The sequence below is a fragment of the Triticum aestivum genome, chromosome 7D (genome assembly GCF_018294505.1).
Source record: "Triticum aestivum cultivar Chinese Spring chromosome 7D, IWGSC CS RefSeq v2.1, whole genome shotgun sequence".
Lineage (NCBI taxonomy): Eukaryota > Viridiplantae > Streptophyta > Magnoliopsida > Poales > Poaceae > Triticum > Triticum aestivum.
Window position 1 is genome coordinate 629872641 of NC_057814.1, and position 72089 is coordinate 629944729.

A 72089-nucleotide genomic window follows, 5' to 3' on the forward strand; every position below is an offset into this window, starting at 1 on the left:
TAAAGTGCAAGACCACGGATCAAAGTACTCGGGCATTCATCCCGAAGGAGTTTAACGGTTACAAAATCACTCGGCATTCCGAGGCAAATTTAAGGCAGAGCATAAAAGTTTGTTCACTCCGCAGGAGGAGGGCTGGCAGGCTCGACGAATTCGTCCAGGTCGATCCCGTCAGCAATCCGAGTGGCGGCAGCAATGAAAGTCTCCATGAAGGATTGGAAGTCGTGCCTCTTGGTGTTAGCAACTTTAATCGCCGCCAGATTCTCTTCCCGAGCTTCTTGACAATGGACGCGAACCAGAGATAGAGCCACATCAGCGCCGCACCGGGTAGAAGACTTCTTCCATTCTTGAATTCGACTGGGAGCTTCATTGAGCCGAGCCATCATAGACTCGAGGTCATTCTGAAGTGTTGCCATGGGCCAGAGAGCTGTGTCAATCCGCGACATCGCGACTTTGAGTCGGGCGAGATAATCGACAACACCAGTGATGCGGGATTCCAGTCGGAGCACGTTCATGGCAGCTTCATCCTTCACTGGAGAGTTGATGGGGTCCAAGCTTGGTTCAATTTTCCCGGTCTCTTCCTCGAAGTCCCGACAAAACTCTGCATACACAATTCAAGGGTAAGCCAATGATCATATGTCGAGTTGACAAGAACAAACCAGTCGGATCAAAGGAAACACCTTCAAGCATGACGAACAACTTCTTAGCAAGGCTTCCCAGATAATTCTCCAGATCGTTCCTCCTGCGGGCAATACCTTCCATCTTCTCGTTCAGATTTTCCTTGTCCTTCTTCAGGCGAGTCGCTTCCTTATTGGCTTCGTCAAGGGCAGTTTTCAGCCTGGAGTTTTCTTCCTCCAATTTGCCGACTGAAGCCAACTTCTGTTCAGCGAGCGCAGTTTTCTCATCAGCATTTTTTCGCGCGGCCGCCAGATCTGGATCCTTTTTCGCCAGAGCTTGGTTCAGTTTCTCTGAAAGAAATAATGTTGGATTCAGAAAAGGCAGAATGAAATCCGGTTCAGGGAAAACTCAGTCGACAGGTCTTCCTTACCAGCGGCGTCATCCTTGGCCTTCTGCAGTTCTGTCTTGGCCAGCTCCGGATCGAGGTTGAGCTGAATCTGCTGCTTCTCCAGGTCCGCAAAACAAGCTCCAAGATCACAAGATTTTTGCAACCAAAGAACAGGTCAGTCGACTGGTGAAAAGATTGGCTGTTTCGGAGAGGTAAAAGGATAAAGCCAACAAATTCTAAGACTACTGCCGAATCAAACATCCAACAGTAGTCTCGGGGACTACACCCAGTGGGTGCACTTAGCGTGCCCCCACTGGTTCAGTTTACATTCGACAAGGCCTTTCCAGCATGAGTGCAAAAAAACACTAATTCAAAGTTCCACTCGACATGGCCCGACCAGACCGAGTGAAGAAATTCAAATTCTGATGCTCAGACCATAGCCGACTGCCCGCAGTCAATTATGGTCTCGGGGACTACACCCAGTGGGTGCACTCAGCGTGCCCCCACTGGTCAACACCCAGTGGGTGCACTCAGCGTGCCCCCACTGGTTCAAAGTTGCACTCGACATGGCCCGACCAGACCGAGTGAAGAAATTCAAATTCTGATGCTCAGACCATAGTCGACTGCCCGCAGTCAATTATGGTCTCGGGGACTACACCCAGTGGGTGCACTCAGCATGCCCCCACTGGTCAAAAGATTCAATCGGCAACAACATTATCAGCTCAAAGTGCGAATCCGTTCAGTGACAAATCAAAACACCCAGTGGGTGTACAGATACAAGGCGCAGACAGATGCAAAGATTCTTGGAAAGAAAGTTTTCAGGTACCATATCCTAACAGAACACGCTAGAAGAGTCAGTCGACGATCTACTAACCTGGACGTTGCTCTGGAGAGCGGAGCTGGCATCATAAGCAGCTTGGCTGGCTTCCCGCACCATCTTCATCTTCTCCATCATAATGCCCGCCTGGCGTATAGACTCTTTTGCAGCACCCACTTGGTCCTCTGGGACGTGATGTGTAGCAAAAAGTGAAGGTGGATCGGCGGGAGTCTGTGCAGCTGACGAGGAAGGCCGAGCACTCGACAGCGGTATGGCGAAGGAGACGGAAGTCCGATTGGCATCGCCGGCGTCCTGAATTACCGGTTCCGCCACCGGTGTCGATTGAAGCGTCTTGCCAGCAGACGTTTTCCTGTTTCTTCTCCCCAAGGGCCTCTGTGGCTCGTCCTCGTTGTCTTCGGGGAGGTCAATGACGTTGAGGGCTGTAAAAAGATCAGTCGCCAAAGTTTCATCACCCGATTCGATATATCGCAGTTCAATCGACAAATCGAAGACAAAATCACGAGGATTGTACCCGGATTGGAGGTCACCGCATCTCCCATTTCCTCATCCTCGTTCTTATAAGCAGAGGTCCCAGAGGTAGCGGCACTGCCAGTTTGAAGATTCATTCGGTCAAACCAAGGGAAAAATAAACAACACAGAACGTCGAGTAAAAGCGAAAGAAGAACACTCACGCAGAAGCAACAGGAACGTCAATTTTGGTTCTCGGCAGCGCCTTCCGAGTCTTCTGCACCACAACCTTGGACTGCTTTGGAGCTTTTTCAGTTGGTGCCGGAGAGGATGTCTGAGGACGCTTTGACGACTGCCCGGTCTGAACGGTCGCCTTGTCACGGGCGCTCGCCGGGTCGTGAGTAAGTTTGGATCGCCTTTCCCTGCGGGGAGGAGAGTCGACCTCTTCTTCGTCACTCGGGTCGTCGCTCTCCTCGTCCCCCTCTCCGTCGGAGTGCGACTCGCCGCTTTCACCTCCGCTTGCCTCCCCCTCCGGGTCCTGCTCCTGCTCTCCGTTGGGCATCGAATACATTTCAGTAAAGGCCTAGAAGAAAACAAGCAAGACAAAGTCAGTCGGTGAAGCATAAACAGTTGCATGATTAAATCAAGATGACACTCGGTAATTCAGAATCGGACCTTGTCTGGTTCGTAGGATTGGTCAAGTGGAGGGATTCTCCTGGCTCCTCTGGGGTTATCCTTGTTGCCAGTGATACTCTTCAACCACTTCTCCACCGTATCCTCGTCGACTTCTTCTGGGTGCACCCGAGTGGAATCTTCAATGCCCGAATACATCCACATCGGATGGTCGCGGGCTTGAAGTGGCTGAATGCGTCGTCTGAGGAAGACTTCCAGCAGATCCATTCCAGTTACACCCTCACGGATGAGATAGACCACTCGCTCAACCAGCACTTTCACCTCTGCTTTCTCCCCTGGAGTCACTTTCAAGGCGGAGGGCTTCTCTACGCGAGCCATAGAAAAAGGAGGAAGTCCAGTCGACTAACCTGGAGTCGGCTGGTCTTTGCAGTAAAACCAGGTCGACTGCCATCCTCGTACTGACTCAGGAAGAGTCATGGTTGGGAAAGAGCTCTTACCCCTCATCTGAATCCCAAGACCCCCACACATCTGGATCACCTGAGTCCTCTCGTCACTCGGGTTAGCCTTTTTGACCGACTGGGAGCGACACATGAAAATGTGCTTGAAGAGACCCCAGTGTGGTCGACAACCCAAGAAGTTTTCGCACAGAGACACGAAAGCAGCAAGATATATGATGGTGTTGGGGGAAAAGTGATGAAGTTGTGCTCCAAAGAAATTCAAGCAAGCCCGGAAAAAAGGATGCGGAGGCAGAGAAAATCCACGGTCGATGTGAGTGGCAAGGAGGACGCACTCACCCTCCCGCGATCGAGGTTCGGTCTCATCCTCCGGGAGCCGCGCCGATCCATGAGGAATCAGCCCCTCCTCCGCCAGATCGTCGAGGTCATCCTGACTGATCGTCGACCGGATCCAGTCGCCCTGGATCCAGCCGCGCGGCAAACCGGACCGCGACGAGGATCCGCCCCGGCTGGACTTTTTCCCCTTCGCCTTCGCCGTCGCCTTCTTCACGCGCTCGAGAGCCACCATCTTTTCTTTCCCCATCACCGCGAACGGAGCTCGAGCGGAGCAGCGGCACTGGAGGAGGAGCAGGCGCAGTGGAGAAAACTGAGAAGAGAGAAGAAGAATGAGGACGCACTGTTCAAAACCCCGGTCCGGCGCCTTATATGGGGTTGCTTCCGAGTGACTGACCTGTAGGCCCGGGCAATCTTATCAAATCCCGCAACAGTCGCGCGCGTGATACGTGGAAAAAAAGGCGGTGCGGGAATCGAGGCGGCCTTGCCTTATCCAGCCCGATTACTGCCGCCTCCTCCGCCCCGCGCGCTTCCCGAAATTCAAATCCCGCGAGATCTGCAGGCAGCAGAGCAACTTGTCAGACGGAAGATCCCCACCACATTAGCACTCGGACCTCTTCCAGGAAAAGTTCACTCGACAAAACCAGGAATGGATCAAGGCGACTGAAAAAGAAGTTAGTGTCACCACCTCGGTTCGTTGATCCAAAACAAGACTCACCCAAAGCGCGAAAAATGAGTCGGAAGTATTTTCAACTCCCTCTCCACTCAACCCCTGATCCATTCGGGGGCTAATGATGAGGACATGTACCTAGGGTAGGGTCGCATGCCTGACCTAAATACCCTCCCCAAGGACATCACTCTAAAGCCAGAAGCATTCGAGGGGTACCATCACCCACTCGACCAGAAACATTTCCACTCAGAGGAATCAAGATCACTCGACCGTAACAAGAAACACTCGACGGACAGAAGACCTAAAGTCACTCTACACAGCAACGGTCGAGCATTAACTCCTAGACTTAATAGCCATTTATAACACTTTATTACGGACGTTACCAGTAACGCCCCCCTCTTGATGTACCTTAAATCCCTTGTAACGTGGGCTGGCCGGGGTCCTGGCGCACTCTATATAAGCCACCCCCCTCCACATGCACAAGGGTTTGCACCCCCTGTAACACACACGCATATAATCCAGTCGACCGCCTCCAGGCTCCGAGACGTAGGGCTGTTACTTCCTCCGAGAAGGGCCTGAACTCGTAAAACTCGTGCGTACAGCTTCTCCATAGCTAGGATCTTGCCTCTACATCCCTATCCCCCATTCTACTGTCAGACTTAGAACCACGACAGCGGCTGCTGCAGCAGCGCAGCCGGGCGCCTGGCTTCCTTGGGCTACCCCCGCTGGATCGGGAGCTGCCAAATCTGGCGGCCGGCGGCGGCTAACCCTCCGGTGGCGCTGGCCGGTGTTGTGGGCATGGCCACCGGGACTATTTCCCCGTTGTGTGGCTGTCCCGTGTGCGTCGTGCTCGGATGTTGGCTTCCCCTTCCCCTTTGAGGTGGTCGTTGGTGGCAGATGGGTGGTGGCTTGTGGTTCGTGTGGTGGCGTGGAGGTCCAGTGCGGTGGCCGTAGGGTTGTGGTGCCCGCTGGCGAGGCAGCCAATGCGGCTTGGGTGGCGGTGGTTGGCATTCAGCGGGTGCAGGTGGTGGTGCGCCTCTCTTCTCTTAGGTCCGGGTCAGCGGCAATGGCCAGGGCTTGGGGCTCGTGCTTGGGCGGACCAGCTTGGGGCCCGGGGTGGGTCGGAGCTTCGGCTCCGGGTAGGCGATGGTGAACGCGGTCTCGGTGGTGCCCGTGAGCAGTGGGATCTCCTTGCAGGTGCGGTGGTCGAGCGTGGTGGTCGGGACTATGTTGCTCTGCCCGGCAGATCGGAGCCAGAGGCCACGGGCATGGCGTCGTGGGAGTCAGCTCAATGACGGCCGTCGGTAGCCACAGGGTCGTGTCCCCCCGGTCCACTGGGGCTACGTGGGGACACAGGCGTGGGCGCCTCCGACGCTGGAGGCGCCGACCCAGACTCCGTGGCTAATGTCGGGCTAGGAGTGAAAGGAGTCACCTTTCACTCTTCCAGCCATGGTCGGTGCTCCGTGATGTGGATGGGGGAGGGGGGGTGGGTTGCGACATGGATGCTGGGGTGGCTGCCCCGGATGGCGGTCCGCATGGTTGGCTCTCCGGCGGGCATCATAGTGGTGGTGATGGCTATCCTCTTGGTTGTGTGGCCGGCAAGAGGTGTAGCGGCGGGTAGCTCGGGTGTGCTCTCTGTCATTGGCAGTGGGGACACCCCGATCCAGACCTGGGGATCAAACCTCATCGCGCGTGCCTTGAAGACCTCATGGTGTCACGGTGGAGCTGCCGAGCGAAAACTCCATGCTTTGTCGCCGGCGACGGCGACGCCCGCGGACGCCGCTCTCTTCCTGAAGACGTCGTCGTGATGCTCCTCTTTGTGTCAGGGTTCCGGGTGAAAACCCTTGTCCGTGATGGACTCGGCAATGGCGTCGCTTCGTGTCGCTTTCCCTCCCGAGGACGCTGTCGTGGAGTTTAGGTGTTTAGGGTGTTGCCTGGCGTTGTTCTCCGATCTTCCTGTACTTTCTTTCGGTAGCGTAGTCGTGTACGTCTTGCGTGGACCGGTGATCCTGGGATCGGCGTGTGAGGGCTACCCCATCACCTTGTATCGTTCGGCTGTGTACGGTGTCCGGTTGGTGCTTTATATATAAAGCGGGGCGAAAGCCTGTTTCGAAATAAATATATGTGCCAATCACGAGAAAACATATGTCTTACGCAATGAAGTTGGGGCTATGGTTTTTGCGGCCTACCGAGTCATTTTTAATTGTAATGATGCACTGGAGGTAGAGATACACGCTCTTATGCAAGATATGGCCCTGGCCTGTCAGAATACGGAGCTCCCAGTTTATGTGCAGTCTGATTCCTCGGAGGCCCTGTCCATCTTATCTAATGATTCGCTTACACGGTTGGCATATGGGCACTTGGTAATGCAAATCAAGTTTTTGATGGATGGTCAGGAGTTTATTCCCTAAAAGCTTACGAGTTCTCAGAATAGGATAGCATTGTCTGGCTAATGATAGCCATACTAAGTCGTGTACTGTTGTTTGGCTTCAAAGAGGTCCTCCATGTATTGAGGAGCTCCTGCCAGCTGATTATAATCCTATTACCAAGGAATAGAACTCCCTTTATCCATGCAAAAAAAACATATGTCTATATGGCCATCGATCAATATATAGCTGCTAGTTATTGAACAATCTTTCTTACTTCTACATAAGGTTTTGTCTAACACTTCTTTCTTTGGTCCTTCCTCCCCATCCCATTTTTTTTGGTTCTACCAAAATTTCCCATCGATTTTTCTTTAAAGCCGTTTCAATTGCCCCATGCATGTCTTTTTGATTAGCCAATAAGTATTATTCAAGGATCAAATCTCTTGGGGCAGAATTTAGCCATCATCGTTATCAAACTGCTTCAAATGATGATTTGGTCGTTATCAAACTGCTTGAAAGATGAAATGATGATTTGGCATAATCAATCAAGGGGATCCGTTCTCCAACATCCTTCTAATTAAGTTTATTTATGCCAGTTTTTAGCAGCGAGATTAGATATAAACCACATCATTATCATGGCAGGCACGTCGTACTTAGATTTGCATATCATATCTATTAGCTTCCTCCGTCCTAAAATAAGTGTCTCAACATTAGTACAACTTTGTACTACAAGTTGAGACATTTATTTTAGAACCGAGGGAATAGGACACTAGAAACAGGCTAGCTAGTGCATATTAGTGGCCATCACACCCGACTTGAGATCACTGTCATGGTATACTCATTCATGCATGGGATATAGAGTGGGTGGGTGAGCTACGCGATCGAGCTAATCATCACAAGAAACTGCAACTATGTGCGTAGCTGCTAATCAATCATTGTGTTTGCATAACTGCTTATCACTGTGTTTGCATAATTGCGTATCATTGATCCAATCCGACAGCATGACACTTGCACTTTAGTAGCACCAGGATGCTTGTTATATTATTATTTTTGTTTCGTTACAATTAATAGTAGAACACGGTCTTTTCCTGCAATCATATGGGAAAAAAGTACTATGAATATTCATAGCTTGGAGCATTGCATTAACTATTTCATTTCTGCCTAATTGTTGCTTTAAATATTAATGGATAAAATATGATGCTGGGATCAATCCGCTAGGAGCATTATCTATACAGCCAGGGTTGTATTATTGTACAACAGATGTCATACTAGAATAAATTACGCTGCGATTGCAAAAAGTTTCAGCGACGACAACTTAGTCAAAATCAGGGAGATTTTTTTCTCCACCTGCATGCCTGAAAATTATCATTGCACTAGTGCTAGTTTCTAATTGGCACATGGATTCTTGTTGATCCGTCCACTTCCAACTTTGATTGATTAGTTCGTTGTGTTTCAATTTGCAAGATCTTTCTCATGGCAGCTGTTGTAACTAAAGTTCAAAGTGATACGACGTCTTATTACAACCTTTAGCATGTGTGATGTGTCTCCTCTGCATGCAGGAATGTATAGTACACGTAAATACCACAATTCACTGACTACCAATGACATGAAGGAACATATACTGATCTCAAAATAGGGACTAAGTCGTCCCAAATTTTATTTTGGGTAAGTCAAGTTTATGGACAGTTGGATTAAGATCCAACATGACGTTTTTCTTTTTTCTTGCTTCACCTTTCATCCTCCGTGAATCTTCCCACTCCTCGTCTCTAGGTCCCCACTCCGGCTCGTTCCTAGCTCAGCGTCATTTGTGTCCCCGCGCCTCGTTGCCACTCGCCATGAAGCCCCCCGGATCGGCCTCGGAGTTCAACATTGTCTCCTTTTTTTCTTCCACAAAATCAACTTATCCAAATTGCATATTCAAACAACTTGCATATAGCCGTCGTTCTCAAAATAATGGTACTGAAGGAACAAGTATGTACATGCTCTACTGTGCACTTTGTATTGAGACTGTTCCTTATTAATGGAGAGAAACCCTGTGCATGCATGCATGCACACGTACGTGTTGATGAGGTTATGTACTCCCACTCCATTATTCCGTAGTAATGCATCCACTAGTAGGAAAATGTCATGGTCATGGCCATCCTTACTTTCCTGGCTGTGTAACGTGAGTTCGCCGGCAGTTTTTCTGCTTGGGCCGTATGGACTTCTAAACTTGAAAACAAACAAAGTAACCTAACTTGTTTCCCTTGGCTTTGTCTTTATCATAAGAAGAAGCTGGTTGCGTCGACCGCATCAATGAAAATCGAAAGGGGGCAATTAGAGCATCTGCAGCTGGACTTGGCAAATCCAATCCCTCAAATGCTCGCGGACTTATCCGGGCGGCCCCTCATACTTCGTGTCTGACATCCACATATCTTAAATCCGGTCTCTCAAATTCATGCAAATCCATGCACGTCCATCATACACGCTAATTTGCACGTCAATAATAAATGTTCGTACCAAAAATAAATAGTTTTTACATAAAAGTTATTTTAAGTGCACAACTCAAACATTAGCTCTTCGATTTCCATTGTGGCTCCACATATGCTCCGCGAGATCATTGAGTAGCTGCACGTGAAATTGATGATCTTGAAGATTCTGATGCATATGTAAAAAGTTCATAAGCTGAGCCGCATCATCATCTTCCGGGATTTGAGCTTGTTCTTCAGGCGCTTCAAAATCATTGGTTTGGGCAACATTATCACCCTCATTCTCGACAATCACATTGTGCAAAATAACACAACATGTCACTAGCTGCCACAAAGTTTCTGATTCCCACATCATTGCAGCTGCACGAACAATTCCCCAATGAGCTTGAAGCACTCTGAATGCCCTCTCCACATCCTTCCTAGTTGCTTCCTGCATTGTTGCAAAGTGGCTTTGTTAGTTGACCTATGGTTCAGATATGGTCTTCACAAATGCCGCCAACTGAGGATAGATGCCATCGGCCGTTGAAGGTGTAGTTGCACGACGGCGATTCCCCATTACAAAGCCTCCTAAACACCGGAGGTCATGGAAGCACATTGATGTCGTTGTGAGAGCCTGGCATTCCAAAGAAAGCATGCCAATGTGATGCCACAGCTTCTAGTATGATGGTGACCTCTTTGGTGTGACCTTGATTCGTTCCCCGCAAACCTTTGGGGTAGTTCTTCCATTGCCAATACATGCAATCAATAGATCCAAGCATTCCTAGAAACCCTCTGGCCACTCCAATAGCCAACAAATTTCCCGTGTCCGGCACATTTGGTTCCCTCAGATACTCTCGTCTAAACACCTGCACCATGGCACGGGCAAACTTGACAGTGGTCTTAAGACGTGTGCTCTTCCTCATCATGACCATCTCACCAACGGCATCTGCGGCAGTACCAAGTGCAAGCATCCTCAGAGCAGCCGTGCATTTTTGCTTAGTACAGAAAGATAGTTGGCCGCAGCAATCCCTTGCGAGCTTGAAGTAGTCATCGTGTGCCTCCACTCCCTCCACAATGCGCAGAAACAATGGTTTTCGCATGCGAAAACAATTGTAAAACCATGGATCATCCGGGAAAGTTGGGTTCGGACCAAAGTAGTCCTTCTGCAGTAGCCGTGCTCCGGACACCCTATCTCGATTGTTCACTCTTCTCCCTTTGATTGAGCCCTTGAAGTTAAGAATAAGATCCACCTGCTGGTCCATTTTCTCTTACATGTTCATCATGATCATGTCCACTTCTCCGTCTGAATCCGACGAATCGGACAACTCGTCTTGAATGATTTGATCAAGCTCCGTTGGTTCATACTCCTCATCTGATGAAGCATCCGAATTTATCGTTTTCTCTAAAAAAGCGGGTCTGACAATGTGTCAAACACATAGAGCGCAAGGGGTAGGCCGAGAGTTGCCGGACATCGGTGGCGTCCGGGCTGGCGACGACGTCCCTGGCGGCGAGGACGAAAGAGAGGAGGGTTGTGCCGGTGATGGCGGTGCAGTATGCTCGGAACGGCTGCAGACCGTGCGTGGCGGCAGAGCTGCGAGATGAACGGCGCGGAGGAGGAAGAAGAGAGGAGAGAGCAAATGGATCTGGTAGGATCGGAGGGTGAATTTGGTGCAAATTGTAATGGGGTAGGGCTGTGGGGTCCGATGTGGCGAACGCTCCCAGGCGCCCTTATATCCGCCCCATATTTAGACTGGATATGAGGGGTGCTGGTCAGCCCAGGCGTTTAAGGCCCGTTTAAGGAGCCCATCCGGATCGCTTTTTTGTTACCGGGACGTTCGTCCGGGTGTCTGAGACGGGTTTGAGACGCCGGGCTATAGATGCTCTTAGGGTGTGCTTGTTTGGGCTCTTAGGAGCAGCTTCTACCGCTTGTGCCCAAAGAAGCCGGAGCCCAAACAGACATGTTCTTTTAGCGCTCGCTTCAATCACCCCTCTCGTGGAGGGCTCCAAAAATGTGCTCCTCGTAGCTGCCTCCAAACTGGCCAATGACTGATTTGCCCTCCCGCAAAATCAAATAATACTCTCGAATTGCCCTTACCGGATCGGGTATCCACCCTCTGTCCCAGCCCCGTGCGACATAATCCCCATCTCCCCCGAGCGGGGTTTCCTCCCTTGGCCGCTGCCCACGGCCGAGCTCCAGCTGCCCCTGTCCCCCACCCCCGAGCTTCTCTTTCTCCTCCACGCCCAACGCTCGAGGTCACTTACGCCGCCGCCCCGAGCACACTGTGTGTGCTCTGTGCCCCTCCCGATGACGTGCTCGCGCTGGTGTACACTTGCACTTTAGTAGGTTGGAGCATTTCTTTAATTAGTTCATTTCAGCCTAATTGCCGCTTTAAGTATTAATGGATAGAATATGAAGCTGGGATCAAACCCCCGCAAGAGAAGTATCAATACAGTTGGGGTTGTATTATTTTCAAATAGGTGCCATACTGGAATTGATTATGGCTGTTATCGCAAACAGGTTTAGCAACGGCGTGATCAAAATCACGGAGATTTTGTTCCCCAGTTGCATGCCTGGAAAAAATTATTGTGTTGCATAGGATTCCTCTTGATCCGGCCAGTTCCAATTTTGATTGATTAGTTCTTCTGTTTCAACTTGCAAGATCTTTCTCATGGCAGTTGTTGTAACTAAAGTTGAAGCGATTGGTGTCTTACTCCAACCTTTATCAAGTGTCTCCTCTGCATGCATGTATGCATAGTAACACATAAATATGATAATTGACTGGCCATTGATGCCATGAAGGAACAAATACCGATCTCAAATGTGGCCTAGGGCCTGTTTGGCACTACTCGGCTCCAAAATCATGTTCACTCCATCAAATCCACTTTGGAGCAGTTTTATACAGGAGTTGCAGCTCCATCAAAGAGCACTTTATCGTATTTGGCTTCTAGCTAGCCGCGGCTTCAAAAATGAGAAATTTGGTGGAAAAGATCTATTTGATTGGGTAACGTGAGGAAAACAAAGGGGTATCCACGTACTGGTGGCGGTGATGGATAATTTCCCCTCAACTCTAGATTCTAGAGTTTTTGAAGCATCCCATAAAGAACTTCACAGAAAACAGGGAGTTGTACCCCAAATTCTAGTTTTTTTATGGATCGACATGTGTGGAGCTTCCACATTTGGTTTGAGTTTTATAGAGGAGAGTTGAATTTTAGGGAGTGGAGCACTCCCAAACAAGCCCTAAATCTCACATACCTAAAAGTTTATTTCGGATAAGTCAATTTTCTGGACCATTGGATTAAGATCCAACGGGCCGCTGTTCTTTTTTTGACGAAAGAACGGCGTTGTTTTCATTTCATTAAGAAGAAGTGAATACAAGAACAAGGAGATACATCAGACCACCTGAAATGAAAGAGAAAACTGGCAAGCGCCAAAAAGAAAGAAGTGGATGGTCATCCTCTGACTGTCCTCGCCGGCGGGAGGCTACACGGGAACACTAGCATTGTACACGAAAAGCTCCAATCTGCCGAGATACTACCCTAATGCCTCAAGGCTATTGGCGCAGCCTAAGGGTAGCGATTGACCGAATCCACACCCGAACAAAGAGTCGCACGCGACCGAGGCTACATCACAACAATGGCACGGCCGGCGAAATTGAAGGGCATCAGGGAGCCGAGTCCACATCCAGATCGCTTTACCATGCACACCCACCACCGTGATCTCAAATGCAAGATTCTGGCACTTCCATTCAACACCAAGAAAGAAAGGAAGAACAGAGACACCCCCTCCAAACCGGTAGTCTCCACAGCCGGAATATGCTCATAGATGAGGGCCTCAAGAGGCGTATGGCACATAGTGCCGCCAACGTCCGATCCGGAAGCAACCAGTTCGAGGGTTTCCGGTGGAGTAATCAAGACGGAACATGGCACTTCCCTCTATAATGCCTTTAGGAAGGTTACGGCGCTCACGAGCGGCATCATCACCATGTCGACAAGGTCGAGCCAAGCTTTCGCTGGAAGCCTCACAGTTCCAAGCTCGAGACCGGCTGGCCACCACTCCTTACCACCACCTAACCGCATGCCAGAGATATTCGTCGGAGCCCCACCTCGGCCTAACCACCACATCCTGACACATCTCCACCTCGCCTACCAGACCCACATGTATCCCACGTGAGACGAAGTAGGGCGCCGCTAGCGTGCGTCCTAGCCAGCACCTACGGCGCTAGGCCTGTCCGGAACCATGCCCGTGGCCGAGGGCATCGGCAAGCGCAGATCCGGCCCTCACACACGCCGCCAAGCGGCCACCACCGAGCGCCGTTCAGGGCCAGCCCCGCCGCCGTGAGGGACGCCGCCCCGTGGGCAACAGGCGCCATCCACCATTGGACCACCGCCGCGCACCATCGGCCGTCGTGAGATCTGCGTGGGGCAATGGCGAAATGAGGTGGACGCCCCGCCGCCACCTTCCCTAGGGTACACGCTGGCTTCGCCAGTGTCCCCTCCGGCGGCGGCGAAGCGGGGGAGGAGGGGGAGTGGAGGCCGGCGGCACGGTTAAGTTTTCACCCCGTGCGCCAGTGGAGGGCAACAGGGGGGTGTGATAGTCCGTGTCCCAAACAAGCTTTTTGGCCTTCTCTGCTTCCACTCTCCTTTTTTTTCAGCTTTCATCCTCCAAAAATAGTTCTTCTTCACTCCTCATATCGCTCCGCCTCGTTCCTGGCTCGACCTTGGAGTTCAAGCTCATCTCCTTCCTTTTTCTCCCACGAAATGAATTTAGCCAAATTGCAAATTCAGACAGCTTACATATAGCCGTGGTTCTCAAAATAATGACAATGAAGGAACAAATATGTACATGCTCCACTGTGCACTTTGTATTGAGGTTGTTCCTTATTAATGGAGAGAAACCCTGTACATGCATCATGCATACATGCACACGTACGTGTTGGTGAGGTTATGTAGTACTCCGGCTCCATTATTCCGGAATAATAAGTCCAGTAGTGTCATGGTCCTGGCTGTGTAACGTGAGGAGTTCACCGGCAATTTTCCTGCTGGGTGGTATGGACTTGTGGAACTTGAAAACAAACAAAGTAACCTAACTTGTCGGGAAATACACTTTGGTTCATGGTTATATATACAGCCTATATGACGATTTTTTTATAATTAAACAAAAAGTCAAAATAGTCCAAAAGTATTTTTAGAATAAACTTGATTTACTTTTGCACTAGTATATAAATTTTCACGAACAAAAAACCAACGTTGACTTGAGAGCGAAAAAGAAAAAAATTATTTGGTATTATAGGTCAGTATTCACACTATTTTGGCCAAAAATTGGGCTTTTTGAAAAGGAGTCAAAGGGGAATTTTCCTTTCGTGAAAGTTTTCTCACAAGTACAATGGAAGATCAAGTTTATTTTAAAATATTTTCAGAGTTTTATGACTTTTTGTTGAATTACTAAAAAAAATCCATATAGGATGTAGATGTCCTCATAGACCAAACGTCCGCGTCCCTAACTTGTCCTCTTGTTTCTTGTTTAGTGTTCAATGGAAATGGAAATGGGCCTATAATTAAAATGGGTGAACGAGTCTGGTGGCCGTCGTCGTCGCCCTGACAGGCTTGTCGAAATCCGAAGATCCCTTCATACTTGAGCACTAGACTAGAGCACTCTTCTTCTTCCACGACGGTGCCCGGCCCCCAGCGGCAACTCAATTGGCAGCTACTACTAGAAAATTGTTCATACTTAGCCCGTGTGCCCGTAGGTGCCCACGGTTGCTCACATGGCGCCACAAGATGTCACGCCAGGCCCCTCTCGTATGTGCATGATTGGAAATGCCTGTGAATTTAGCTTGTAATCACGGGAGTTTTGGAATGTGCAGACGGCGACACCGTACCAGGCTGGGGTCGTCAAACTCGACGTGCAACGTACGCATGCGCCTGGTGCAGCCTAGCTTTCGCACAAGGACAGCCATGAACACATCGGTCCGTCCATCGCGCACGTCCGAATCAGGCAGACACGACCTGCGGCCAGCCCATGAGCACATGAAATCCTCTCGTGATCCCCTCCAATTTTTTTAGAAAAGGAGGAAAACCCCGGCCTCTGCATCTGGACAATGTATGCAGCTACACGTGATCCCCTCCAACTGGTAGCCAGTTAATTACTATATAGTTTAAGACTTCATTCACACTATTCTTGGCGCGCATGTGGAGTTGAAAAGATCATTTGCCTCGATATGATCTTCTTCATGCCCCCCACGTAGTCCGTCTCCAACTCTAGATGCTAGCTTGGCGCTTAAAGAGAGCCTTCAACCACACACGCCGTCATCTCAATCTCATTCTCAGCCACGTTATCCATCCATACATCCATCTATACATAGATCCATCTGCACGGTACTAGCAGGATACTCATCGACTAAGAGCATCTTCAACAGCTGCGCAATATAAGAGCCGCGCTGGAAAATTTGGGTTTTTGCGCACGCGCAACCACTCCGGGAGCTCCAGCGGAGGCGCTAAAACCGCGCGCGCGGCATAAGTAGTTCAGCGCACCGGGTGAAACGGCATCGCGCGCCGTTTGCATCCTGCGGCCGCTCCCGCGCGCTGTACACTCGAGCGCCCGCTCACGACTTCCACCTACCCCAATCCAAGCGTTGGCGCCGTCGCCTGCACCACCCCATTTGTTCCGGCGCTTCCCCGGTCTATCCCCACGCCGCTGCTGCTTCCTCCGTCCCCCTCTAGTCACCGCCGCCCCTCGCGCGCGCCATTCCTCCGATGAACAGCGCCCGGCCACCCACTGCCGCTCGGCACCCACAAGGTGTTCGACAAAATGCTTGCAATGTATGTATTGCTTCAACTTCACATTTTTTAGATGAATTTGATGCATGCTGTTTGTAGTTTTTATAGACTAGTTTAAATTCAACATTGTAGATGAGTTCGTCATATGATTCTTCCGAAGAAGAATTTGGTATTGAAGAGGAGGAGGACCTTGCAATGATCCTAGCTATACACATCAATAAAAAACCGAAGAACGGTGGTTCGGTTATTGGTCGGCAGAAAATTTGGAGGGATAAGATCAATGCCGACAACAAATTGACGAGGCACTATTTTGCGGATAATCCCGTGTACCACGAGTCGTACTTCCGGCGCCGGTTTAGGATGAGCACCGAGTTGTTCAGGCGCATTGCAGAGAACTAGCGAGTCATGATCAGTTTTTTCAGCAAAGGAGGAATGCCGCTGCAGAGCTCGGGCATAGCACCTTTCAGAAGGTGACAGCCGCTTTGCGTATGTTGGCCTACGGTATTTCGGCTGATCTAGTTGATGACCAGTTGTCAAGCCGTCAGGTGTGTCAAGCGCTTCGCAGTCGGAATTGTGCAAGTGTTTGGCCCGGAGTATTTGAGATCTCCCAATGCTGAAGACTGTGCAATGCTTTTGGAGATGAACAAAGCTCGCGGTTTCCCAGGTATGCTTTCCTCCATAGATTGCATGCATTCGAGTTGAAAGAACTGTCCTAAGGCATGGCATGGGCAATTCCATGGCAAAAAAAGGGTTCCACTATAATCCTTGAAGTGGTGGCCGATCAAGAGACTTGGATTTGACATGATTTTTTTGAAATGCCTAGATCTTTGAATGACATCAACGTTGTTAATCGGTCACCACTCATGAATAAGATTGCAAACGGTGAACTGCCACCGGTGCAGTTTGTAGCAAATGGCCATACATACAACTATGGCTACTATCTTGCGGATGGCATCCACCCAAAGTGGCAAACATTTGTAAAGCCGTTGAAAAAACCGGAAGGTAAGAAAAATCTTGATTTCCAAAATGCTCAGGCAGCGGCTAGAAAAGATGTGGAGAGAGCTTTTGGGATTTTGCAAGCCCAATTTGCCATTGTGAGAGGACCGGCTATATTTTGAGATCAAAAAATGCTTTGGTACATCATGCACACTTGTGTGATCATGCACAACATGATCATCGAGAATAAACGTGATCAAGATTTAGACTACTCTCGGTATGAGCTCTTGGGACATCCCGTGCGAGTGCGGCGGAGGGCTGCGAGGGTGGCATGTTTTGTTGCCTCCTATCATGCCATTCAACGTGCAGAAACGCATGATAATCTTCAGAAGGATCTCATCGAGGAGTGGTGGGCAGGGAACGGCCGACAAAGAGCATCATGATTTGTATGTTTGATGTTGTATTGTTGAACTATTTGTTCTATTGCAAGATAAACTATTCGTTTGAATTGTAATAATAAAATTTAACTATTTATTGTTTTGTTTTGTTTGTGTTTGATCTTCTTGGTTGTGTTTGAAGTGCACATGTTGTTTGTGCTGAGCGCGTGCAGTTTTTTGCTACGGTTGTTGAAGCGGCTCACGCGCGCTATACTTTGTAGCAGCCGCTGGAGCAAGCGCTCCTCGCCGCGCAAAAACTCGCGATTACGACGCTGCAAATGCTTTCTTAGCGCGCCGCGTGTTGCGCGGCTATTGGAGATGCTCTACTAATCTTGCTCTCTAGACTCTAGCCTCATCGATCCACCTACCATGGCGTGCCTTCTCCTCGTCCCCGTCCTCGCGGTGTCGCATGCTGGCGCGGTCTACGACTCCGGCCTGCGCGTCACCGAGTTCGCTGCAAACACCTGCGGCAGCGCCTGCTGCGGTGCCGGGAACGACAACCACGACGACGAGTAGGGGCTCAGATGACGCCCACGCTCCCATCCATCGTGGACCCTAGTACGGTCCGTCGGGCCCATCCGCCGGGAAGGTCGATGATGCATTGATGTTGGTGCTGCTGCATGCATGTATACTGCAGGGATGTGTACATGTTCCGCTGCGTGTACATCCTGACTAGACGGCACAACACAACGCCGGCACACGCAGAAAAGTGAAGAGAAACGGAGGGAGGAAAGGGGCATAACAGCGAAAAAGACCCCAAAAGATAGGAAACTTTACAAAGACGCCCTTGGGATATTCTGATCTAGACCGCCTCATCGTCGTCGCCGGAGCTCGGCCAAAAGAAATGGTGCGTGCTTCATGATTGTGGTTCCACAATGGCTGGCGGCCATTGACCACACTAGCAACTAGCTAGTGCATATTAGTGGGCTGGGCTATACATAGACACGCTTGAGAATTGAGATCATTGTCATTGTACTCATGCATGCACTACATGAGTGGGTGGGTGAGCTATCGGCACTAGGCATTCGGCATCTAGTGTCATGTCTCACGATATGTATTTCCCGGCTTGCCGCGAGTCCAAGTCCAAAGATACCTTGCGGCCAATGTTGATTCTTCCTCCACCATCTTCTCTGTGGAATTTGGTGACACTTATCTCTACTCCCTCGGTCCCATCATAATATAAGAACGTTTTTCAAGCTAACATAGCTTAAAAACATTCTTACATTATGGGATGGAGTAGTAGTTTATTGTGCATGCATGACATCGCCATTTAATTACCGCTCATGAATCAGTGATAATCCCACAAGATAAATAGCACTAACATGTTTGCCAATTTTCAGTCAATTGATAATAGTTAAATCTTTGTTTGACACCGAGTAATGTCGATACAACGCTAAGATCCGTGCAGGATTTTTTTTCAACTACAAATTTCTTTACACTGGATGAAGAGTTTTTTTATAATTTGGTGAACATTTTTTAGAAAAAAAATCTGGCATTTTTAAAACCCCGTGCTCCCTCTCTCGCCCGTGTTGTGAGGCTCCCGGCTCTTTCCCCTTTCTTCACCAGTGGCGCTAGAACTCGATGTGGATATGGGAGAGGAGTGTTGGTTCCTTGTGTAGGTAGTAGAAGTAAGGTTGTGTCAGCCTTAGAGGCATGTGGTGTTGATGTTAGGGAGTGTGCTGCCGTCACATGCTAGTGGTGACTAGTGGCTAGCACCGCTTGTTTGACTAGTGGTGGTGGTGGCGTGCCTCCTTCAGTGAGCCGCGACAACACTGACATCTCCTGCAGTAAACTTGTCGGTCACCCCGATCTGGAGGAGAGCCCTCTGCTCGGCCTCAACTCTGGAAGCCATCGTGGAGGTGGATAAGGAGCATATGAGTTGTGGAGAGCTGGATGGCATAGATAGGAAAGAGCACATCATTGATGGCGTCCTCGAAGAAGCTAGGCACCTGCCCTAGTTGTCGATTGCCGGCACTTGCCGCCATGCCGTTGAACTATCTTGTTGAAAGACAACCATCTATCTTCCTTGCAACCCATGAGCTAAAAAGGAAGGCAATGAAGCTTCTACTCGGGGTCCATGTCCTGTTGGCGGTGTTGTGGGGGTTTGTGGCATCCCAAATGGTTTTCATCCTCGGCGACATTGCAACTGGAATCAATCAGGAGTGGATTTGGACATGGTTGCAATCTTGTTCTTTTTTGTTAGGATCCTCCTTGTAAAAGTTAGGGTCTGGTTAGTAATTTCATGCTTCTATTGTGTCCTGACTCCTCAAAATGTAAGATGTATCGTCCTACCGCTTTCAATGTGGTACCAGGTCCTTTTGGACCATTCCCTTGTTAAAAAGAAACGATTCCTTTAAATATGTATGTATGAAAAAAATGTAAAATTGACAGAGAATTATCAGTCTACTTTAGCTTGTTCAGGAATATGTGGCCATTCATATCCATATTAGCTAATTAAACATTCAGGAATGTAAAAAAAATTTAACCAGGCATAACACCTTTCCATTAACTGAACAGTCTTGCTAAGTCCCACCTTTTTTTAACACAAGGAAGGCACTGTCAAGCGCCACTATTTCATTCAAATCATAGACAATGTACAACATGAATTACAAGCGCTGAACCTGAAAGTTGAGAAGGGACTGCAGAAAAGGGCAAGGTACATTGGCATGAGAAGAACATGAACAACTAAAGACAGGTTCTACTCTCGAGTTGAGAACCTGATGAGCACAATTGTGAGCAATTCCATTGGTATTTCTGGAGATGTGATAAACATCATTAAGAGAATGAGATATTTGAAAGAACTGGCTAATTGGTTGTCTACATCTCCAGCTGATGTTGGACTTATTGATATCTCTTGAAGCAACCATCTTTGCTAGTGAAAGATTGTCAGTGAGAAAAGAACCTTGTTGAAGTTGAAGCCTGCAAGATATTTTAGCAGCAAATAGAAGTGCATAAACTTCAACAATAAGAGGTGAACAAACATCATGAGTAGAGGCTTGAATCATTATTCTTGAATCAGAATCGTCTTTGGGGAAGGGGATGTGAACACCAATACCAGTAGCCGGATTGCCACCATACCCAGGCACATTCTTCTTATGCCAAGAAGCATCTGAATATATTTTGGTACCTGAAATAGGCAAGTCAGATTTGAGTGTGGAGCCTTGCTGTACTTGTTCTTGTCCTTGAGAGAGTATTGTTGTAGATTGCTTCTCCTTCGAATAAGGCAGCTCACTATTTGGGTTTTCTTGGGGATCTTGCATATCTTGGACAGAGGCAATGGCTAGAGCATCTTGGTGAACCTGACGGGGATGTGATTCTTTCCTGCAAAAAAGAACATCGTTTCTTGCTTTCCACAAACACCACAAGAAGGTAAAAATATTAGGAATAGATGCTTGCGGATGGTTCATGTTAATTAGAGCCCGAATAATATCAAGAATAGAATTATGATTGAGAGCAAGAATATCATATCTAATATACCAGGGGTGCCCGAACCAAGAGGCTCTAGCAAAACTGCAGAGAAAGAAAAGATGCATTTCATCTTCATCTGAATCACATCTAGAGCATGTAGAACAAATATGAGAGGAAAACCTGCCAGCTCTAAGACCAGTTGAGAGAGCATGCCTAAGTAAGCGCCACGCAAAAGTTTTGACCCTTGGAGCCATGAATGTGTGCTTCCAGACCTGCTGCAGAATATCTTTGGTTGATTGATTCACCTGTCTTGGTTGATTTGCCTGCACAATATGAATTTGTTGTAAACACAGCTTATAAGTACTCTTAGAATTGCACTTACCAGAAGGAGTGAGCTTCCAACAAAGGATATCCCTACTATCATCAAGAAGTATAGGAGTTGCAATAATAGCCGAAGCAGTCAGTTCCTGAAAAAGGTTAGTGATGAGCTCAGAATTCCAAACTTTTTGGCCTGACAGCCAAAGGTCAGAGACCTTAGCTGGGTAAATAAAAGCACCATGCTGGACAATGAGGTGATCATATATGTTCTCCCAAGTGGTACACCAAGGTGAACTCCAAATAGAAATGTTGCCTTGGGTGATCTGATAACAAGAATGGTCCTTGAGCATCAGCAAGACCTTGAGAATGTAAGTCCAAAAAGCAGATTTCGGAGTATTCAGTGTAGCTCTCCAAATGGAAGAATCAGGAAAATACTTAGCACGGAGAACTTGATAGATTTGGCTTTCTGGATTTTCAGCAAGTCTCCAGGCAGCCGCAAGAAGGAGACCTTGATTCATAGCCAACATGTTTTTGATTCCCAATCCACCTTCTTTTTTAGGAGTACAAATATCTTTCCAAGCCCTGAGACATAAAGCTCTTGCACCAGCTTCCTCTCTAACACCAACCCACCAAAAATTACGAATGATTGCCGTGAGCTTCGCAAGGAATTTTTTTTGAAAAGAGAATATTGGACATATAGTAAACAGGGATGGAAGCAAACACCAAATTGATAAGCTCAAGTCTAGCAGCATGGGACAATTTATCAGCTTTGCAAGTGGGGAGCTTATTCTTAAATTAGTCGTAAACAAAGTTGTAAGCCGAAGCACGGTCCTTTGCAGGAAGGATGAGAGGGTGGCCAAGGTGAGTTGATGTACTATCAATAAGGGGAATTGGGAAAATATTATTAATATGTTGGGCAAGAGACTGGGAGACAGTAGCACTAAAAAGAATAGGAGATTTGTGCCAATTCGGAGTCTGACCTTTCCATAACCCCTTTCCATAGAGGCTATATCTGTGAGATCTTCCATTAAGATTCGTGCAAAATTTTATTTTATGTTTTTATTTTTCTATTTTGCATGTTATGTCACTTGACTGAGACTTGGTTAAATCTCAGTCGACTGAGACCTAGCTACACACTTAACTGAATAACGAAAATACACCAACCAATCCAGAGATAAAGGAGAAGTAAAAAAATCTAAATCAGATTTAGGCATGGCAAACAGAACTTTTTTATGACCAATTATATTGTCGCAAGGATGATAATTTCTTTTAGCAAGCATGGCAAATCATGGCAAAAAACTAAACATGACAAGGATTTGCCATGCTTCCCAAAAAAGAGTGGCATCCTCGCCGCAACATAATTTAACATCTCAGAAGTTTGATTTGGATGCTAAAAAATATGACGTTCAATTTGTAGCGAAATCCTCAGAGTGCGTACACTTGCAGTTTATTACAACGGCCACCTTGCTAATTTAAGTAAGTATATTGGCCGATCTCTCGGGATTGATACTATAATCCTCATACAAAGATGAATAAATATACTGGCATGCATCCTGAGAAGTCGAATATGTATATTGGCATACATGATGTCCAAGACAGCCTTGAGGATAAGCAGGTGAAATCATGGAGATCGGTCTGTCTCTTGTTGATCTCCAGCAGTCCAGCTGCCTTGTGCGAAGTATTGTTGTGCTATCCCTTGTGCGAATTATATATCCAGCAGTCCAGCAGGCGAAATCATGGAGATCGGTCTGTCTCTGTTGTTGATCGGTTTTCTGTTAGCACATGCGTTTCATGCTCGAGTGCAAATACGTACATATATGTAATCTCGTTCATGGCACGCACGCACGTCCATCGATCGATGCTGTTGATCTATTTTCAGCTATGATTACTTAATTAGTTCCATAAAAAAAAGCTTAATTGGTTGTTGTTTTTGTGCGTGGTGGAGTTAGTTAATTACTCAAGATCGCTGATTCTCATAGCAGCTGTTATAATATGTATTTAAAAGTTCAAATAAGAAGATCTGTGATACTCATAGCAGCTGTTATAATAAGTATTTAAAAGTTCAAATGTGAAGATCTGTGATACTCTTATATAGCAGCTGTTATGAGTATCTGAATGTTTCGCGCAACATTTGTACGTACTAGTATATTCGGTTTGGAAAAGAAGCTGTGAAGATCTTTGATTATCGTAGCATCTCTTCTTATGTTGCGCGGAACAATTAATCTCTGCTCTACGTACGGCATGAGCTGGCCGACCATGATTCACGAGGGGCGAGGTCGACATGGCCGGTCCGGTTCAATCCCTTGTCCCGTCTCCGTCGGCGATGCCGGCCGGCGGGGTCCAAGTCCCAAGATTCCTTGCTGCCAGTCTCATCTCTTCAGCTCCACCACCGGCACTTAATTTGGAGCTGTTCAGGCTTGAGGGAGCCCGTGTGTGCATTGCGGCGGTAGGTGCCCAGTACTCATCACATGCACGCAACAAATGAGACCGGTGTTTCACGCGTGCATGCAATCAAACCAAAGCTTAAACTGTGTGCACGGACGTTCTGCACTCTCGGCAATTTATTTCATGGCATGTTTATATACGTACGTTAAAATGCGTTGAAAACCTTCCGTTTCAAGTCGAATTTGGCTTGGTCGAATTTTATCCAACGGCTATGCTGTCCTGTTTGTTCCTCTTGATTTGAACGGCCGGATTCCTACCTGTCAAGCCTCGGAGAACTCGTCCTTGGCTCGCCTAACCTGAAAGTTTCGGGCTTAGGGTTTGGGAGTTGCTACTTCTCAGTCGACTGAAATTTTTGAAGTGGTCAATCGATTTCATATCAACCGTCGGACCAAGATCCAACGTCCATGGCATCATCTTCCACCTTGTTTTTTTTCTTCCTCACCTCATCTTTCCCCCAGGCGTCACCACGGACCACCGGCTCGCGCCGCCTCGCCTTCCCCAGAACCACCCCCACAGCCGGTCTTCCACCGCCCCAGGTCATCCCTATAGCCCCCCTTCCCCCCCCCCCCCCCCCCCCCCCACACCGAGTTTTTTCTCCGGGAATCCCCACACGAGCGCCCCCCACACCGCCGTCCACCACCGCCCCCATCCTAAACCCTAAAATAGATATTGAGGTAGCCTGCCCAGCGAGCTTCTTCCTCCCCTCCGGCGAGTTCCTCCCTCCCCTCTGGCTGTTTCTCCCTTCGACCAAAATCGACCGACCCAACTTTGAAATTCAATCGACTGAACTGTAGCTATTGCGTAGGGTTTCGCTACAAAATAAACTGACGCCGTAGGAATATCAATTGCGTTGAAAATATGTGCCAATTTGTGCATATGCATGCATGGCCGTTATATTCCAGCAGTACTAACTAATTTAAGTGCGTGAGCAGCTGTCACATGGACATTATTGTCGTAACGGTCGAAAGTACAGTGCACGCAGTCACTCCAAGATCACGGACGGAATCAACACGGCCTGTTATGCGTAGGCTGGCAGCATGCATGCGCTCGTTGCGCAGCACAAAGTTCACGGTGGGCATGCATGGGGCTCGCTTTCGGACAGCGACATCCGTCGACCGGTGCGTCGTCGTACGCGTACAAATGTCCTGATCGGACAAGGTCGGTCGACGTCGACGGCCATTTATTTACCCTCGAATCTCGACCAAGCGTCCCGTGTCCAAAGTCTCGCTCGCGCGCGCACTAGCCAACTAGCGATCGAGTTTACGACCGTTTCTGCGCGCGCGCATGAGACATGAGAGCGAGGTCACGTCGCATTCGCGCCACCTTGCCCTTGGATCGATCGTGCTCCCCACGTCCCCGGGCCATGCCGCTCGCCCGCTCGCTTGCTTTAAACCACCACGCAGGCACCGCACCCCCGGCCTCTCCAACGAGTCTCAGCTACGACAACCGACGGCGATAATGGCCGCCTTGCCGCAGCTGCTTCTGATCATCTCCCCCGCGGCGGTTGCCGTCCTGACCCTGCTGCTGGCCTCGGCGCCGGGAGCGCGGGCTCACGCCTCCTCGTCCTCGTCATCGGCGACGTACCGCTGCGGCTGGTGCCCGCGCAGGTCCACCGCGTCCATCCTCCCTCCTGGCGCCGGCGCCCTCACCGGCGCCGCCTGCGGGTATGGTGGCCAGGCGGCGGAGATGGCCGTCGACGGGGGGTTCCACATTGCGGCCGTCAGCGCCGGTTTCTTCCGCGGCGGCCAGGCCTGCGGCGCCTGCTACCAGCTGAGGTGCAGGGGCCGGAGCGCGTGCGCGGCGGGCGGCGTCAAGGTCGTCGTCGTCGCCGACGTGGCAGAGACGAACATGACCGGTGGTGGTGCCGGTGGGCGGTTTCTGCTCGCCAAGGACGCCTTCGCCGCCTTGGCCACGCCAGACCGTAACGCCGAGCTCGCGGACGCAGACGTCGACGTGGACTTCAGGAGGATTCCCTGCGCGTACAAGAGCAAGAACCTGGCGGTTAAAGTGGAGGAGACGAGCAGCAGGGACCGGGGCTACCTCGCCCTCCGCTTCCTCTACCAGGGCGGCCAGACCGACATCGCCGCCGTCGAGGTCGCGCAGGCGGTCACCGGTTCGAGCGGCACCAACAACGAGGCTGCGCCGCCGCAGACATCGTGGCAGTACATGGCCCGGCGCGAGGCGTCCCCGTCGGTGTGGCGCACGTCGCGCGTGCCGACCGGTCCGCTGCAGCTCCGGCTTGTGGTCACCGCGGGCTCCGGCGGCAAGTGGCTGCGCGCCGACGGGGCGGTGCTCCCCGCGGAGTGGCAGCCCGGCGCTGTCTACGACACCGGCCTGCGCGTCACCGACGTCGCCGCAAACACCTGCGGCGCCGCCTCCTGCTCCGCCATGGACGAGGTCGACGACAACGAGCAGCTCCGATGACACGCTCCCCTTACATGCATCCACGGATGAGCCAGTAACCGATCGATGGTCCATCGGAGCCGGCCCGCACGTACGCCAACGGCGACGCCAGACACGCACATCTCCACCGGCCGGCCGCCGGAATATCGGTCGATGCTGCATGTACACTGTACAGAGACGTGTACATCGCAACGTACGACATGCATGCATGTGTGCACGGTCGACGACGAGTTCCGGTTAGGACAAAAACCTCCATGTCCCGCTCTAAACAGAGGAGGTTGGCGCGTAGCTTCACGTGTGGAGGGAAGGGACTAATGCAGAGAAGAACATGTAGATGGCTCTGTTCTGGTCTTGGAATCACATGACAGTGCCACTGTTTTGGCTGCTCGTCCTCTTCCTCTTTGGCAATAGTAGGAGAGTATTATTGTACTGTAGGTTGATTGCATGGGCTGATTAAGATTGATCAGTTGCCGACTAAGACTAAGTTTACTGTATTGCATTATGTTGTGCTGTGTTTATTTCATATTTTTTTCTTAAGAAATTACTCAAAACAATAGAGAAAAACTAGAAGATACCTCGCATGTTGCTGACGGATGTTTTGCATCAAGTATGAATGAGATGTTGTGGCACAGTTGAGCAGGTTGCAATCAGACAAATACTCATGAACTATCGATATGCTCGGTTGTTTACTGAGCTCAAAATAATAGTTTGCATCTATAATGAACAAACTCAAAGAGTTTTCTGCTGTGCAAATCCATACATCAAACTGACAGAGGTATGAACAAAATCCACACATCAAAACACTTGCCGCAAATCATTTCTTGCCTATCCGGTTGTGGGTCAATAGTAAACTTTCCTAATAGAGAATGAACATATTGCCGGACAAAGGAAATTGTATACGGGATTAACTAAATCCTCGACATCGTGGTTCAAACCGATAAAAATCTTCGTTGAATGTGTGGGAGTCCATATGGGCATCCAGGTCCCGCTATTGATTATTGATCGAAGAGGTGTCTCGGTCATGTTTGCATGTTCTCGAACCCGTAAGATCACATACTTAACGTACAGTAACGCCAGGGAAGTATTGGGATATTCATACTGACGAGACCGAATATTATTCGGAGTCTCGGATGGGACCCGGGACATCACAAGGAGCTCCGGAATGATGCGGAGGTAAAGATTTATATACGAAAGTGTTTTTCAGGGTTTCAAAAAAGTTCGGAAATTTTCCGGGAAGGTTTAGGGGTTCCACCATGGGGCCCAACGACCTGGGAAGGGCCCACATGGACCGAGGAGTCGGGCAACAGCCCACATGGGCTAGGCGCACCAACCCCCAAGGCCCATGTCATTTAAATCTAGAGATAATGTCTTATATCTAAATTTAAAGGGTTAAATCTAGAGATAATATCTTATCTCTAAATTTTAAAAGGATTTCTCCCTTGTGGCCGGCCCTAGGAGGGTTTTGGCAGCCCCTTCCTCCCCCCCTAGCCTATATAAAGAGAGGGGAGATGCATGGAGACAGTGGCCCATCCATTGCTAACCGCCGCCTCTCCCATCTCCCTCCACCCCTTCTCCAGTACACCCCTTCTCCAGTACGTGCTTAGCGAAGCCCTGCCAGAATTCCGCTGCCACCACCACCACTCCATCGTGTTGGTTCAGATCCCATCTACCTCTTATTCCTGTTGCTAGATCAAAAAGGAGGAGACATCACCGAGCCGTACGTGTGCACATCTCGAAAATGCCGTTCGTGCGATGCTCCGATTGGATTGGATCGCGAAGGAGTACGACTATGCCAACCACGATCTCTAGATCGTTACTGCTTTCGGTCTAAGGGTATATAGACATACTCCCCTCTCGTTGGTAGCATCTTCATAGATTAGATCTTGGGTGTTTCATATGATTTTTGTTTGTTTTCCATGCAACGTCCCCCATCAGTGATTAACCAAAATCAGCCGCAATCTCCTCTCCTTTCCTATTCTGCAACGCTGGTGTGTACATGGGTGGGAATCTGCATGCAGTGCCCTCCCGTCGATTACTGGCCTAAAGGATTAACTAGCAAATAAATGGCAAGACAATTAGGTGTTGTGGCAGTTACGGGCCTAACTAAATGATGCTATTTTTAGAGTTAATTACTGTTTTAGTGCACAAACTTGCAGCGGGGGTACAATTTCATACAAGAACTTGCAAAACGACTCAAATTAGCCCCTAAACTTGCTCTGTGAGAACAAATTGATACAATTTAGTCTGAAACTTGCCATATTGGACAGGAGGCACGCACCGGCCAGTCCAATATTATGCAGAAACGCCCCCAAGTATAGCAATAAGTCAACCCGCGGTCCTTAGAGAGAACTGGTAGTAGAAAACTTAAAAGCGCCCCCTGAGGTTATGCAAAATATTACATTTGGACTACGACAGCACAAACCCTTTCGTCTGTTCGGGTTCGCCTGCCTGTTCGTTTCTCATCGACCGCTTTGGCTGTTCGTTTCTCGTCCGGGACGAGCGACGGTGCTGCGTGGTTGGTCGCCACCAATGAGATCGTCGCTTGATGGAGCCACGTCCCCGGGGCATTGGCGAGTTTCCACCTGATTATGGTATGCACACTCATGATATGTTGGATGGTCCCCTATTTCCGATCTGTTATGGCTAGGGTTTTGATCGTGATTGTTCAGAGGTATTCGTTCTTGATCGGTCCACTTAAACTAAAAACAGAAAATTAAAGACAAAAACTAAAAATTAACTTTAACAAAAACTCTAAACACAAAGATTAGGAATACTAAACTCCTCCCCGACAATGGCACTAGAAAAAGGACTTGATATCTACTTTTTATTGATCCGGTATTGGAACAGAAAAAAGCACCCCGCACATATTTCCCCAGGGGTGACCCTGGGTTATCGAACCCACGAGAGGAAGATTCCCTTAAAGCGATGGTCTCTAGCAAGCTTTCGTCAAAGTGTCAAATCCAGCTATTGACCAGATCAACAAGCAAATAGTGATTCAAACACTTATAATAAAAAGAGGTATGAGTATGAGGTCTTATGCTTACAACCTTGTATTTGTGATGGGATCAAATATGATATTAGTTTCTGCGATGCACTCGTCGAGATGTGCTTGCTACGGATCGAAGCGGAAATACCTTCGGTCAAACACGATCAATACCCTAGCCATAAGAGGGCCGGAATAGGGGACCATCCAACATAGCAGAAGGAGTGTGCATACATAATCCGGCGGAAACTCGCCAATGCCCCAGGGACGTGGGTCCATCAAGTGACGATCCCGTCGGCGGCGACCAACCAGGCAGCACCGTCGCTCGTCGCGGACGAGAAACGAACAGCCGAAGCGGCCGATGAGAAACAAATAGGCAGGCGAACACGAACCGACGAAGGGGTTTGTGTTGGGCTTCCAGTGCAAATGTAATATTTTGCATAACCTCATGGGTCGTTTTAAAGTTTTCTACTACCAGCTCTCTCTGAGGACCGCGGTTTCGCTTATTGCTATACTTGGGAGCGTTTCTGCATAATATCAGACTTACCGGCGCGTGCCTCCTGTCCGACGTGGCAGGTTTCAGACTAAATTGCATCAATTTGTTCTCGCAGAGCAAGTTTAGGGGTTACTTTGAGTCGTTTTGCAAGTTTTTGTATGAAATTGTACCCCCGCTGAAAGTTTGTGTACTAAAACTATAATAATTAACTCCTATTTTTATGTCTTAGGCAAACGAAATTAGAGCCAACCGTTGATTACCTAGGTCCCAGAGATTCAACATGCACGTCGAGTAAACTGTGACGGAGGGAGTAACAGGAATTGAAGTATAAAGAGAGCATCAAAAAGCATGTAACATGCACATTTAAGTCTATTCCACTTCCTATGCATAGGCATCTTATAAGTAAAGAAGGAAGAAGAATGAAAAATTGACAATCTCAACATAACGAGAGGTAATTTAGGAACATGATTTTTTATAACAATGCTTGCCTCTCTCGAAATAATTACATGTAGGATCAATATCGGATACAACAATATATCCATCATATAAAATATTTTCTTCATGATCCACATGCATACAAAATCTGTAATTTTCCAAGATAGTGGGATTTATATCAAGCAAAGTCATGATCTCTCCAAACCCACTTTTATCAAAAATTTCATAAGATTGATCATTATCCAAAGTAGTGGGATCATAATTACATAAAGTTGACACTCTTCCAAACCCACTTTAAATAGTATTGCAAACATTATTATCAATAACATATTCATTATGAGGCTCAAATAAACTCTCAATATCACAAAAAGCATCATAATTATCACACAATCATGATCATTACAATAAGTAGTAGGCATAACAAAATGATCATCAATAGTGCCTACCGACATAGTTTCACAATAAAAAGCAATATTTTCATCAATTGTATCATCTTCATCACTTGAGTCATAAGAATTATCATATTTTTCTTTTATAACTTCTTCATTAGTAGGAGGATGTTGGGAATATAACTATTGGGTATGACCCACCCAGGAGGGGCCGGGTTATACCAATGGCGGTTCAACAAGGCAAAGCCCACATGAAGATGTTGAAGATGGCGGTTCATGAAGCAGACTTGCTAAGGGCCCGAAGCCCAAAGGCGACTTAAGGCCCATAGGTGTGAACCGCCATATATGTATGACTTGTATTGTAAGGCATGTGTAATTAGTCACCGAGCCGGACACGTTGTTTATGAGCCGGCCGGGACTCCGTAAGCCGCTGGGCGTCAACATGTGTATATAAAGGACGACCCGGCGGCGGGTTAGGGCAAGAAACAAGAGATCGAAAGCTAGGTCAAGCGTATTCGCTCCTTGGTAATCGAAACCCAAGCAATACCACACCTCAAACTGGATTAGGCCTTTACCTTCACCGCAAGGGGCCGAACCAATATAAACTCCCTGTGTCCTTTGTCCCGTTTAACCCCTTTAAGCTAACCTCGTCGCGATGGCTCCACGACTAAGTCATTCTGCTAGGACATCTGCCGTGACAATTCCACGACAGTTGGCGCCCACCATGGTTTCGCGTTCTTACAGGGCAGCTTTGAAGGGATCAAGGGATACGCTGTGGGTCGGATGACGAAGAATCGTCGCGGCAAGCTCTACATCGACGATGCAGGCTGGGGCCCCGAGGCCGGCTCAATCGAGTACGGGTACCGGGTCCCCTTCAGCGGAATCCACGTCTTCACCGGCAAGATCAGCGAACCGGGCCCTGAGCCGGACATCTGCACCGACATCATCGAGACGACTCAGCATGCACGACCCGCCCGAGTTCAGCCCGCCGTGAAACACGCCTTCGTTGGGTTCATCCATGGGGCGTAATTTGAGGATATATCTGTGTCTGGCGGTGAGACGGTCATCTACTCTGATGGTGAGTCATCCACCGGCGAGACTGAGTCGTTGTATCAACTGCAAGATGGCTGGCTTGGGGGCTATTCCGATGGCGACAGTATTCCAGACCCCTATGAGCCGCCGAATAGGGTCACGATTTTCATGGCCGATACACAGACAGGGCAGAATTCTACGACTGCAACAGGAATGATCTCCGGGTCAGCAACGGCAATGGCTGCCGGGGCACGAGGCCCTGTGCGCCCGCCGGCTCAGGTCTTGTCCAGCTTGTTGGACACTCTGACAACATTGTTAATGGTGGAGGTTAACCTGGCAAATCAAGCTCAGCATAACGCGGAGGTTGCAAAATTGCGTGACGAGATAGCACAGGCGAAGGAGGAGCTGAACGCAGAGAACGCCAGGATGGCCACGGAGCGGGCTGCTCTGGATGCTCAGGCGCAACAAATTCAGGCAGAGTCTTGCCGGCTCACGATGGATCAGAACGCCTCAAACGAGGTCATGAGAAGGAGGCACCAGACTCGTTTACCTTCGGTTTATGAGGCGAGAAACCTCTTTAACACGTCTGGAGCGGGGACCAGTAACCCGCCGGAGATAAACCGGGTTGAAGCGCCTGGGGCTGAAGCGCCGGCTCAGCCGCGCACGACGGAGCCACCTCGTTTGAATACTACTCCGCCTCAGTATGTACTGACGCCGCCGGGTTATTATTCTAACCCTTTGGATAATATGATTGCTGCGGCGACGCGACTGGCGGCTCTACCGGTTGAAGGCGAATCGCCGGCAGCAATGGAAATACGACGAGCCGGAGAACTGCTCCAGACGGCTGTGGCCCAACCGGCGGCTTATTCATACAGTCGGGATCGTATCCACTCAACACCACGTCCAAGCAGGAGTTATAACAGACATATTGATGAGTCAGACGTGTCAAGCAGTGGACGATACCGCAATCAGCCTCGTAGACCTGACCCGCCGCGCGCTGGTAATGATGTCCGGGCTTTGGTGGACCAGGGCAGAGCACGTCGGGAGGCTGAGCTGGCGGCTCAGCAGGTGGCTCATCAGCATTCTCCGATTTATCCGACAACTTCGGTGGAGACAGGCGTGACCTCTAGAACTTTGGGCGTGCCATGTCTAGTGTCGGCTCTGCGTAACGAGCGTTTGCCCAAGGATTTCAAGGGTCCTCGTAAGGTGCCTAACTACACAGCTGACTTACCCCCAAAAGCATGGGTTGAGAGTTATGAGATGGCCATGGAGCTGCTGGATGTTAGCGATGCTGCATGTGCTAAGTATTTCACCATGATGTTGGATGGGACAGCCCGTACTTGGTTGAAAGGGCTGCATGCCAACTCCATTGGATCATGGGCCGAGTTAAAAGCCCGGTTTATCCAGAATTTTAAAGATACGTGCAAGCAGCCTATGTCAATTATGGATTTGGACTCCTGTGTCCAAGAAGAGGGCGAGTCAACAACCCATTGGGTGCGCCGGGTCTCAACTATCCTGCACTCATCGGATCGCATCAATGCCGGCTCATCAGTTTTAATGTTAGAGAAGAATTGTCGTTTTATGCCCCTTAAACAGAAGCTAGGGCGGCTCGAGCGCCACTGCAGTGACATGGGGGAGCTGATGGCAGCTCTGGTTAAGTATGCCGACTCTGATAGTACCAAGGACCCCGAGTCTGATGATGAAAAGCCGGGAAAGGGAAAGAAGAGTAGCAACACCAAGGGGCAGCAGCATAACCTGGAGAGTCAGGGGGCAATGGTAAGTGTAAGGCTGATAATAGTTTGGACTTTGTGGCCAATACCAACACGCAGAATAATGGTCAGCGTCATAAGGGAAAGCCGCCTCCTCGGTTTGGAGGGCCAAATTTCAATCTTGAGGAGATGCTGAATCAATCATGCCCGAAGCATGGTACACGGGAAAAGCCAGCCGCTCACCTCTGGAAGGATTGCTTCATTATGAAGGAGTACAAAAATTCCAATCTTTTCCAGAACAATCATGGGTCAGGCGGCGGCTCTGGTTCCGTCTCTCACGGCCCGGGTTACGGCGGTGGCGGTTCTAATTCCGGTTTCCATGGCCAAGGCAATCAAGGTGGTTTTAATCAACACTCTGGTCAGGGGAATCAGCAGCAGCAGTCTGGTTATCAGAGCAACCCGAAGCAGTTGAATAGTGGGCAGTACCATGTCTTCACCACGAGTTTATGCAAGAGGGATCAGAAGCTCCATAAAAGTGCAGTGAACTCTGTTGAGCTGGCGATTCCCCGTTACTTGCGTTGGTCGGAGCAGCCCATTGTGTGGAGTCGTGAGGATCACCCGCCCCGGGTTGATAACCCGGGTCACTTGGCACTGGTGGTGGCGCCTCAGGTCGAAGGATACAAATTCACTAAGGTACTCATGGATGGAGGCAACAACATCAATATCCTTTACTATGGTACTTTCCGTCGCATGGGATTGACTCACAAATATCTTAAACCGTCCAATACTGTTTTCCATGGAGTCGTGCCTGGTAAGTCGGCGTACCCGATGGGCAAGATTGCTTTGGAAGTAGCCTTTGGGGATGAACATGATTCCAGAGCGGAGACTTTAACATTTGAAGTTGTTAAGATCTGTTTGGACACCCGACTTATGCTAAATTCATGGCAAGGCCATGTTATGTTTATTTGCAGCTTAAGATGCCGGGTCACAAGGGCACTATCACGGTGCATGGGAGTCGCAAGATAGCTTTGGAGTGTGAAGAAGGCGATGTTGCTTACGCTAAGTCTGTTTGTGCAACAGAGGAATTGAAATTTTACAAAGATAATGTTGACCCGACAGATATGACGTCTTTGAAGAAGCCACCACAAAGCATGACCCCTTGTTGACGTTCAAGTCGGCAGATGACACTAAGCTAGTTGACTTAGTTCCTGGTGATTCATCCAAGCAGTTCAGCATTAGTGCTAATCTGGATCCAAAATAGGAAAGCGCGCTCATCGAGTTCATCCGTGAGAACTGGGACATCTTTGCATGGAAACCTTCTGATATGCCAGGTGTACCGAGGGAACTCGCTGAGCACACTCTTAATATTGATCCGAAGTTTAAGACGGTCAAGCAATTCCTTCGTCGGTTTAATGAAGAGAGGCGTAAGGCCATTGGTGAAGAAGTGACCCGGCTCTTGGCGGCTGGGTTCATTGTTGAAGTCTTTCACCCTGAGTGGTTGTCTAACCCGGTGCTTGTACTTAAGAAGAATGGCACTTGGCGTATGTGTGTGGATTACACAGACTTAAACAAGGCTTGTCCGGCCGATCCTTTTGCTCTCCCCCGTATTGATCAAATTATTGATGCTACGGCAGGTTGTGAGCGTTTGAGCTTTTTGGATGCTTATTCTGGTTATCATCAGATCAAGATGGCGGTTAAGGACCAGGAGAAGACAACTTTCATCACTCCCTTTGGAGCCTTCTGTTATGTGTCGATGCCTTTTGGGCTCAAGAGTGCCCAGGCGACTTACCAGCGATGTGTGCAAAATTGCCTTCATGATCAGATTGGGCGCAATGTTCATGCTTACGTGGATGATATTGTGGTGAAATCCAGGAAGAAGGAGACCCTGATAGATGATTTGAAGGAGACCTTTGACAATCTCCGGGTCTAAGGGATGATGCTTAACCCGACCAAGTGCGTTTTTGGTGTGCCAGCAGGCAAGCTCTTGGGCTTTCTGGTTTCTGAATGGGGTATTGAAGCTAACCGGAGAAAATTAAGGCTATTACTTCTCTGGCTAAGCCGGCGTGTATTAATGACGTCCAGCGTTTGGCGGGTCGGATCGCGGCTTTGAGCCGGTTTATAAGCCGCCTGGGAGAGAAGGCTATCCCTCTGTATCAAATGATGAAAAAGACAAATGATTTCGTCTGGAGCGATGCTGCTAATGAGGCATTTGAGGCACTTAAGAAGGAACTGGCTGAGCTGCCGGTTCTCGCAGCTCCCATTGAGAAGGAGCCCTTGCTGTTATATGTGGCTGCAAACAACAGGGATGTCAGTGTGGAAGTTGTGGTTGAAAGGAAGGAGTCAGGCAAGGAGCATCCGGTTCAGCGGCCGGTTTACTACATAAGTGAAGTGCTCATTGAGTCCAAGCAGCGATATCCGCATTGACAGAAGCTTGTATATGGGGTGTTCATGGCTGGTCGAAAGCTCAAGCAGTATTTTTTGGGTCATCCCATCACTGTGGTCAGTTCTGCCCCATTAGGGGATATTATTCAAAATAGAGAAGCCACAGATCGGGTAGCCAAGTGGGCCATTGAGCTTGGACCCCATGGTTTGAAGTATATGCCTCGTACAGCTATCAAGTCTCAAGCACTTGTGGACTTCATAAATGATTGGACAGAATTACACATGCCTGAGGAGAAGCTAGATCACACATACTGGACTATTCACTTTGATGGGTCCAGGCAATTGGAGGGCTCGGGGACTGGAGTTGTCTTGACTTCCCCACGAGGTGATAAGTTCTGTTATGTTTTAAGATTGATGTTCCCTTGTACTAATAATGCAGCTGAGTATGAAGCCTTGCTCCATGGTCTTCGGATGGCTAAGGAGATGAATCTATGCCGGGTGAGGTGTTTTGGTGACGCAGACTTGGTGGCTCAGCAAGTTTCTGGCACCTCGGATTCTAAGGATCCGCTCATGGCGGCTTATCGCCGCGAGGTTGATGCTATTGATGGTCATTTCAAGGGTTATCAAGTGGAACATGTTGATCGCAGGAAAAATGAGGCGGCTGATGCTTTGAGCCAGTTAGGATCCCAGCGTAAGCCGGTGCCACCTAATGTTTTCTGGATATCCTGCATAACCCTTCAGTTAAATTGCCTACAGAGGAAGATCTTGCTATTCCTGACCCTGAGGCACAGTTGGTGGCGGCTCTTCATGTGTTCCTGATTGGACAGTTCCATATTTGGCTTAGATGACCCGGGTGAGTTACCTGAAGATGGAATTTTGGCCAGGCAGATAACCCGGTGGTCTAAGTCGATGACAATTGTCAACGGAGAGCTACACCATTGCAGTGTTACCGGGGCGTTTCAACGTTGTGTTTCTCCTGAGGAGGGCCGTGAAATTCTTCGCGAGATTCACGAAGGAGCTTGTGGTCATCATGCCGGCTCTAAATATCTCGTGGCCAAGGCTTTTCGTCATGGGTTTTATTGGCTGACGGCTCATGCTGATGCAGAGGATTTGATCAGTAAATGTGATGGTTGTCGGAAATTATCACGATGAGCTCATGTGCCGGCTCAAGAATTGAGGATGATCCCAATTGCTTGGCCGTTTGCAGTCTGGGGGCTTGATATGGTTGGGCCTTTCAAAAGGTCCAAAGATAAAAAGACTCACCTTTTGGTGGCGGTTGACAAGTTTACAAAATGGGTTGAAGCAGAGCCGGTTAGTAAGTGTGACGCGGCGACGGCGGTTCAATTCATCAAAAAGGTGATTTTTCGTTTTGGCTTTCCCCATAGCATTATAACTGATAATGGCACTAATTTATCCAAGGGTGCTATGAAAGAGTTTTGTCAACGTGAGCATATCCGGCTTGACGTATCATCAATAGCTCACCCTCAGTCCAATGGTCAAGCCGAGAGAGCCAATCAAGAGATCCTGAGAGGCATTGTAAGTGCATCTAGTGCCACCCATAGTTGGTTTCGGAGTATTGACGACAAACCTGGTTGAGGGACTAATGTGTTTGTGAGAATTGCAGGATAACACAGGTAGTAGTCCCTCATTGATTCGGTTTACCTACCGGAGATGACCCCTACAAACGTGTGAAGACATTGAAGACAATGGTGGTATGTGAAGATATTCACAACGAAGATTATGACTCGAGAAGACATTCACGTGAAGACTATGGAGTGCGAAGACATAGTTGTTTCGTAGTTTCCTTTTCTTCTTTGTTGAGTCATAGGAACCACCGTACTGTTAAGTGGGGTCCAAGTGAACAAAGTCAGAGTGACTGAAGTGATTCTCAACCAAATCCTATGTCTTCGAGCGAAGACAATGAGAGCAAACCTTATCCATGGCTGGATGAGTCAGCTTTACTTGTAGCCCAAGTCAAGCTGCCGCGTGTGTTTGAAATCTAACCGTTGGAACACGTGTCAGTTCCTTAGTGACCCAGGGTCATTTTGGACAAATCAGGTCGGGTTGCCTAGTGGCTATAAATAGCCCACCCCCTACACCATAAATTGGTGGCTGCTCAGAGTTAGTGCACGGCTTTTGTCGTTTGTGAGCAACCCACCTCCAAAGCATTTGAGAGAGAGATCCTTGCGAGGACAAAGCCCAAAACACCCAGAGCCAAAGAGTGTTAGGCATCACTGAAGTCTTTCTGTCCGCGTGACCTAAAGACTTGTTACACTTGAGGACTGTGAATCCTCCAGTCGGTTAGGCGTCGCGTTCTGAGCATCCAAGAGTCATTGTGGATTGCCGGTGAACGAAGTCTGTGAAGGTCCGGAAGTCTACCTTGAAGACTTACCAGAGTGATTGGGCGAGGACTAAGTGTCCTTAGCTCAAGGGGAATAAGGTGAAGACGCGGTCTTCTAAGTTGAATCTCAGCCTCCCTAACCAGACGTACAGTTGTCACAGCAACTGGAACTGGTCCAACAAATCCCTATCCTCACCAAGCAACTGGTTCTATCTCCTATCTCTCTTTACTTACTATTTGTCTTCGTGAAGTCATTTGCCTGCTTGCCTGATCTTCTTGACTTCACTGTGTGACGACTATTGTTGTTTGGCTTCATACTATCTTCCATCCTGATATGTACTACCTAGTAGCCAATAGTCTTCGTGCTTTCACTTCATTGCTTACTTGATTATGGCTTATCTAGTGTGGTCTACCTTCCGCTGCATATCACCAGGTTCAATTGGTGGAGGATTTACCCTCAGTGATATGGAGTATCAATACTACCGCCAACAGATCTATGGGTGAGGGAGTCCTGGACTAAGGGGTCCTCGGGCGTCCGGCCTGTTAGCCATGGGCCGGACTGATGGGCTGTGGAGATACAAAGACCAAAGACTGCCCCGTGTCCGGATGGGACTCTCCTTGGCGCGGAAGGCAAGCTTGGTGACCGAATATGTAGATTCCTTTCTTTGTAACCGACCTTGTGTAACCCTAGATCCTCCCGATGTCTATATAAACCGGAGGACTTAGTCCGGAAGGGAGAGGCTCATTAGCATAGTCATATAGGCTAGACTTCTAGGGTTTAGCCATTACGATCTCGTGGTAGATCAACTCTTGTAATACTCATATCCATCAAGATCAATCAAGCAGGAAGTAGGGTATTACATCCATAGAGAGGGACCGAACCTGGGTAAACATCATGTCCCCTGCCTCCTGTTACCATCGACCTTAGACGCACAGTTCGGGACCCCCTACCCGAGATCCGCCGGTTTTGACACCGACATTGGTGCTTTCATTGAGAGTTCCACTATGCCGTCGACGACAGGATCGATGACTCGCCTCGTCCTTAAATACAATATCACCGCCGGTGGAGAATTGGCCCTAGGCCAAACCCTCCGGCTAGGCGGCTTTACCATGACCGCCCGTTCGGCCGTTAAGCCGATGATGACCTCTCGGGCCATCAAAAATCCCCTTCGTGTCGACTCCAAACACTCCAAGCAGATGGATCCGGCGGAGTTTTCGTCTTTAAACGAGCTCCTTGATCGCATCGCTGCCCTGGGAATCGCCATAGATTACGATCGGATCGGGCTTAACCCGACCAAAGAGAAATCAAATCTCCACCGATCACCCACCAGATAGCGGTAGTCGAGGAGCATGACGGCGACTCTTCCCCTATACTGAAGACGGACTATGTCCGGATCGCCGACCCTCCAGAGCCGGATACCCACCAGCAAAAGGAGGTGACCAGCCTTCCGAACATAGAATCGGACGGTAGGCCTAAGCAACCAGAAGATACTTCGGAGCCCGGACCGTTAAGTCTGGAAAACCTTCAAACTCCGGATCATCGATCGGGTCAGGGTCCGGATTCAATTCCACCCACCCACCCAGACATAAGCGCTCTCATGAGCATACAACAGCAGTCTCAGGAAACGGCCCACCACTTCTGGGCCAGATTCCTCCTTGTCAAGGATAAGGTCCAAGATTGCCGCGACGAGGACGCGATATCAGCGTTCTGCAACAACTGCACGAATGAAGGAATCCCCAACGTCATTAATCACTGCCGCATACTACACTTCGCTGACTTGGCAACTATCGTACAGAAGTACAACGCAATGGAAAGCGCCTGGGAAGACCAGGCAGCTTGTTGGGAGCCATCGGTCCCAACTCAACCGCTGGTCCAGGCGAAAAGGGCGCATCCTCGGGACACGCCAAGTCCAATAGCCAAGAAATATAAACCCATTACGCGGCACGGAACCGTTCTGGAGGGATGGCTCGATGGCCCATGCAAAATACACACAACACCTGACACCATACCAACCCACAGCCTTAGAGCATGTCGGATACTCCGGCAGGTAGCCAAGAGTGGCGAGGGCATCCTTACCAAAAACACCCCAGAGCAACACCCTCCAGAAGACGACGACCCCAGAGTATTGACGGTCTTCAAGACATTCGCTTCAAACAATAAGCGCAAAAGGGCACTCCGCAACCTCGCCAAAGTCTATCAAATCGCCGCGACAAACCCTTGGAACGACACGGCTATAACCTTTAATGCTAGTGACGAACCAAAATACAGGATAGTCCGAGCACCAGCCGCATTAGTCCTCAGTCCCATCGTGGACGGCTTTCGACTCACCAAGGTCCTCATGGCCGGCGGCAGCGGACTAAACCTCATTTACGAGGATACACTCCACAAGATGGAAATAAACAGGAGCCGCATCGAGCAAAGCAACACGACCTTCCGAGGAATTATTCCCAGTCGGGAGGCGCGGTGTGCAGGAAAAATCACACTCGACGTGGTATTCGGCACGCCGGAGAATTATCGGTCTGAAGAAATAACCTTCCAAGTGGCTCCTTTCAGCAGCGGATACCACGCCTTGTTAGGACGAGATGCTTTTACACGCTTCCAAGTTATACCTCATTACGGTTACATGAAGCTTAAAATGCCTGGACCAAACGGCATAATCACTCTTGTCAGTGATCCGGACATAGCACTCCACGCCGAAAACAAAACCGCATCCCTGGCCCTTATCTGAAGCCCTCGCGACCGAGGAATTAACTGCACTGCACTCCATGGTGGATAGGGACGATGTGATCTTAGACAAACGACCCAAATCCACCTCCTTCAAACCGGCAGAAGAAATAGTCAAATTTCAGGTCCACCCAACGGACCCCAAGAAGACAGCATCTATTGGAGCACAACTAGACCCAACGGTCGACGCCGCATTACGGGATTTCCTTCGCGAAAACTGGGATATATTCGCCTGGCACAGTTCTGATATGCCTGGAATCCCACGGAAGCTGGCCGAGCATAGTCTCAATATATTAAAGGGATATAAACCAGTCAAACAAGCACTGCGGCGCTTTTCCGAACCCAAACGGCAAGCCATGGGGGAGGAGTTAGCCAAGCTAATTGAGGCCGGATTCATCAGAGAAATAAAACATCCGGACTGGCTGGCAAACTTGGTGATGGTACCAAAGAAGGACAAATCCTGGCGCCTGTGCGTCGATTTCAAAGACCTCAATAAGGCTTGCCCTAAGGATCCCTTCCCCTCCCCCGCATTGATCAAAACATTGATGCCACCGCAGGACACGACTCACTGTGTTTCCTTGATGCATATTCCGGATACCATCAAATCAAAATGAAGGAGTCCAATCAAGCTGCAACAGCATTCATTACCCCATATGGGCCATTCTGCTTCAACACCATGCCCTTCGGGCTTAAGAACGCCGGCGCCACATACCAACGCATGATTCAAACATGCCTAGAGAAACAGATCGGCAAGACAGTTGAAGCTTATGTCGACGACGTCGTCATCAAAACCAGACACGTCGAAACACTAATAGACGATTTACGTCTCACATTCGACAACCTCCGCGCGTATGACATTAAACTCAATCCAGAAAAGTGTGTTTTCGGCGTTCCCGCTGGAAAACTGCTGGGCTTCATCGTTTCCAATAGAGGAATTGAAGTAAATCCAGCCAAAATCCGAGCTCTATCACAATTGGCTACGCCAACAGACCTTAAACAAGTCCAAAAGCTCGCGGGTTGCATGGCAGCTCTAAGCCGCTTTATCTCCAGATTGGGAGAAAAGGCACTGCCACTCTATCGCCTTCTACAGCGAACTGATCACTTCGAGTGGACGGACACGGCAACAGTCGGACTGGAGGAAATAAAAACCCTTCTGGCAAGCAACCCAATCCTGGCCGCGCCAAACGTCGGCGAACCCATGTTATTATACATATCGGCAACACATCAGGTGGTGAGCGCCGTGCTCGTCGTTGAACGAGAATAGGACGGACACAAATTCCCGCTTCAGAAGCCAGTATACTACGTATCCACTGTCCTTACACCATGCAAATCCCGGTACCCCCATTATCAAAAGATAGCATACACGGTCTTCATGGCATCCCGAAAGCTCCGACACTACTTCCAGGAGTGTTCGATCACGATTGCTTCCGAAGTACCACTCAACGACATTATAAACAACCGCGATGCCATGGGCCGGATTGCCAAATGGGCCATTGAGCTCCTTCCATTTGATATTACATACAAACCACGTCGAGCTATTAAATCCCAAGTACTGGCTGACTTCGTCGCCGAATGGACAGAGGCCGAACTCCCTAAAGAGTACGACACATATTCCAATTGGGTTATGTATTTCGATGGCTCCAAAATGATGGCAGGGCTAGGAGCGAGCGTCGTTTTAATGTCCCCTACTGGAGATGTCGTTCAGTACATACTCCAAATACTATATACAGACTCCAACAACGCAGCCGAATACGAGGCCTTGTTGCATGGTCTCCGGATGGCTGTCTCCATGGGCATACAACGCCTAGAGGTGCGCGGAGACTCAAACCTGGCAATATCTCAAATAAATGGAGATTTCGATGCCACAGACGCAAAGATGGCTGCTTATCGTAATGCCGTCCTAAAAATGTTGGCTCGGTTCGAGGGGCTCGAGTTCCATCATGTGGCCCGTGAAAGTAATCAAGCGGCAGATGTTCTCGCTCGTATCGGGGCCAAGCGCGACCGTGTCCCACCTAATATATTTCCGGAAAGGCTTTTCAAGCCATCTGTGGTGTGGCAGGGGGAAAGCGGCAACACTAGTCCGGATCCGAGCACAAGCCCAAAGGCCGAACACACAGATATCATCGGCGGCTCCGCCAAAGAAATAACACCGTCGGCCCATCTCATTATGGCAGTCATCGCCCCATGGACCGAACCTTTCTTGGCCTACCTTAATAGGAAAGAACTTCCTGAGGATCAGAATGAGGCCCGCCGCATCGTTCGGCGTTCGAAGGCCTACAAGGTTCATGACGGAGAGCTCTATAAGAAAAGCGCTACCGGAATCCTTCAAAGGTGTATCTCCGAGGAGGAGGGGCGGCAGCTCCTGGCTGAAATTCATGCTGGTCTTGGCGGGCACCACGTCGTAGCTTGAGCCCTCGTTAGCAAGGCCTTCCGTACAGGATTCTATTGGCCGACGGCCCGAGCAGATGCACAGGACCTTGTCCAACGTTGCGTCGGATGCCAACTCTTCGCCAACCAAAGCCACATGCCCCCCACCGCCCTACAAACAATCCCCCTCACTTGGCCTTTTGCGGTCTAGGGACAGGATATGGTTGGACCCCTTAAAGGAGGGAGCCATAAGAAAAAATATCTGTTGGTCATGGTGGATAAATTCACCAAGTGGATAGAGGCTAAACCAGTTAAAACGGCCGAATCCGGGCCGGTGATAGACTTCATATCCGGCGTTGTACACCGTTATGGTGTTCCGCACAGTATCATCCCCGATAACGGCTCCAACTTCACAGCCGACTAAGTGAAAACCTGGTGCGCCAATCTGGGCATCAAGCTCGATTACGCCTCTGTCTATCCCCCACAAACAAACGGTCAAGTCGAAAGAGCCAATGGTCTCATTATGAGCAGCATCAAGCCCAGACTAGTGCGGTCTTTGAAGGAATCAGACAAGCACTGGGTTGAGGAGCTCGACTCCGTACTCTGGGGGCTGCAGACCACTCCCAACCGCACTACCGGATACACACCTTTTTTCATGGTGTACGGCGCAGAGGCAGTACTACCCTGCGAAATTATTCATGACTCGCCTCGAGTGCGCATGTACAAAGGGAAAGAGGCCGAGCTCGATCGGCAGGACAACTTAGGTGCCCTGGAGGAGGAGCGCGACGTCGCAAAAGCCCGTTCCGCATTTTAACAACAGCGGGCTCGCAGGTATCAAAGCAGAGAAGTGCGGGCCAAACTTACAACGTCGGCGAACTCGTTATACGCCTGCCGGAGAAGAAAAAGGACAAACTCAAGCCCAAGTGGGAGGGTCCCTTCATCATCGACGAAGTTCTCACCGGAGGAGCGTACCGCTTGCGTGATGCGTCAGACAATCGACTAGAGCCGAATCCCTGGAACGCGGCAAGACTCCGCAGGTTCTACGCCTAACGCCGAACTCTTTGTTCGTCTCCTTCCTCTTATTGTTTTCATCATTTTTTCTCTCTCTCTGTTTTTTCTCTTTGGCCTTAAAGGCTTTTGTGCGGTTAAACCATGCACCCCCGACGCATACATCTTCAAGTATGTACGTCTATCATACCTGGGGGCTTCTTGGACAGAAGCTTGCTATTTCTATTTTTCGAGCATAAAGCTCATCACATATGTGTTTTCCCCCATATGTACCTTTTCTTTGCCATTATATGCATCGATATGACTTAAGTTTTGGCCAAGCTGGGTTGCCCGGCTCCTGTGCTTATGCCCTACATTCCCGTTAGTTCGGCTAGGGCATAAAGGGAGCACCTCTGCGATTGTTACTGCCGGGTCATCCGGATGTGTACCTCAGACTGGGTGAAGCCGAAATCTAGCGTTCTTCAGGGAATATTCGGTCGGTGAACTAAAGATGTTTTTGCACTCATTCCATTATGAACCCCCAGAAGTTATCCACACTGTGATTTTTTCATCACAGTCCGGACATGCACATAGATGCATGCATACCCAGGGAAAGGAACCCTTAACGGAACTATTCTCTCTGGAAGTTGTTTCTTACAATTTCAATGTAATATAACATAACTAGCCAGATACAACTTGTCTGTTCAAGCACCTATGAACCCTACGCCTGGTTTCCACGCATACCCCGGTTTATTTTGCCGCTCAGGTATTCGGAAACACTCCGCACCTTCGGGTCGAGAGATCGAAGCGAAAAGGTCGGCCATGACAATCGTTTTACAATCCAGCTAGAAGGAAAATACATAGTCATTTAGGACTTAAAAATTTCCTCCTCTATACCATCCCACAGGCGGTCTAACTTACAATCCTGTTGGGAGTATCTCGCAGCCACCTCTACCTGGCCATATACTAAACTAACGGGAATTTCTTCCCCATTTGACCTTAGCGGTCCGACCCGGGCCATGTGATTCGGATCCAGCTTGGTATATCGTGTTTTTACCATGGCCCAGGTCTCTCGCGCACCCTCTCGGCAGGACAATATCTTCCATAGTCGGATACGCTGCCGCGCTCCCTTGAACAGCTCTACAAGCTTCTCCATACTCCCTAGAGGGGAGTCGGATGGCCATAAGGCCTTGGCTACACTCCGCATTGCCTGCCGAGCTTGCTCGTGCAACTGCGACATCCCTTGTAGAAGATCACTTGATGATCTGGACACCTCCTCTTCGGGGCGGCCCGTTAATATACCTGCAACCACAGCTATATAAGCTACTTTTACTTCCAAACTGTTACAAGGTAAATACGGCCACATACTGAATATGCCGCCTCGCAGTTTTTTGTTCTCCTTAACGGAGTCGGCTAGCTGGGCCCGCACATCCTTCAGCTCTTCGCCCAGCTGGGTGTTTGCATCTTGGAGTTTGTTTTTCTCCTGTCTGACTTTGGTCAGGACGCGCTCGCCCGCGGCACGCTGTCTCTTCGCCTCGCTTTCGCTCATCTGTGCGGCCTCCAGTTCCTCTTCCAGTTGGTCCGATGACCCTGTTAGGAGACAAGCAGCAGTTTTAATATAGCTGGCGTATCATTTTTTGTTTCTCGATGGAGGGAAATATTACCAGAGGGAGCCTTCTTGAACTTTTCCAGTTCGGTGGTAGCAGCAGTTAGCTGCGTCCGGCACTGCTCCAGCTCTTGGGCTAGCAAGTCGTTCTTCTCCATAAGAACCTGGTTACACAACGATCCTTAAAACATTTGTCCCAACTGCTTCAAGTCTCGGGGGCTACTGGATCATGGTTACCAAATTCGGGTAAGGTAAACTTACCTGCACATCTTTCAAATCTTGCTCGGTGGCTCTGTTAAGCCCATCTTGAGCAGCTCGGATGTATGCATCAGCCGAGCTGAAGGCACCGAATGCCTCTTTTGAGAAGCGGAGATTTCGTAAAACTGCCTTCCGGCGCCAGTGATACATGGCGCTCTCCACCTCCGAATTGGTAACGGACATATTTTCCGAACCCTCGGCAGAAGGGCAGTCCGGCGCCATTCCCACATCGGGCCCTGATACGTCTCCAACGTATCTATAATTTTTGATTGTTCCATGCTATATTATATTCTGTTTTGGACATTATTGGGCTTTATTATACACTTTTATATTATTTTTGGGACTAACCTATTATCCGGAGGCCCAGCCCAGAATTGTTGTTTTTTTGCCTATTTCAGAGTTTCGCAGAAAAAGAATATCAAACGGAGTCCAAACGGAATGAAACCTTCGGGAACGTAATTTTCCGAACGAACGTGATCCAGATGACTTGGACCCTACGTCAAGACATCAACCAGGAGGGAACGAGGTAGGGGGCGCGCCTACCCCTCCACCCCCCCCCCCGGCACGACCTCCACCCTCGTGGGCCCCATGTTGCTCCACCGACGTACTTCTTCCTCCTATATATACCTACGTACCCCCAAACTACCAGATACGGAGCCAAAAACCTAATTCCACCGCCGCAACCTTCTGTACCCGTGAGATCCCATCTTGGGGCCTGTTCCGGAGCTCCGCCGGAGGGGGCATCGATCACGGAGGGCTTCTACATCAACACCATAGCCTCTCCGATGATGTGTGAGTAGTTTACCTTAGACCTTCGGGTCCATAGTTATTAGCTAGATGGCTTCTTCTCTCTTTTTGGATCTCAATACAATGTTCTCCCCCTCTCTCGTGGAGATCTATTCGATGTAATCTTCTTTTGCGGTGTGTTTGTTGAGACCGATGAATTGTGGGTTTATGATCAAGTTTATCTATGAACAATATTTGAATCTTCTCTGAATTCTTTTATGTATGATTGGTTATCTTTGCAAGTCTCTTCGAATTATCAGTTTGGTTTGGCCTACTAGATTGATCTTTCTTGCAATGGGAGAAGTGCTTAGCTTTGGGTTCAATCTTGCGGTGTCCTTTCCCAGTGACAGTAGGGGCAGCAAGGCACGTATTGTATTGTTGCCATCGAGGATAACAAGATGGGGTTTATATCATATTGCATGAGTTTATCCCTCTACATCATGTCATCTTGCTTAAAGCGTTACTCTGTTCTTATGAACTTAATACTCTAGATGCATGCTGGATAGCGGTCGATGTGTGGAGTAATAGTAGTAGATGCAGGCAGGAGTTGGTCTACTTGTCTCGGACGTGATGCCTATATACATGATCATACCTAGATATTCTCATAACTATGCTCAATTCTATCAATTGCTCAACAGTAATTTGTTCACCCACCGTAATATTTATGCTCATGAGAGAAGCCACTAGTGAAACCTATGGCCCCCGGGTCTATTTTTTCCATCATATTAATCTCCCGACAACAAGCTATTTCTGGCGCCGTTTTTATTTTACTTTGCATCTTTATCATAAAAATACCAAAAATATTATCTTATCATATCTATCAGATCTCACTCTCGTAAGTGACCGTGTGGGGATTGACAACCCCTTATCGCGTTTGTTGCGAGGATTTATTTGTTTGTGTAGGTGCGAGGGACTCGTGCGTGGCCTCCTACTGGATTGATACCTTGGTTCTCAAAAACGGAGGGAAATACTTACGCTACTTTGCTGCATCACCCTTTCCTCTTCAAGGGAAAACCAACGCAGTGCTCAAGAGGTAGCAAGAAGGATTTCTGGCGCCGTTGCCGGGGAGCCTACGCAAAAGTCAACATACCAAGTACCCATCACAAACCCTTATCTCCCGCATTACATTATTTGCCATTTGCCTCTCGTTTTCCTCTCCCCCACTTCACCCTTGCCGTTTTATTCGCCCTCTCTTTTCCGTTCGCCTCTTTTCCGTTTGCTTGTCGTTATGGCTAATCCTCTATCAACTCCGTTGTCTCCTGAGTTTGAAGTTTTTCACTTCAAATAAAGACAAGGAGAAAACTTAAAAGATGCTTGGTTTAGAATGATGGAGTCTTATCGTAATTGTACCTTTGAAGTGAACCTTAGAATTCTGCTTCTCAATTTTTATGTTGGACTGAATATGTCTCATAGACAACTCTTGGATTGCGTTGCCAAAGGCAATTTTATTGAAATTGATCCCAGTATTGCGCATGAAGTGATAGAGGGTATAGTGGGAACACTACATCAAGAAAAGGGGCCTCATCATACCCAGGAAGAAACGCAAGTTTTTGAGAAAATTTGCGAAGTAACGAAAATTTTACAAAAATCTCTTGAACCTCTTAAGGGTGTTAGTGGAAATCTTCACCGCATGAATATGTTGATTACTCTTTGCAATAAGCGGTTGGATTCTTTAGATCTGAAAATATCGGAATATGAGGGGAAGCATAAAGAACCTCCCAGATTCGAGCATAAATCCGCTAAAAAATTAAAAACCCAAGACGGCAATACCTAGATCTATCCTTGTTTTATGCCTAGCTAGGGGCGTTAAACGATAGCGCTTGTTGGGAGGCAACCCAATTTTATTTTTAGTTTTTTGCTTTTTGCTTCTGTTTAGGAATAAATCTTTGATCTAGCCTCTGGTTAGGTGTCTTTTTATGTTTTAATTAGTGTTTGTGCCAAGTTAAACCTATAGGATCTTCTTGGATGATAGTTATTTGATCTTGCTGTAAATTCCAGAAACTTTCTCTTCACGAAAATAATTGTTACAAATCACCAGAACGTGATAAAATATTGATTCCAATTGCTGCTGATCAATAAACAAATTTTCTAGGTCGTCCTATTTTGGTAGATTTTTTGAAGTTCCAGAAGTTTGCGTTAGTTACAGATTACTACAGACTGTTCTGTTTTTTGACAGATTCTGTTTTTCGTGTGTTGTTTGCTTATTTTGATGAATCTATGGCTAGTAAAAGAGTTTATAAACCATAGAGAAGTTGGAATACAGTAGGTTTAACACCAATATAAATAAAGAATTAGTTCATTACAGTACCTTGAAGTGGTGTTTTGTTTTGTTTCGCTAATGGAGCTCATGAGATTTTCTGTTAAGTTTTGTGTTGTGAAGTTTTCAAGTTTTGGGTAAAAGATTTGATGGATTATGGAACAAGGAGTGGCAAGAGCCTAAGCTTGGGGATGCCCATGGCACCCCAAGATAATCTAAGGACACCAAAAAGCCAAAGCTTGGGGATGCCCCGGAAGGCATCCCCTCTTTCGTCTACGTCCATCGGTAACTTTACTTGGAGCTATATTTTTATTCACCACATGATATGTGTTTTGCTTGGAGCATCTTGTATGATTTGAGTCTTTGCTTTTTAGTTTACCACAATCATCCTTGCTGTACACACCTTTTGAGAGAGACACACATGATTCGGAAATTATTAGAATACTCTATGTGCTTCACTTATATCTTTTGAGTTATATAGTTTTTGCTCTAGTACTTCACTTATATATTTTAGAGCACGGTGGTGGTTTTGTTTTATAGAAACTATTATTCTCTCATGCTTCACTTAGATTATTTTGAGTGTCTTAAACAGCATGGTAATTTGCTTAAATAATCCTAATATGCTAGGTATTCAAGACTAGTAAAAACTTTCTTATGAGTGTGTTGAATACTAAGAGAAGTTTGATGCTTGATGATTGTTTTGAGACATGGAGGTAGTGATATCAAAGTTGTGCTAGTTGAGTAGTTGTGAATTTGAGAAATACTTGTGTTCAAGTTTGCAAGTCCCGTAGCATGCACGTATGGTCAACATTATGTAACAAATTTGAAACATGAGGTGTTCTTTGATTGTCCTCCTTATGAGTGGCGGTCGGGGACGAGCGATGGTCTTTTCCTACCAATCTATCCTCCTAGGAGCATGCGCGTAGTGCTTGGTTTTTGATGACTTGTAGATTTTTGCAATAAGTATGTGAGTTCTTTATGACTAATGTTGAGTCCATGGATTATACGCACTCTCACCTTTCCATCATGGCTAGCCTCTTCGGTACCGTGCATTGCCCTTTCTCACATTGAGAGTTGGTGCAAACTTCGCCGGTGCATCCAAACCCCGTGATATGATACGCTCTTTCACACATAAACCTCCTTATATCTTCCTCAAAACAGCCACCATACCTACCTATTATGGCATTTCCATAGCCATTCCGAGATATATTGCCATGCAACTTTCCACCGTTCTGTTTATCATGACACGTTCATCATTGTCATATTGCTTTGCATGATCATGTAGTTGACATAGTATTTGTGGCAATGCCACCATTCATAATTCTTTCATACATGTCACTCTTGGTTCATTGAATATCCCGGTACACCGCCGGAGGCATTCATATAGAGTCATACTTTGTTCTAGTATCGAGTTGTAATCATTGAGTTGTAAATAAATAGAAGTGTGATGATCATCACTTTCTAGAGCATTGTCCCAAGTGAGGAATAAAAAAAGAGAAAGTCCATAAAAAAGGCCCAAAAAAATGAGAGAAGAAGAGAGAAGGGACAATGTTACTATCCTTTTTACCACACTTGTGCTTCAAAGTAGCACCATAATCTTCATGATAGAGAGTCTCTTGTTTTGTCACTTTCATATACTAGTGGGAATTTTTCATTATAGAACTTGGCTTGTATATTCCAACAATGGGCTTCCTCAAATGCCCTAGGTCTTCGTGAGCAAGCAAGTTGGATGCACACCCACTTAGTTTCTTTTGTTGAGCTTTCATATATTTATAGCTCTAGTGCATCCGTTGCATGGCAATCCCTACTCCTTGCATTAACATCAATCGATGGGCATCTCCATAGCTCATTGATTAGCCTCGTTGATGTGAGATTTTCTCCATTTTTGTCTTCTCCACATAACCCCCATCATTATATTCTATTCCACCCATAGTGCTATATCCATGGCTCACGCTCATGTATTGCGTGAAAGTTGAAAAGGTTTGAGATTACTAAAGTATGAAACAATTGCTTGGCTTGTCATCGGGGTTATGCATGATGAGAGCATTCTTGTGTGAAGAAAATGGAGCATGACTAAACTATATGATTTTGTAGGGATGAACTTTCTTTGGCCATGTTATTTTGAGAGGACATAATTGCTTAGTTAGTATGCTTGAAGTATTATTAGTTTTATGTCAATATTGAACTTTTATCTTGAATCTTTCGGATCTGAATATTCATACCACAATTAAGAAGAATTACATTGAAATTATGCCAAGTAGCATTCCACATCAAAAATTCTGTTTTTATCATTTACCTACTCGAGGACGAGCAGGAATTAAGCTTGGGGATGCTTGATACGTCTCCAACGTATCTATAATTTTTGATTGTTCCATGCTATATTATATTCTGTTTTGGACATTATTGAGCTTTATTATACACTTTTATATTATTTTTGGGACTAACCTATTATCCGGAGGCCCAGCCCAGAATTGTTGTTTTTTGCCTATTTCAGAGTTTCGCAGAAAAAGAATATCAAACGGAGTCCAAACGGAATGAAACCTTCGGGAACGTGCTTTTCGGAACGAACGTGATCCAGAGGACTTGGACCCTACGTCAAGACATCAACCAGGAGGGCACGAGGTAGGGGGCGCGCCTACCCCCCCCCCCCCCAGGCGCGCCCTCCACCCTCGTGGGTCCCACGTTGCTCCACCGACGTACTTCTTCCTCCTATATATACCTACGTACCCCCAAACTACCAGATACGGAGCCAAAAACCTAATTCCACCGCCGCGACCTTCTGTACCCGTGAGATCCCATCTTGGGGCCTGTTCCGGAGCTCCGCCGGAGGGGGCATCGATCACGGAGGGCTTCTACATCAACACCATAGCCTCTCTGATGATGTGTGAGTAGTTTACCTCAGACCTTCGGGTCCATAGTTATTAGCTAGATGGCTTCTTCTCTCTTTTTGGATCTCAATACAATGTTCTCCCCCTCTCTCGTGGAGATCTATTCGATGTAATCTTCTTTTGCGGTGTGTTTGTTGAGACCGATGAATTGTGGGTTTATGATCAAGTTTATCTATGAACAATATTTGAATCTTCTCTGAATTCTTTTATGTATGATTGGTTATCTTTGCAAGTCTCTTCGAATTATCAGTTTGGTTTGGCCTACTAGATTGATCTTTCTTGCAATGGGAGAAGTGCTTAGCTTTGGGTTCAATCTTGCGGTGTCCTTTCCCAGTGACAGTAGGGGCAGCAAGGCACATATTGTATTGTTGCCATCGAGGATAACAAGATGGGGTTTATATCATATTGCATGAGTTTATCCCTCTACATCATGTCATCTTGCTTAAAGCGTTACTCTGTTCTTATGAACTTAATACTCTAGATGCATGCTGGATAGCGGTCGATGTGTGGAGTAATAGTAGTAGATGCAGGCAGGAGTTGGTCTACTTGTCTCGGACGTGATGCCTATATACATGATCATACCTAGATATTCTCATAACTATGCTCAATTCTATCAATTGCTCAACAGTAATTTGTTCACCCACCGTAATATTTATGCTCATGAGAGAAGCCACTAGTGAAACCTATGGCCCCGGGGTCTTTTTTCCATCATATTAATCTCCCGACAACAAGCTATTTCTGGCGCCGTTTTTATTTTGCTTTTATTTTACTTTGCATCTTTATCATAAAAATACCAAAAATATTATCTTATCATCTCTATCAGATCTCACTCTCGTAAGTGACCGTGTGGGGATTGACAACCCCTTATCGCGTTGGTTGCGAGGATTTATTTGTTTGTGTAGGTGCGAGGGACTCGTGCGTGGCCTCCTACTGGATTGATACCTTGGTTCTCAAAAACGGAGGGAAATACTTACGCTACTTTGCTGCATCACCCTTTCCTCTTCAAGGGAAAACCAACGCAGTGCTCAAGAGGTAGCAGGCCCCTTTTCTTCGGCCGGGACCGAATCTTGGTTATTAGAAGCATGACTGGCCGGTCCCCGGATATAGTTTGTCGAACCTTTTTTTCTGATACAAAATGAACATATGAGTCACGGTTGGATGCAATTGCTAAAAAGAGCATAGTTGCAAACCCATACCTTTTCAGGGAAGGCCTGACCGTATCTCTATTTGCCTTCCTCCTCAAAGGCCTTCCCAGCGCGGGAACCCCTCTCTCCGGAGATGCCCCTGTGGCGGCCCGACGCGCCGAACTCCTCCCCTACTGAGCACAGGATGCCGCGGTGAGCAAGAAAGAATGCGGAAACCCTCTCAGACAAAGTATCTCCTAATTACTTACATGAGAAGCGGGGAGAAGACCGAGATAGTCAGCGACGATGGCCACCTCTGTGCCGTCATAGCTCGTTTGGTAAAATGTCCCATTCTCCAGCATCACAAATATATCTGGATCCTCTTCGAATCCGGGGTCAAGGTCTCTATTGTGACCCTCGGGCTGCGGGGCGAGGCTATAAAGCCCCTCGGAAGTCTTTCGCCAGTGCTGTTATAAATGGACGGGTTAATATTTCAGTGAACAAAGCTCAGGGAAGGGAATGAGTGGAGCAAAAATGTTGGGGACTCACCCATCTAGGAGGATTGTACATGGAATATCCTTCTCTGCGCGTGATGCACAGGAACTCCTCTTCCTCACCCTTAAACAGTTCGGCCAATATTTTGGCTAGGGCGGCAGGGGTGTCTAGACCTTTCCTGCCGCAGCGGGAGGTGTCATCTTCCCCATTGTAATTCCACATGGGAAGTCCTCTGTATTGGAGTGGCTGAACTCCCCGTACTATGGAGGTCGCCATCACTTCGACTATCGTATACCCGGACTGGGCAAGCGTCCTGATCTTGCTCAGGAGTTGGCGAACTTCCGCACTATCCTCCTCCTCGAGGCTCCGAGGATGCCAGCCGTGGCGCTTCTTCAAAGGAACACTCGCAAACTCGGGGAGACCTCTCCGGACTGGATCTGGAAGTACGACGTCATCTATGTAGAACCACTCGGAGGTCCATTCTTTGGAAGCTTTCTTCGGTGTGCCGGATAGGTATATATCCGGTCTTAGCAATGCGCCATATTTCGGCCCCGCCCACTTTGAATATCGATCCCTCGTGGTTGCGCGGGACAAGGCAAAACAACTTTCTCCACAGATCAAAATGGGCCTCACAACCCAGGAATAGTTCGCACAAAGCGACATAACCCGCAATGTGCAGAATGGAGGCTGGGGTAAAATTGTGCGGCTGGAGGCCATAATACTCCAGAAGCCCTCGGAGGAATGGGTGAATTGTAAATCCCACGCCCCTCAGCAGGTAGGGGACGAAGCACACTCGTTCCCCCGCGGATGGATTCGGAAAATCCTCCGCCTGGGTCTTGCCATTGAAGCAAGCCAACCCTGCTCGAACGGGGACCAGATCTGTAGGAGGGAGAAACCCCTGCGTTTGCAGCTTCTCCAGCTGACCATGGGATACGGAACACATCTCCCACTCGCCTTTCTCTGGGCCGGAACGGGAGGAGGAGCGGGGGATGCTAGCCATGTTGGAATGGTCTTTCCTAGCAATTTCTGAGGATTCTCTCCGCGTGGTGCCGAATGGGTCTGAGATCCAATCCCTTTAAATAGACGCTCTTTCTTGCACGACCGGGGTGTTATTTGGAAAAAATACCCTGACCATCTGCATTCGCTCGACACGTGGAAGCTGAAGTCATCAAGGCACAGAAGCTGAGGGGTGCGACATTGAATTAAAAGCCGAATACATTACTTGGAAGTCGTCGGAGAACCTGCCTTGCAATGCCGAAGACAATCTGCGCGCCGAACACCTCGTCATTGAAGCTTGGTTCGGGGGCTACTGAGGGAGTCCGGGACTAAGGGGTCCTCGGGCGTCTGACCTGTTAGCCATGGGCCGGACTGATGGGCTGTGGAGATACAAAGACCGTAGACTGCCCCGTGTCCGGATGGGACTCTCCTAGGCGCGGAAGGCAAGCTTAGCGACCGAATATGTAGATTCCTTTCTTTGTAACCGACCTTGTGTAACCCTAGATCCTCCCGGTGTCTATATAAACCGGATGACTTAGTCCGGAAGGGAGAGGCTCATTACCATAGTCATACATGCTAGACTTCTAGGGTTTAGCCATTACGATCTCGTGGTAGATCAACTCTTGTAATACTCATATCCATCAAGATCAATCAAGCAGGAAGTAGGGTATTACCTCCGTAAAGAGGGCCCGAACCTGGGTAAACATCGTGTCCCCTGCCTCCTATTACCATCGACCTTAGACGCACAGTTCGGGACCCCCTACCCGAGATCCGCCGGTTTTGACACCGGCAATGGGTTACATGCCCTTCTTCATGGTTTACGGAGCAGAGGCGGTTCTCCCTAGTGACATCCGTCATGACTCGCCCCGTGTGGCGGCTTATGTTGAAGCTGATAATGAGAAAGCACGTCAGGATGCACTTGACCTGTTGGATGAGGAGCGTGACCTTGCGGCAGCTCGTTCGGCGATTTACTAGCAAGATTTGCGCCGTTATCACAGCCGCCGGGTTAAAACCAGAACTTTTCAAGAAGGCGACTTGGTGCTCTGGCTTATCCAGGATCGGACTGATATGCATAAACTATCCCCACCTTGGGAAGGACCTTTTGTGGTCAGCAAAAACCTGAACAATGGGCCATACTACCTTATCGATGTTCGAGGCCACAAGGACTCACGCACGTCGGAGGAGGAGACCCGCCGGCCGTGGAATATTGCTCATCTTCGGCCTTATTACACTTGAGCTACTGGCTCTTGTGATGTACATATTTTGACAATGTATATATTGTGATGAATATAATAAAGCCGGCATCCCTAATAATTCAGGGCCTCTGTCGTTTCATTTCTGATAGTAATGAGTCTTTATTGTTACTTCATATGGTCACTTGGGGGCTTCCTGCTCATTGAGCATAGCTATGACTACCCTTTTTATCCGGCTTGTACGCCATGATTGCAAACACTTGGGGGCTTCCTGCTCATTGAGCATAGCTATGACTATCCTTGTTGATCCGGCTTGTATGCCTAGAATAAAATATTACTTGGGGGCTCTTTCTTCAACGGACAAGAGTTTTTATGACCCTTGTATTAGATTTGGAAGCCAGGCATGGAAGCTAGGTGTATTCACCTAAAAACTCGGGTTATCCTGCCTTTTTAAGTCTGCTACTCCGCCCAGATTGACTGGAATGACCCGTCGTACTTTTGACAGTCAATCTTATACAGACCCTGAACTTGTCAAAGTTAAAACGACGATTGGTCATGTGAGGCCCGGCTTATAAGGTTGCATGAAGATTTAACTTAGCGGTTGTGCGGCCCTTTGAAAGCACTTGATTTTAAGGTCTGGCAACCTATGAAAAGCCTTGTTTTTTTGTCTTTTGATTTATATTTGATTTGAAATTTTTTTGAGGTTCATCTATTGTGACATGTTAATACATGGTTGAAAACCGATAAGGGTTATGATGCCTTATGGTTCATATATGAAATTACCCGGTGTTTATTAACCCGGCCTTGCTTTGGACTATAAGTCGCCAGTGTATGATGATCTTATATGCTTGGAAGCGTTGTGCTCTAAGTTTTGGGATATTACGCCTTGCTGCATACGGCGTTGTAAGCCGGCGGTATATGTCAATTGAACAAGGCATTGTGCGCTCAATCTTTTGGGTTGTCACCCTCCTTCCGCTGGTGTGATAAGCCGACAGTGTGAGCAAATATCACAGGTATGATATTTTTGTTATGATTATATATGGTTATGATTAAACCGGCCCTAGTTATGGACTGTTTTAGTCACCAGTGGTTTTATATGGGGTATTATGACCCGTCCTGCGGTAAACCACCAGGGCACTTGTGATCTGTTTGTATGCAGGAACAGACTCAAAATGATGAAATCATGAGCATAAGTGGCCGGACTTCAATTGGTAAAACGGTAGTGTCATGCAAAACAAAACATGCACGATGGCATGGCAGATCAAGAGTTTAAACTAGCCTATTGCAAGGCATCTGATGACCCAATGAGAATAAGTGTTTTGGAGTTGTCAACACAGCAAAGTATTCTGCTTAATAAACCGGCTTATGACTGTTGACGGGTTGAAGCCTCCGGGTCTTCCCGCACCTCTTCTTCATCTTCAGCTCCTTGCTTATCCATCAGCTGGAAGTCAGGCATAGCCCAGTTGATACCGGTCAACGCTCTAAACACAGCTTCATCATCAATAAGGTTTGATGGATCAATGTCAGGAGCGAAGGTGTGCTTACGAATCGGCAGGATGAGATCTGTTGGCTCGTGAACCGGCGCGCTAACTCTCTTGTTGTCAGCGTCATAAGCCGCCTGGTATGTGGATAGACTGGTTTCGTCAGCCAGCTTGCTTGCTAAAGGACGCATGGCTCTTGCTATTTCTGCCAAATCGTCAACACTGAAGTTAGATCCGTCTTCTTTGACACTGGGGCAGCCGTTGGCCAAATCTTCCGGGTCAAGATCGGCTTGCCATGCCTTTGCCCGGCTTAAGGAAGTTAAGGCGCCGGCTCTGGCAGCTCCCCATTTTAAGTCATCAATTATTTTGGGCAGCATGGATAATTGCTTCAGTGTATCTTTGATAAGTGTTGAAGGAGATTTCTTGTGCAGCGTAGTAGCGATGGTTCGTTGGGCACCAGTATATAACTGCTCTACAAGAGTGTAGACAGCCTTAAGCCGGATGCGCATGTCTGAGCCCAACTTAGCGCTCCGAGAACCTGTATTGGTAAAGTTATGGGTAAGCTGGCAGCCGTTTATAATATGATTATTAAGATGCAAGGGAGATATGTTCTTACCAAAGATGGCCGATGACATAATATTAATCTGTTGCTTTAAGCCGGATAACTCCTCAGTCACCGGTTTAAGCGCAGTTTCAGCTTCTTCTGCTCTCTTCAATAGAGCTGCCTTTTCAGTTTCCCAGCCATCTTTCTCGGAGTTGAAGTTCTGTTTTAGCTGCTCAATAGTCTCCAAAGCAGATTTTAGTTCTGCCTTGGCCTTGGATGTCTCCGATTGCTGAGTTTTGATGTTGGTCTTAAGATCATTAAGCTGTGAATCTTTTTCAGCCAATTCAGCCAGTGACATAAGCACACACAGACAAGGTTATGATCATGATTACTCTTTGAAGTACCAAGCACAATACAAGTATTACTCTTGGCACTTGGGGGCTAATGCACATTGCTCTTTTTTAAGACAAATTTTTTAAAGTCCCAAGCACAATACAAGTCTTATCCTTGGCACTTGGGGGCTAATGCCTATTGCTCTGTTTCAAGACATATTTATGACCCGAACAAATGATGTCATCCGGTTTATAAAGACTACAGATTGGATTGTTGAATTTAAACAAGATGAATAGTCCCGGCTTATTCATGGCTGATTAAGCCGGCCCTTGGGGGCTACGGAGGCAGAGTTAATTTTTTGTTACTAAAGTCCCGGCTTAACATACTTGTTAAGCCAACCCTTGGGGGCTACACATGCAGAGTTGAAGTACTGATATTATAAGTCCCGGTTCATATGGAAAGTATAAACCGGCCCTTGGGGGCTGCTGGGTTTGAACTATGCAACTATTGAAGTTTATAGCACATTCTATTCTATCATGTCCAATAAAATTGGTGGCTAATGGAAGTATATTCATATGGAAAAGAGTTGCAGTATTTACCTCATAACGCTCCTTCATCATGTTTACTAAGCCGTCTTCAAAATCATGGCTGGTGTATAGACGGTTCAAGTAGCCAGAGTGGATGTCTTGGGCACTAAACTGGGCGTAGATTTCTAAATCTACCTTCCACTTGCCTTTCTCATCAGCGGAAATTTCTTCCTTAGCGTTGTGCTTGGCTAGGACAGTGGGATTACCCGGGGTCGTGAATCCAAGCCCAGTGATGACAACATCATCAGTCTTCTCTTCAACAGGCTTAACTGGACTTGGCGGCTTAGGAATCACCGGCTCAACATCCATATGGTCAATGGAGACTTCATGGTCTTGTGGTGGCGGATCATCAAGGATGGCCTCAGCGTTTGGGTTAGAAGGTTCTGATTGTTGTTTTTCCGCTTCGGACGGGTTGGAATCGTCGACCGGCTTATTCAGCTTTGCCTTCTTGCTGGGTTTGGCTTGGCCCCTGAAAATAAGAAGTGTAAAGAGGTCAGTATAATGATCAAGCATAAGGTGTGAATGATTAAAATATATCCTTACCCAGGTATAGTTTTCAAAGCTGGGATTTGTGTTCCTGTTGACTCGCCAGAGGAGGAATGAGAAGTCCCCTGATAGTTTGAATCAGACGGGTTAAGAGGTTGTCAGAAATGACCCGCCTTGGGATAAAATATATCAGAAATATGTAAGACCTCTGGGCGGCATTTGCAAACCGGCGTGTTTGGTAAGCCGGACGAAGTAACTATACTACCACTATGCCGAGTGGTGCGGCGAGCTTCGTGTTGCTGTTTCTTCAAAAGAAAGTTTGGATCCAAGTGAGCTAGAGGGTGAGAGAAGCTTACTTTCCGGCTTGTTTGACGGGTTTTCTGTGTTGGCAGAGGTTCTGAGCCGGAGGGAAGAATAATTACCTCTGTGTCATCTGCACGGCTGGCTTCTGCGTCATCCTGATCATAATCATTATCAATAAGGTGTATGAAAAATGAGCCAAGAGAGCCAAGTTCTACCTCCGACTCATCATCATCATCCTTGTCATCATCTAAGTTTAGATTGGCGGATTCGGCGGTTTTCTTCTTGGCAGGCTTTTTGGTAGCCTTGGTCTTGGTACGAGCCGGTTTGGCCGGCTTTTCTTGCGGTTTCCTCTTCCAGAATGGAGAATCGGCCTGTTAAGGTTAAAAAAGACCATAAGTGGGCATAATCATTGAAAATATTATTGAACAAAGGTGTGCAACACTTACGGCTGGTGGCTTGTTGAAGGTGCAGAAAGAACTAAGTCCTGTTTTACTACAGTCTTTCAAATATTCATTCAGCAGCGCCTTGGTGGCTTCAGCAATTTCAGTGTCAGACAGCTGAATATCGCAGTGGCGCTGGGGATCCTTTAAATTGCCAGTGTATTCACGCATTAAGCCGGGGCGACGTCTTAGTGGTAAGTGAAGGGAATATGCCCTAGAGGTAATAATAAAGTTATTATTTATCTCCTGATTTCATGATAAATATTTATTATTCATGCTAGAATTGTATTAACCGGCAACTTAGTACATGTGTGAATACATAGACAAAACATAAGTGTCCCTAGTATGCCTCTACTTGACTAGCTCGTTTATCAAAGATGGTTATGTTTCCTAGCCATAGACATGTGTTGTCATTTGATGAACGGGATCACATCATTAGAGAATGATGTGATGGACAAGACCCATCTGTTAGCATAGCATTATGATCGTTTAGTTTGTTGCTATTGCTTTCTTCATGACTTATACATGTTCCCCTGACTATGAGATTATGCAACTCCCGAATACCGGAGGAACACTTAGTGTGCTATCAAACGTCACAACGTAAATGGGTGATTATAAAGATGCTCTACAGGTGTCTCCGATGGTTTTTGTTGAGTTGGCATAGATCGAGATTAGGATTTGTCACTCCGATTGTCGGAGAGGTATCTCTGGGCCCTCTCGGTAATGCACATCACTATAAGCCTTGCAAGCAATGTGACTAATGAGTTAGTTACGGGATGATGCATTATGGAACGAGTAAAGAGACTTGCCGGTAGCGATATTGAACTAGGTATTGAGATACCGACGATCGAATCTCGGGCAAGTAACATACCGATGACAAAGGGAACAACGTATGTTGTTATGCGGTTTGACCGATAAAGATCTTCGTAGAATATGTGGGAGCCAATATGAACATCCAGGTTCCGCTATTGGTTATTGACCGGAGACATGTCTCGGTCATGTCTGCATAGTTCTCGAACCCGTAGGGTCCGCACGCTTAACTTTTGGTGACGATCGGTATTATGAGTTTATGTGATTTGATGTACCGAAGGTAGTTTGGAGTCCCGGATATGATCACGAACATTACGAGGAGTCTCGAAATGGTCGAGACATAAGGATTGATATATTGGACGGCTATGTTCGGACACTGGAAGTGTTCCGGGAGGTTTCGGATAAAACCGGAGTGTCGGAGGGTTATCGGAACCCCCCCCCCCCCACGAAATTATTGGGCCCTTAGTGGGATTTAGGGGAGAGAGAGGGCAGCAGCCAGGAGGTGGCGCCCCCCCTCCCAAGGGAGTCCGAATTGTACTAGGGGAGGGGGCGCGGCCCTCCCTCCCCCTCTCCTTCCATCCCCCTTCCCCCTCCTAGTAGGACTAGAAAAAGGGGAGTCCTACTCCTACTAGGAGGAGGACTCCTCCCCTCCTTGGCACGCCCTAGGGCCGGCCGACCTCCCCCCTTGCTCCTTTATATACGGGGGCAGGGGGGCACCCTAGAACACAACAACAGGCATTGTCTTAGCCGTGTGCGGTGCCCCCCCTCCACCATAATCCACCTCGGTCATATCGTTGGGGTGCTTAGGCGAAGCCCTGTGCCGGTAACTTCATCATCACCGCCATCACGCCGTCGTGCTGACGAAGCTCTCCCTCGTCACTCAGCTGGATCGAGAGTTCATGGGACGTCACCGAGCTGAATGTGTGCTGATCGCGGAGGTGCCGTACTTTCGGTACTAGGATCGGTCGGATCGTGAAGACGTACGACTACATCAACCCACTAGTAGAAAAAGGGTCAAATGTGAAGCACATTAGTGCCGGTTTGAATTTGAGCCGGCACTAATGTGTCCATTAGTGCCGGTTCCAACGGCTAGGCGGGCCGAGATAATTAGTACTGGTTCGTGGCGAATCTCCAGTACCGGTTCATGCCACGAACCGGTACTAAAGAGGCTGTGACAGGCTGTGGCCAGTCTGGGGCCCCACCAGCACCTTCAGTACCGGTTTGTGGCATGAACCGGTACTATTCTCTTTTAGTTGTTTCATTTTGCAGCAGTTTTTTAGTCCCACCTCGCCAAGCAAGAGGCACTCGCAGCGGTTTATAAGCCCGGAGTGCAGAGACGATGAAGGAGAGGCGCAATGCTCACCTGCACATGTTGCATAGCTTCAGGCCTTGAGGGAGTGGGGTAGACTGCACGGAGCTATAAGGGTTTCGGACGAAAAGTACACATAGCTCTCCGTGCAGTCTACACTATTTCCTCAAGGCCTGAAGATAAGCAACGTGTGCAGGTGAGCATTGCGCTTCTCTTTCATTTTTAATAACTTATTACAATTACTATTTTTAATAACTGGACGCACTTTGTGTACAAACTGGACAATATGTTTCGGAGTATCAGGGTTTCGGACGAGAACTCATCTGTTACACGGGCACTTCATTTTTTTAAACTTATTTGAACTCCAGACTTTTTTTGCGTTCCGTATGCATCATTCAAAGTGACATCATCAATTTTCAACACTTTCTGACATCATTTGCTATTTTTCAGTCATTTAAAGATTTGTTTAGAGAGCTAAATGACCGTGAAATTGAAAATCACAACAAAATGAACTCTGAAAATGTTGAAACTTGGCATGGTATCATCATTTCACCCACATAACATGTGCAAAAGAGTAGAGAGGGTTACGGCAAAAAATGGACGCACTTCGTGTACAAACTGGAAAATCTCTTTCGGAGTATCAGCGTTTCGGACGAGAACTCATCTGTTACACGGGCACTTCATTTTTTTTAAACTTATTTGAACTCCAGACTTTTTTTGCGTTCCGTATGCTCCATTCAAAGCGACGTCATCAATTTTCAACACTTTCTGACATCATTTGCTATTTTTCAGTCATTTACCAATTTGTTTAGAGAGCTAAATGACCCTGAAATTGAAAATCACTACAAAATGAACTCTGAAAATGTTAAAACTTGGCATGGTATCATCATTTCACCCACATAGCATGTGCAAAAGAGTAGACAGGGTTACGGCAAAAATTGGACGCACTTCGTGTACAAACTGGACAATCTCTTTCTGAGTATCAGGGTTTCGGACGAGAACTCATCTATTACACGGGCACTTCATTTTTTTTAAACTTATTTGAACTCCAGACTTTTTTTGCTTTCCGTATGCACCATTCAAAGTGACGTCATCAATTTTCAATATTTTCTGACATCATTTGCTATTTCTCAGTCATTTATCGATTTGTTTAGAGAGCTAAATGACCGTGAAATTGAAAATCACTACAAAATGAACTCTGAAATGTTGAAACTTGGCATGGTATCATCATTTCACCCGCATAGCATGTGCAAAAGAGTAGAGAGGGTTACGGCAAAAACTGGACGCACTTCGTGTACAAACTGGACAATCTCTTTCGGAGTATCGGGGTTTCGGACGAGAACTCATCTGTTACACGGGCACTTCATTTTTTAAACTTATTTGAACTCCAGACTTTTTTTGCGTTCTGTATGCACCATTCAAAGCGATGTCATCAATTTTCAACATTTTCTGACATCATTTGCTATTTTTCAGTCATTTACCGATTTGTTTAGAGAGCTAAATGACCGTGAAATTGAAAATCACTACAAAATGAACTCTGAAAATGTTGAAACTTGGCATGGTATCATCATTTCACCCACATAGCATGTGCAAAAGAGTAGAGAGGGTTACGGCAAAAACTGGACGCACTTCGTGTACAAACTGGACAATCTCTTTCGGAGTATCAGGGTTTCGAACGAGAACTCATCTGTTACACGGGCACTTCATTTTTTTAAACTTAGTTGAACTCCAGAGTTTTTTTGCGTTCCGTATGCACCATTCAAAGAAACTAAATATAGCAAAAAAAACTACTCCAAAATAAATAAAAGAAAATACTATATAAAAAAAATATTTGCACGCTACCCTGTGGGCCTGCTCGTCCTTGGGCGTGGATATGCAGGCCCATAAGGCTAGGCAGGCTCACAGGGCAGCGTGCAAAGTTAGGCCTAGAAGTCTACTTTAGAGAGAAGCTCGAAAGAGCAGCCGCGGCTGGGTTTATAAACCAGTGCGGCTGCCCTTCGCTCGGCGTGGTGGGACTAAACTTTGTGCACCGCGGGTGGCAGCGCAACCCATTTAGTACCGGTTCGTGGCTCCAACCGGTACTAATGGGGGGAGCCTTTGGTACCGGTTGGAGCCAAGAAGCGGTACTAAAGGGGCCGCTTCCCGCCGCTAGGCCAAAATTGGCCTTTAGTACCGGTTGGTGGCTCCAACCGGTACTAAAGGCCCCTCCTATATATATGGCACTTACAAAAATTCAGTTTCATCTCCCACCACTTCTTCTTCAACTGCTTCGCGCGACATCGCCGCCGCCGCCGCGCCGTCGCCCATCGCGCGCTGTGTCTCGCCCTTGCCGCCCCCGCCGCCCGTCGTTGCCGTCTCGCGCCGCCGCCCCGTACGTCGCCGTCTCGCGCCTTCGCCCCCCCTCCCGGCCCGCCGCCCGTTGCGCCGTCCCCGTCGCGTCGCCGTCTCGCGCCGCCGCCCGTATGCCGCCGCCCCACCGCTCATACACACACACACACATACACACACACACAGAGACACACACACACACACACACATTTTTTACTTATTTTCTGTTTTCTGTTGTTTATCTTAATGCATGTCAAATTGTTAATTAGATGATCGAATTAGATGAATTACGTAGATAAGAATGTTAGAATGTTAATGTTAGATGAATTAGATAGAAAAGTTAAATATTAATGTCAATTGTTAGATGAATTAGCTAGATATTAATTAGGTATATGAGATTTGAACTAGTTGAATTAATATAAATAGTTTATTTTTAGTAAGAAAATTAATAGAACTAGTTTATTTTCAGTAAGAAAATTTAGGTATCTGAGATTTGATGATCTAATTAAAATATTACTATATAGAACTAGCTACTTTATTTTAGTAAGAAAATTAATAGAACTAGTTTATTTTTAGTAAATGCTTAGTTGAATTAATATAACTAGTTGAATTAATAGAACTAGTTGAATTAGTTGAATTAATAGAACTAGTAAGTGTTTAATGTTTCACCTATATGAACATAGGAAATGGCGCCTGACGACGAAAAAGATTTCATTATGTGCGAATACTGTGAAGACCAACGCGGCCTGTGCGACAGAAATTTCCTTGTTGATGATAGGCGCTTCAGCATCAAGTTGGATGAGACCTTCGAAGTGGATACAGTAAGTCACAACGACAAGTATTTTTTCGTAATTAAGCATGACTTATGCTTCATTTGCTTGAACTTATAATTTTAAATTTTCACTATTCTACTAGCGCATCACCTGCCATGCAAGAATTTTTGTCTTGGATAAGATAGGTTTCAGTGCTATGGAAACTATGGAGGTAAAGAGAGTTTACCTGAAGACTGATCATGGTTATACTTTCAACGTCAAATTATACAATGCAGACACATACACCTATTTTGAATGCAAAACTTGGCAAGCACTATGCAAGGCTTATGCATTTGAGCCTGATATGGTTATCACCTTTGATATTCGTCCGGAAGATGATATTGAAGGTAATAGAGACATCTGGGTCGATGTGCAGACGCCTCCAGTTCTACCATTATGTGAGTTAATTTATCAACCATATTTATGTCTTCGATATTGTTTATTCAAAAATAGTTGACAACTAATTTCTATTGACAGCTTATTTCCATTCAAGCAAACATGTCCGGCACTTGGTAGACAGGACCGTCCACTGTCCCGGGGCTGAACTAAACTGCGAGGAGATAAGTCATTATGTTTCATGGCTTGAGGATCTTGATGCTGTCAAGAGAAATTGTTTTCCTGAATTTGAAAATCTTAGTACTCAAAACGTGCGACCAATAGTGATCGTATTGAACTACGGCCACATCTATTTAGGAAAGATGGTAAGACTTTTACTATTGTCCTCACTGCATCTTTTGCATACATTATTTTTAAGCTAAATTTTCATTGCTAAGTATATTAATTACTATACGATGTTCTTCAACAGGGACTCCCGGTGACAGTTGTGCCTCAGTGGATCGAGACTAAAGGTCGCATGTCAATGGTTAGCTTACGGCCAAGATATCCTACATTGCACATGAGTGCATTCAGGATTTCTAAAAGCGATGAATGCTTAATAGTGAAAGATTGGAGAAAAATTGTTAACGATCGCAGAGAAGTACTAGGGGGCAGCAATCAGAAGCGCAGCCCACGATTAGGAGACAGGTTCATCTGCATGCTCCAATATGATGAATCAGGAGAGCTATACATGTTCTATGCTATTTTACCTGAGAGAGAGCAGCAGGAGTGATTTAGCTAGTTCATGCTCTTAGTACTTGTCCTCTCATGTCCGTGTTCTTCGTCCTGAACTTAATCTCAAAGAGTGATTTGCTTTTGTGGTGTTATGAACGCTTATAATATCATGACCATGTTGAACTCGATGATATCTTTGCTTCTGGTACAAGTGAATGCTTCTTCTTTAAGCTAGTGTTGGTGGTGATTAGATAGCGGTAATGACTATGATGATTAAATAGTGGTAATGACGACTATGATGATTTTTAGCTAGCTAGTATACACTGTTGTTGGTGACGATATGATGCAAGAGTTTTTATATTAATATGATGATGATGAGTTATTATATCATTTATGAAAGAAACCGCAGATTAGTTTCAACTGGATGAATCCTAGCTAAGTGATCAAGTATATGCCATATCCATATTACTTGATCACCTAATTAAGTGATCAAGCAATATGGATATGGCATATACTTGATCACTTAGCTATAGGATCCACATGCGCATCCAGTCGAAACTAATCTGCGGTACTTTCACCTAATGATTTAACAACTCATTATAATGTAAAACAATCACTAAATTAAATTGAAAACACAAAATTAAAGGAAAAATAAAAAAATAAAACCAAAACACCCCCAAACATACACGCACCCGGGCCTGGCTCATGCCACGTGGTGGCACGTTAGCGCCGGTTCGTGCCGAACCGACACTAAAGGGGGGGACCTTTAGTCCCCACCCTTTAGTGCCGGTTACGGAACCGGCACTAAAGGCCCTTACGAATCGGGACTAAAGCCCGGTTCTGCACTAGTGACCGCGTTGTCATAACGCTTCCGCTTACGGTCTACCAGGGTACGTGGACTATACTCTCCCGCTCGTTGTTATGCATCACATAGATCTTGCGTGATCGTAGGAAATTTTTTGAAATTACTGCGTTCCCCAACACATGGCACATCAAGATCGTGTCAAATCAAGAACATGAGAGAGAGAGAGAGAGATCAAACACATACCTACTCGTACATACCATCAGCCCTGAGGGTGAACTACTCCCTCCTCGTCATGGAGACCGTCGAGATAATGAAGATGGCCTCCGGTGATGATTCCCTCCTCTGGCAGGGTGCAGAAATAGGTGGGGGCGCCCCCCCCCCCCCAGCCCAATCCGAATTGGGAGGGGGGCCGGGCCCCCTTTCCTTCCTCTCCTCTTCCTCTTCCTTCCCCCTCCTATTAGGACTAGGAAAGGGGGGAAACCTACTCTTAGTAGGAGTAGGAATCCCCCTTGGGGCGCACCATGAGGGTCGGCCGGCCCCCTCCTCCCCTCCTTTATATACGGGGAGGGGGCGCCCCATAGAGACACAAGTTGATTGTTTAGCCATGTGCGGTGCCCCCCTCCACAGATTTCCACCTCGGTCATATCGTTGCAGTGCTTAGGCGAAGCCCTGCGCCGGTAGCTTCATCATCACTGTCATCACGCCGTCGTGTTGACGAAACTCTCCCTCAACCTCAGCTGGATCTAGAGTTCGTGGGACGTCACCGAGCTGAACGTGTGCAGATCACGGAGGTGCCGTACCTTCGGTGCTAGGATCGGTCGGATCGTGAAGACATACGACTACATCAACCGCGTTGTCATAACGCTTCCGCTTCCGGTCTACGAGGGTGCGTGGACTACACTCTCCCCTCTCGTTGCTATGCATCACCTAGATGGATCTTGTGTGTGCGTAGGAAATTTTTTAAATTATTTCGTTCCCTAACAGTGGCATCCGAGCCAGGTCTATGCGTAGATGTTATATGCATGAGTAGAGCACAAAGAGTCATGGGCGATAATAGTCATACTGCTTACTAGCATGTCATACTTTGATTCGGTGGTATTGTTGGATGAAGCGGCCCAGACCGACATTACGCGTACGCTTACGCGAGACTGGTTCTACCGACGTGCTTCGCACACAGGTGGCTAGTGGGTGTCTGTTTCTCCAGCTTTCGTTGAATCGAGTGTGCCTACACCCAGTCCTTGTTGAAGGTTAAAACAGCACACTTGATGAAAAATCGTTGTGGTTTTTGATGCGTAGGTAAGAACGGTTCTTGCTAAGCCCGTAGCATCCACGTAAAACTTGCAACAACAAAGTATAGGACGTCTAACTTGTTTTGGCAGGGCATGTTGTGATGTGATATGGTCAAGACGTGATGATATATAAATTGTTGTATGAGATGATCATGTTTTGTATAAGTTATCGGCAACTGGCAGGAGCCTTATGATTGTCGCTTTATTGTATGAAATGCAATCGCCATGTAATTGCTTTACTTTATCACTAAGCGGTAGCGATAGTCGTGATAGCAATAGTTGGCGAGACGACAACGATGCTTCGATGGAGATCAAGGTGTCAAGCCGGTGACGATGGTGATCATGACGGTGCTTTGGAGGTGGAGATCAAAGGCACAACATGATGATGGCCATATCATATCACTTATATTGATTGCATGTGATGTTTATCCTTTATGCATCTTATTTTGCTTAGTATGGCGGTAGCATTATAAGATGATCTCTCACTAAATTTCAAGGTATAAGTGTTCTCCCTGAGTATGCACCGTTGCGACAGTTCGTCGTGCCGAGACACCACGTGATGATCGGGTGTGATAAGCTCTACGTTCACATACAACGGGTGCAAGCCCGTTATGCACATGCGGAATACTCAGGTTAAACTTGACGAGCCTAGCATATGCAGATATGGCCTCGGAACACTGAGACCGAAAGGTCGAGCGTGAATCATATAGTAAATATGATTAACATAGTGATGTTCACCATTGAAAACTACTCCATCTCACGTGATGATCGGACATGGTTTAGTTAATTTGGATCACGTGATCACATAGATGATTAGAGGGATATCTATCTAAGTGGGAGTTCTTAAGTAATATGATTAATTGAACTTTAATTTATCATGAACTTAGTCCAGGTAGTATTAGCATATCTATGTTGTAGATCAATAGCTCGCGATTTAGCTCCCCGTTTATATTTATATGTTCCTAGAGAAATATAAGTTGAAAGATGTTAGTAGCAATGATGCGGATTGGATCCATGATCTGAGGATTATCCTCATTGCTGCACAGAAGAATTATGTCATTGATGCACCGCTAGGTGACAGACCGATTGCAGGAGCAGATGCAGATGTTATGAACGTTTGGCAAGCTCGATATGATGACTACTTGATAGTTTAGTGCACCATGCTTTATGGCTTAGAATCGGGGCTTCAAAGACGTTTTGAATGCCACGGAGCATATGAGATGTTCCAAGAGTTGGAAATTAGTATTTCAGACTCATGCCCATGTCCAAAGGTATGAGACCTTTGACAAGTACTTTGCCTACAAGATGGAGGAGAATAGCTCAGCTAGTGAGCATGTGCTCAGAGTACTACAATCACTTGAATCAAGTGGGAGTTAATCTTCCAGATAAGATAGTGATTGATAGAGTTCTCTAGTCACTATCACCAAGTTACTAGAACTTCGTGACGAACTATAATATGCAAGGGATAACGAAAACGATTCCCAAGCTCTTCGTGATGCTGAAATCGACGAAGGTAGAAATCAAGAAAAGCATCAAGTGTTGATGGTTGACAAGACCACTAGTTTCAAGAAAAGGGCAAAGGAAAGAAGGGGAACTTCAAGAAGAACGGCAAGCAAGTTGCTGCTCAAGTGAAGAAGCCCAAGTCTGGACCTAAGCCTGAGACTAAGTGCTTCTACTGCAAAGGGACTGGTCACTGGAAGCGGAACTACCCCAAGTATTTGGCGGATAAGAAGGACGGCAAAGTGAACAAAGGTATATTTGATATACATGTTATTGATGTGTACTTTACTAGTGTTTATAGCAACCCCTCAGTATTTGATACTAGTTCAGTTGCTAAGATTAGTAACTCGAAATGGGAGTTGCAGAATGAACAGAGACTAGTTAAGGGTGAAGTGACGATGTGTGTTGGAAGTGGTTCCAAGATTGATATGATCATCATCGCACACTCCCTATACTTTCGGGATTAGTGTTGAACCTAAATAAATGTTATTTGGTGTTTTCGTTGAGCATGAATATGATTTGATCATGTTTATTGCAATACGGTTATTCATTTAAAGTCAGAGAATAATTGTTGTTCTGTTTACATGAATAAAACCTTCGATGGCCATACACCCAATGAAAATAGTTTGTTGGATCTCGATCGTAGTGATACACATATTCATAATATTGACGCCAAAAGATGCAAAGTTAATAATGATAGTGAAAATTATTTGTGGCACTGCCGTTTAGGTCATATTGATGTAAAGCGCATGAAGAAACTCCATGCTGATGGGCTTTTGGAATCACTTGATTATGAATCATTTGATGCTTGCGAACCATGCCTCATGGGCAAGATGACTAAAACTCCGTTCTCCGAAACAATGGAGCGAGCTACTGCCTTATTGGAAATAATACATACTGATGTATGCAGTCCGATAAGTGTTGAGGCTCGCGGCGGGTATCGTTATTTTCTAACCTTCACAGATGATTTGAGCAGATATGGGTATATCTACTTGATGAAAAGTGGAGAATCATCATAACAAGAAAATAAAGTTTTCTACGATTTGATCGCGGAGTCGAATATTTGAGTTACGAGTTTGGCCTTCAATTAAAACAATGTGGAATAGTTTCACAAACTCATGCCACCAGGGACACCACAGCGTAATGGTGTCTCCGAATGTCATAACCGTACTTTATTGGATATAGTGCAATCTACAATGTCTCTTACCGATTTACCACTATCGTTTTTTGGGGTTATGCATTAGAGACAACTACATTCACATTAAATAGGGCATCATCTAAATCCGTTGAGATGACACCATATGAACTATGGTTTGGCAAGAAACCTAAGCTGTCGTTTCTTAATGTTTGGGGTTGCGATGCTTATGTGGAAAAGTTTCAACCTGATAAGCTCGAACCCAAATCAGAGAAATGCGTCTTCATAGGATACCCAAAGGAAACTGTTGGGTACACCTTCTATCACAGATCCGAAGGCAAGTTGCTAAGAATGGATCCTTTCTAGAGAAGGAGTTTCTCTCGAAAGAAGTGAGTGGGAGGAAAGCAGAACTTAATGAGGTAATTGTACCTTCTCCCGAATTGGAAAGTAGTTCATCACAGAAATCAGTTCTAGTGATTCCTACACCAGTTAGTGAGGAAGCTAATGATGATGATCATGAAACTTCAGATCAAGTTACTACTGAACCTTGTAGGTCAATCAGATTATGGTCCGCACCAGAGTGGTATAGTAATCCTTTCTGGAAGTCAAGTTACTAGACCATGACGAACCTACAAACTATGAGGAAGCGATGATGAGCCCAGATTCCGCGAAATGACTTGAGGCCATGAAATCTGAGATGGCATCCATGTATGAGAACAAAGTGTGGACTTTGGTTGACTTGCCCGATGATCGGCAAGCCATAGAGAATAAATGGATCTTCAAGAGGAAGACGGACGCTGATAGTAGTGTTACTATCTACAAAGCTAGAATTGTCGGAAAAAGGTGTTGACTACGATAAGATTTTCTCAATCGTAATGATGCTTAAGGCTGTCTGAATCATGTTAGCAGTTGCCACATTTTATGAAATTTGGCAAATGGATGTCAAAACTGCATTCCTTAAGGGATTTCTTAAAAAAGAGTTGTATATGATGCAACCAGAAGGTTTTGTCGATCCTAAAGGCACTAAAAAATGTGCAAGCTCCAGCGATCCATCTATGGACTGGTGCAAGCATCTCGGAGTTGGAATATACGTTTTGATGAGTTGATCAAAGCATATAGTTTTATACAGACTTGCGGTGAAGCCTGTATTTACAAGAAAGTGAGTGGGAGCACTACAGCATTTCTGATAAGTATATTTGAATGACATATTGTTGATTGGAAATAATGTAGAATTTTCTGGAAAGCATAAAGGAGTTTTTCAAAGAAAGACCTCGGTGAAGCTGCTTACATATTGAGCATCAAGATCTATAGAGATAGAGCAAGACGCTTGATAAGTTTTTTCAATGAGTACATACCTTGACAAGATTTTGAAGTAGATCAAAATAGAACAGTCAAAGAAGGAGTTCTTGCCTGTGTTACAAGGTGTGAAGTTGAGTGAAGACTCAAAACCCGACCACGGCAGAAAAATAGAAAGAGAATGAAAGTCATTCCCTATGCATCAGTCATAGGTTC

General features: G+C 47.2%; 1 protein-coding gene across 1 annotated transcript; it reads left to right on the forward strand.

Moving 5' to 3' along the window:
• Window positions 1-22731: 22731 nt before the first annotated feature.
• On the forward strand, window positions 22732-26410 carry LOC123168808 (expansin-like A4). The gene is made up of 2 exons (XM_044586675.1): window positions 22732-22739; window positions 24945-26410. The coding sequence occupies exon 2, from the start codon at window positions 24972-24974 to the stop codon at window positions 25935-25937; it is 966 nt and encodes a 321-aa protein (XP_044442610.1). The 5' UTR covers window positions 22732-22739; window positions 24945-24971; the 3' UTR covers window positions 25938-26410.
• Window positions 26411-72089: the final 45679 nt, after the last annotated feature.

Bases quoted from the DNA above. Each gene is read 5' to 3' on its own strand.
- LOC123168808 (XM_044586675.1), top strand. From the start codon at position 24,972: ATGGCCGCCTTGCCGCAGCTGCTTCTGATCATCTCCCCCGCGGCGGTT.